At 40.5% G+C, this 72,089-nt stretch overlaps 1 protein-coding gene across 4 annotated transcripts; it reads right to left on the bottom strand.

Annotated features, from left to right (window-relative positions):
* Positions 1–32,820: 32,820 nt before the first annotated feature.
* On the bottom strand, positions 32,821–70,652 carry LGI1 (leucine rich glioma inactivated 1). Of its 4 annotated transcripts, none has more exons than XM_004427851.3 (8): positions 70,186–70,652; positions 69,709–69,780; positions 51,421–51,492; positions 51,254–51,325; positions 39,899–39,970; positions 37,112–37,281; positions 36,415–36,579; positions 32,821–33,656 (listed from the first exon to the last, which is right to left on the bottom strand). In XM_004427851.3, exons 1-8 carry the CDS (start codon positions 70,650–70,652, stop codon positions 32,821–32,823), a joined length of 1,926 nt encoding a protein of 641 aa, XP_004427908.2. The 4 variants fall into 4 exon arrangements, with proteins under 4 accessions (XP_004427908.2, XP_087289086.1, XP_087289087.1 ...); XM_087432962.1 differs by having other exon boundaries at positions 32,838–32,875; positions 70,186–70,400; XM_087432960.1 differs by lacking the exon at positions 69,709–69,780 and having other exon boundaries at positions 70,186–70,400.
* Between the last annotated feature and the right edge of the window lie 1,437 nt (positions 70,653–72,089).

The following is a 72,089-nucleotide window of genomic DNA, read 5'->3' as shown; positions in this document are numbered from 1 at the left end:
ATCTAGTGAGGCACATACGACCCACAACTCAGATAACGTTAAAAGAGAATGAATGAAAGAAGAACGAGTGAATGAAAGAAGGCAAAGTTCACCATCAATAACAGAAACCCAAGTAGCCTGCTTTAGGCTGGTTGACCTCTTACAAATTTGACAACCTTAACCAAATTCCAGAATATTTCTTTAAAAGACACGGATAATTTAGCTGCCTCCTTGTTAAAAGCAGGGCATCATTGTAGCTACATAGACTTCAGAAGGGTAAAGGATTTACAGGTCCTATTTGCCTATTTTTAGAAAAATTCTGCTCTTTGCAGATCCAAAGGAATGAACCTTTGTGACATTCATGACATAGGAGAATTAAACCCAGAGATGCAGATGTCTAAAATCTTGAATATTATAATCTTATTTATTGGGAAGTGGGGTGCGGACTTCATTGACATATGAGAGCTTTGAACACTTTATGTTTCAGTTCTTTTATTCTTGACTGAACTCTGAGTTCTTAGTGATTAATTGAATTTCATTTCTTCTCCATCTAAATTTTAACAAAATACTCATTGGACACGCAGATTACGGCATTTCATTTAGTTTTAAAAATAAGTTTTTATTCATTAGAAAGAATTAAATCTATTTTTTATAAGATAAAATAAGATTTAAGAGAAATACATGCATCTGTCTAAAGATTTTTGTCATGCTAAAGGCTTTAAAATGTAAAGTTCACGAATAATTATTACCTTTCATCTCGTGGATTTATGTTAGATGTAGACTGACTTGCTAATTTCCCCTAAATGTCAAATCAGAAAACCCTGTGCTACAATTTGATAAAGACTCTGCAAATGCTCAACTTTTGTCTTTTTCTCCACTGAACTTGTTAGTGGCTTTTCAAATGTCGTTCAGGATTCACAAAATGGTCCACATGGATTCTGGGGAAAGGTGCAAGCTATGGGCCCTGGTAGCGTTGATGCTTCTAACATCATAGCATTTCTGCTTATGTTTCTGGTATGCATTAACAAATGTTCATGATGTTTAATGGAAAAAAATGTAAGTTCACTCATTCAACAACTATTTTAGCAAGTCCTTACTAAATGCTAGGTGAGGGGTTACAGCTGTGAACAAAACTGGCATAGACCCAATTCTCATGTAGTTTACATTCTAATGAGGGCAAAGCTAACAAGCAGGTAAATAAGTAAATGAGCAACATAATTTTAAATCTATGAGCGGTACTGTAAACCAAATAACACAGTGTAATGTGATGAAGAGTGACAGGGTGGGGAGGGAGTGATTTTTAGAATGGGTGCTTAAGGATGGCCTCTTTGAGGAGGTGACATGTGAACTGAGGCTTGAATGCCAAGAATAAAATTAGTCTAGAAAGAGAAACTGGGAAGATGAACTATAGCTCTCAGCATTTCCTGGCTGGCAAATTGCTATCAATTGTCCAACCTTATTTTTCACTCTTCTCCACATGCATGTGCTGCTCTAGCCAGGTGTGTGCCAAGAGGGACTCCATGGAGGTGACATATTGCTCATAAGCCCCAAATCACCTTTTACAAGCCCCAAATGTCTAAATGCCCCTTACCCACAAACCCCGTTGCTCCTTAAATGATAAAATAAAGGGGGGAGAGAAAAATTCTATGACATTGTTTGGCATCTGGGAAAAACCACTCTCCCATTCCACACACCTTCATCCTGTGGGGAAGAGAGTAGAGTATTGTCTGAAGGGGACTTCCCCAAAGGTATAAAACATGAACGTGAGATTTTAGACTTCAGTGTCCAGCCGACTGGGGCACCAATCTGTGAACTCCTGACAGATGATCATTTAGTACATTGTGTTGATTCATTTGAGATCTGATTAAACCCTGTAGGAAGATTCCTCTGCTTGTTTCTAGAGGGACACCTGGCAGCAGAAATGCAACTGTGTGTTGGAGCTAGGGAGGAATGTTCCTGAACCTGCCACCCAGATCCAGAAGCAACACTGTCACTGAGTTTCAGGAGCCTTCTAACAGTAAGTATTCTCCCACGCCCTGCTTCTCCTACCCTAGGCCTGTAGATTCTGTTATTCTAGAATGCTCAAGGCTTTCCAATCTACCTATGCAAACATCGCCCATCATTCAAAGCCAACTCTTCCCTAACGCTTTTCCCCGTGACTCTGGTTTCTCTGAGGCCTCCTGTGTTTGGAATATAATCCTCAGTCTCTGATTCTTATAACACTCTTTTCCCAGAGATTATGATGATCAGCCTGGCCCAAGAACTTACTTTCATCTAAGAGACACTCAGGAGTAAAGGAATAGAGAGTGGACAGGTGGGAAAGAGACAGTGCTGATCTCCTGCTCTCTATAGTTCTTTGGTGACCACAGAGAGAGGCCTTCTCAATTTGGATGAAACTGGTCTTTCTAGTTCAAGGCCACCATTCTCAGTGTAGAAGGTCCTTAAACTTTAGGGGGCAGAAGAATCATCCAGGTAGCTTGTTACAAATGCAGATTTCTAGGGATCAGCCCCAGGTCCTTGTTCAGTAAATCTGGTGAGGCCCAGGAATCTACATTAGGAACAAGCCCCCTCAGGTAATTAGGATGTTGCTTATCTGTGGACATTTTGATAAATATTTGCATAATGGGAAGTAGGGGACCATCGCCCACCTCTGCCTTCTTCCTTGTGTGACAGGGCACTTTATTTTAAGATGGGATCCTAATGTTCTCATTCATCCAACAAACATTTACTTAGGCCAATCACCACCATACTAGGCACAGGAAGCAGAGCCATAACAATATTTGGGACGTACTTATACCAAAAAGTTATCCGTCGTTTATCTAAAATTCACACTTAACTGGGCATTCTGTATTTTATCTGGCGATGCTAGGTGGCAGGGGATGGGAGGAGTTGTTGCAGGTTGGGTCCTCTGGCAAGCAGACTCTGAGATAGAGTTTAGTGTATAAGATATTTATTAGGAAGTGCCCTTGAGATCAACACATGTGGAAGGGAGGAGAAAGATGCTAGACAGGGCTGAGAAAGAGGGTGAACCGAGATGTAAGCCCAATAGCTTCAACCAACCCTACAGGCAGCTGTGGATCCAAAAGCATCAGAGTTGTCCCACATGGAGCTGAAATGGCTAGGACTTTATACTCCTGCTTCCATCCATCATTGGGTATAAGCTGCCCCAGGAAGGGTGTGACCTTAGGCATGGCAGCTGTCTGTGGCTGAGGCTGACTCTGAAGGGGATGACAGCTGAAGGTTCTCTGTGTCCAGTACAAAAGCCTGAGATCTAGCAACGAGCCCAGTGGTTCCACCATTAAAATGTGGACATGAACAATTAATGTGATCTCATTTTATACTTGAGAGATTGCAATACCTGGACATGGTGGTTAGATTTGTTCAGCAGGAAGCCTCTGGCCTATAGTCACATGTTACCAGTGGCTTTTTTGAGCTGGTTCACAGTGTGATATTTTTGCAGATACCAATTTTTAAATTTCCACAGCCTAGAAAATAGAATTCTGACAAGTGAATGAGTGATTCCTAGTAAAATCTCTCAAGGTTTAATGAACAGATCTGATAAAAAGCTGGAATTAGTGGCTAATCACGAGGTGATGAAACTCTTTAATTCCTGTAACCCGCATGAGTAGTAAAACGTGGCTAGTTTACCCAACACCGTCTAGGGTTACCTTGTCTCCCATTCTCCATTCATTCATTCGTCCAAAAAGTACTAATTGACCATGTCCATAGAAATAAGGGTTCTTATCCCACATAGCAGAATTTCTGAGAGCATTCCATTAGTTCAATTTGAGTGAAGATGGAAAGGCTGTCTTGTTACTTAATATGTCTAGGTTTTCTTACTTTTTTGCATATCTTCAAATGCCTCATTTGTTTTTCCTTGAGACAGGTATCACAGCCTCTCTTTCCTCTACATCAATAATTTATTTAAAAAAACTCTGGTGTCCATAGCAACTTCAAAGGTTAACAGCTCGTCTAGACCAGAGGAATCTTCAGAAAACTGTTTACGATAGAATCATCAGGCCTTCCAAGAAAAAAACATGCTTAAAACATTTAAAAGCTTAGCACTATGAGAGAATAAACACACACATACACACTGAGTTGGCTGATGGTATAATGTGGGATTTTCTGCCTTCTAGCATCTTATTACAGGGTAGGAATGGGGCAGAATTCCCTGAGAGAGGTAGGTACACACCATGCTAGGGGATATGGGGCTAGAGAAAAGGGGTGGGCCCTAGCAATGGTGAGAACAGTATTTTTCTGCTGTAAAGTTACAAAGGGGCCTCTTGGGTCACAGAATTGGAGTTCCGCATCTTTGTCATACGTTGGAAGAATGCTTAAGGTTTGATTACTATATCTCTGATTTTATACAGGAGGAATATAGGCTCAGCGAAAAATGATACTTGGGAGAGTAAAGAACCAGAAGACCAGAAAGTAGAGAAAGAGGGTGGGATGGCCATAAAAATGTGCCACCCAGATTTCCTACCATGAAGGGCAATATTGCCTGGCTGGCCCCAACTCCTGCCCCTAAATCCACTGACACCATTCTGTTGAGCCCTGTTTCCCAGGGCTGCTCCCTCCAATGACTGAGACTGACAGGGGGACCAAGGTGAGACCATTTCATCAAGAGGAGTGTGATTTTGGCTTGAAGACTCCATGTGAGCTTGCCCAACACTATTCCTAATCTTCCTTCTTTTCCAATTTTTAAAATTAAGTAGTCTATCTTCTCATTATTAAGTCATAAGAGTTCTTTATACATCCTAGATACATGTCCTTGGTCCTATGTATGTGTTGGTAATATTTTCTCCCATTACATGGCTTGACTACTATTTTTAAAAAAATATTTTTTGTTTTTGAAGGAGCAGAAGTTCATAATTTGATGAAGTCCAATTTATCAATTTTCTTTTATATTTTGTGCTTTCTGCGCCCAGCCTAAGATATCTTTGCCTATCCCAGGGCCACAAATATTTTCTACTATGAGTTTTATATTTTTAAGTGTTATGTTTAGGTTTATGATTCATTTTAAATAAATTTTTGTGTATGATGTAAAGTAATAGTGGAGGTTCATTTTTTTCATATGGATTTTCAGTTGTCCCAGTACCATTTGTTGAAAAACTATTCTTTCCCTATTGAATTACCTTGGTACCTTTATAAAAAATTAATTGACCATATACACGTGGGTCTATTTCAGGACCTTTTACTCTTTCCCGCTAATCTATATGTCAATCCTTATGCCAATACCACTCTTTCTTTTTTATTTTTTAGCAGTTTTTTTTCCAGTTTTATTTGATATACATTTGAAATAATTGATATATATTACTGTATAAGTTTAAGGTATACAGCATGATGGTTTTATTTACATATATTGTGAAATGATTACCACAATAGGTTTTGTTATCATCCATCATCTCACATGGATATAATAAAAAGAAAAAAAAATTCTGCTTATGATGAGAACTCTTAGGATCTACTCTTTTTTTTTTTTGTGAAGAAGATTGGCCCTGAGCTAACATTTGTTGCCAATCCTCCTCTTTTTGTTTGCGAAAGATTGTCACTGAGCTAACATCTGTGCCAATCCTCCTCCATTTTGTACGTGGGATGCCACCACAGCATGGCTTGATGGACAGTGCATAGGTCTGCACCCAGGATCCAAACCCGCAAACCCTGGGCTGCCAAAGCAGAGCGTGTGAACTTAACCACAACACCACCAGGCTGGCCCCAGTATCTACTCTTAACAACTTTCCTGTATGTCATACAGCAGTGTTAATTAACTATAGTCATCATGTGGTACATTACATCCCTGGTACTTATTTATCTTATAACCGGAAGTTTGTATATTTTGACTACCTTCCTTCAATTCACCCTCTCCCAACTGCCCCATCTCTGGTAACCACAGATCTGATCTCTTTTTTCATGAGTTTTGAGCAGTTTTTTTTTTTAATTCCACATATATGTGAGATTGTACAGTATTTGTCTTTCTCTGTCTGACTTATTTTACTTAGTATTATGCCTTCAAGGTCCATCCATGTTGTTGCAAATGGTAAGATTTCCTCATTTTTTTATGGCTGAATAATATTTTGTTGTACATATACCACACCTTCTTTATCCACTCATCCATTGATGGACATTTAGGTTGTTTCCATGTCTTAGCTATTGTAAATAATGCTACTATGAATATGGGGGTGCAGATATCTTTTCGAGTTAGTGTTTTCATTTCCTTTGGATATATTCCCAGAAGTGGGATTGCTGGATCATATGATAGTTCTATTTTTATTTTTATTTTTATTTTATTTTATTTATTTATTTATTTTGGTGAGGAAGACTGGACCTGAGCTAACATCCATTGCCAATCTTCCTCTTTTCGCTCAGGAAGATCAGCCCTGAGCTAACATCTGTGCCCATCTTCCTCTATTTTGTATGTGGGATGCCGCCACAGCATGGCTTGATGAGCTGTGCGTAGGTCCACGCCAGGGATCTGAACCCGTGCCCCCAGGCCGCCGAAGCAGAGCACATGAACTTAACCACTATGCCACTGGGCCAACCCCAGATTTTTAGTTTTTTGAGGAACCTCCATGCTGTTTTCTTCAGTGGCTGTACCAATTTGCAATCCCACCAACAGTGTACAAGGGTTCCCTTTTTTCCAAATCCATGCCAGCATTTGTTATCTCTTGTCTTTTTTGATGATGGCTATTCCGACAGGTGTGAGGTGATTTTTCATTAAATACCACTCTTTCTTGATTATGGTTCACTTTATAGTAAGTCTTAAAATCAAGTAAGTCCTCCAACTTTATTCTTTTCTTTCAAAATTGTTGTGGCTGTTCTAGCTACTTTGCATTTCCACATAAGTTTTAGAAATATCTTATCAATTTCTACAGTGAAGTTTGTTGGGATTTTGATTGGGAATGAGTCTATAGTTCAATTTGGGGAGGAATGAAATCTTAACAACATTGAGTCTTGTGAAATAATAGAAAAAAATATATATAAATATTAGTCTCTGTCCCTGGTTCCTGGCACAGAGCTCCTAAAACCCTTGTAATTTCCCAAGTGTTAAGAGCACTGGCATCATCTTTTGTTCTAGTATTTGGTCTTTGATCCAGGTTCCTGACATAGAGCTCCTAAATCTCTTGGAATTTTCTGGGTGATAAGAGTGTCTTTTGTTCTAATGAGGTGACTCTTGGTGGGTTCCTTAATAGCTTCAGGATGCGGGCTGGTCAACAGAAAGACCAAGCCATGACTAGAAGCTTGGAACTTTCAGCCCCACCCCCATCCTCTGGGAAGGGGGGAGGGGCTGGAGATTGAGTTAATGATCAACCGTGTATACGCAATACAACTTCATACAAATCCCAAAAGTACAGGGTTCAGAGAGCTTCTGGGTTGGTGATCACATTCATGTGTCAGGAGAGTGGCACACCCTAGCTTCATGGGGACAGAAACTCCTGCATGTGAGACACTTCCAGACCTTGCCCTATGTATGTCTTCTGGCTGTTCATCCGTATCCTTTATCATATTCTTTATTGTATAATAAACTGATAAACATAAGTGTTTCCCTGAGTTCTGTGACCTGTTCCAGCAAATTATCAAACCTGAGGAGAGAGTCGTGGAAAATCTGATTCATAGCTGTTTAGTCAGAAGCACTGGGGACAACCTGGGACTTGTGATTGGCACCTGAAGTGGGGACAGTCTTGTGAGACTGAGCCCTTAACTTGTGGGATCTGATGCTAACTTCAGGTAGATAGTGTCAGAATTGAACTGAACTATAAGACACCCAACCAGTATTGGAGAATTGGTTGGTGTGGGAATAAACCCACACATCTAGTGTCAGAAGTATTGTGAGTGTGAGAGTAAAGGAGAAACGAGGAGTTTTTCCTAGACAAGTCTATGTATGGTTCCATCTGGGGAAAACGGACCTCTTAACAATATTGAGTTTCCCGGTACATGAACATAGTATATCTCTCCATTTTGGATTGTAGGTTTAAATATAAGTTTTATGCCATTGTTTCATATGTCTTCTTCAGGGGTTCCAATTACCTTTAATTTTCTTTGTCTTCTATTTCAACAACTTTTTCTCTGAAACTTTTTAGTTCTTTCTTTATTTCATTTTTATTTTCTCATTTATTTTCCTGCCTCTCCTCAATACACTTTATTAAAATTTCACTTGAGTCTATTCTCCATTGGATACTTGTAATTTAACCTTTATTCCTAAGATGATTTTGTCTTTTCTTTCCTGAGTTCAATCCATTGATCTATCTCTCCATGTATCTATCTATCTATCTATCTATCTATCTATCTATCTATCTATCTATCCATCTATCTATCATCTGCTGCTTTGTCCATTTCTGTTCTCGGATTTTGAATTTCTGATTTAAGGTGGTTTTTCAAATTTCCAAATGCTTCTTTGAAGATATTAATTCCATCTGGAATTCTATGTTTTGTGGTTGCTTTGTGGTTGTTTTTTGGTAAGAATTTTCTCCAGCTAAGAAGATTTGATTCTCATTTTTTTCCCCTTATACTAACTTTGTGTACACTTATGATGCTTCATTTCATTTCATGGATTTAGAGTAATTTGCCATTCCTAGTTCAAGATCACCCTCTTCTGTCAGTGTGGTGAAGTACAGTTCCTTTAAGGGATGGTTTTGTTTTTGTTTTATGTTGGGAGGTGGATAATTTATGTTATTTTATTATTTACCTAATCCAGTTTCATAATCTCCGCTTCTGATTTTATTGATGTTATCTTCTATTTCCTTGCAGATTTTAGATAGATTCATTTCAAAGTTCTTTTCAGATTCTTCTTGTATCTCTGTCACCTTAGGATATAAATCTCTCCTTTGTAACAACTTCTCATTGTGTTAAGTGTGTTTCTAACTTTTCCTGGGAAGCTCATATGGCATGGGAATTTTCTCCCATACTTCCCTTGTCCGTGAGGCAGTTTCTTAGCTGCCGTGGCCTTGTCTCATGGGTGGACCGGACTCAATCCATGTCATATGTTTGCACTTCAACTCACAGTTCCCCATTTCTGATGTGACTATTCTCCACAATTCATGTGGTACAGACCAGAAGGGGACTCTGCTATGGATACTGGTCCTGAGCAGGTAGTGTATTTCTGTCACAATTCTAGATGCCCGGATGGAGCTATATCACCCACTGTTGTTGGGCAGGAAGCCCAGCTCGGGTTCCTGTTACAGGAGGTGCATCCATGCCTCCCTTAGGAGGCACCCAACAACAGCCCGCTCCACTCCCACCCTTTCTCTCTGTGGCTTTACCCTTTGCCTATTATTTAAGTTTTACTCTCTTTTTTGAGCCACTGGTATTTTCTTCTTGTATTTTGAGAGAAGCATATAAATATATATTTTAATATCTTATCTCTCATTCTTCTAGATTTGGAGCACAGGAAAGAGGATTATGAGTGTACTTACTTTGAGACCTTTATCCAGAGGTTTTCATGCCTTTTAAAAGTGAGAATGACAAGCTGTATCTGAACTAAAAAAAGATACCCTTTGATCCAGTAATTCTGCATCTGGAACTCTTACTTGAGGAAGTAATCCAAAATAGGAAAAAAAGCTTCATGTACAAGATGTTCATGACTATTTTTGAGTGTAAAAATCTGGATATATTAGAAATATTTCCCACCAATAGGGAAATATTTAATAAATATATCCACTCAATGTAGTATTGTACAGCTATTAAAAATAATAACTTACAAGGAATGTATAATATAAAAAAATGCTTGTAATAATGCTAGGGAAAAAATTGTCGTTAGCCATTTTTTGGTGTTTTATACAAGTATTCTTAAAAACAAAAGCAGAGAAAGATAGAAAGAAAAATGAAAAGAAACTGCCAAAATGCTAAAAATGAAAATGATTGTCTCTTGGTGATTTTTTCCTTTTATTTTCTATATTTCCAAAATTTCCTGTTATGTGTATGGATCATTTTTATAATAGAAAAAGACCTAAATAAATATGTTGTCAAAAAGTTGAATGATAGAAGAATGAAATTTTAAATAGGCATGCTTTCTATGATTATAGAGAATGGATTGGCATGCCACAAAATGATTGATCACAAAACATGGTCCTGATAGGCTACAAGCATGAGAGGAAGCTCTTGTGCTACGGGATTATTCACTGTGATCAGATTGCTTTTCAGCCTCCGGGTATAAGTAGCACCAGTTGGAAACAGAGAGCAAGGAGCAGGACTAGGAGGGGACAGCAGATGGCAGGAACCTGCAGTCTGCAGGCAACTGGCCAGGAGCCAGGCTCTGACGATGGAAAGGGCAAACCAGGAGGTGGCACTGGGGTCAGTTGGCAGGAGGCATAATGGGGATCTAACATTCATTAAGGGGTTGCTGAGTTTGTGCCAGGCACTGGACCCTGAAAATACAGGTGGACAAGACTGACACAGCTCTTATCTTCATGAAACTTATAGTCCTGGGCTGGGGTTGTCAAACCTTTTATGGAAAGGGGCAGATAGTAAACATTTTAGGTTTTGTGGGGCCATGCAATCTCTGTCACAACAACTCAGCTCTGCCATAACAACTCAGCTCTGCCATAACAACTCAGCTCTGCCATAGTAGCACCAAAGCAACAATGGACAATAGTAAGTGAACGGCTGTGGCTGAGTTCCAATCAAACTTCATATACAAAAATAGATGGTGGCTGGATTTGGCCAGTGGACCATCAGTTGCCAACTTCCTATCTAGGAGGAAAGCAGACAGTAAACAAGTAAATAAATCAACATGAATATTAGATTGTGATCATTGTCAGGAAGGAAGGAAAAAGGGTGATGTGGTAGTGGGTTACTGTGGGTAGCCCACTTTACATTTTATCTCTTACTGGAGTGTGACATCCATGCCATAAAACGCGCAAATCTCAAGATATAGAATGTTCTTAGCACCCAGAACCGAGTCCCGAAGGATCAGAGGGATTTGTCCAACCAAAGAGTTGGGCAAGCATGCAGGCAGAAGAGAAAGCAAGTGCAAGATCCTGAGGCAGGAAAAGTCCGGGCATTTTCCAGGGTCAGAAAAGGGTTCTACATGGCTGGATAGCAGTGAGTGAGGAATACAGTGAAAAATGTGGGTAGAGGAAAATCCTACAGAACTTACAGGCCATTGTGAACATTTCATATTTTATTCTAAATGTAAGGAGAGAGCAATGAAGGGTTTTAAACAGATTGATACGATCTGATTGAAGTTTTAAGATGATCTGTGAACCAAATTCTTGTCTTGAACCTGGGTGTCCCCTCCCTTCCCTGTCTTTTCTATAGTGGTGCTTGGTTAAGGCTGGAGATAGGAGCTGGGGGCTGGGAACATCCAGCCTCAGCTGGAGCTGAGGTGGAATGTGTGAGAAAAATCCATCAAAGAACACCATTACCACCCACCATGTGCTGAACCATGGACATCGATTTGTTTTGTAAAACGGTTCTTTGAAATATTACTGCAGCAGGATTTATTGACACCAGTTTCAGAGCAATTAGTTAGTGGATGCTTTAAGAATTGTGCATTAATCATAGACAAGGGCCTGAAAAAAGTGCAAGCAGGGAGCTCAGAGGGGCGTCAACTGGCAGATAAAGATCTGGCAGCAGCAAGAAAGGTGAGTAGTGAGGTCGATGTGGAGGCTTATAGGTGAGGCTGGAGGGGGTGTCATAACACACAATTAGTATCCAGGAAAAGATGGTCTGAGGTTGTAGGATCCGAAGAGGTTTGGTTTGATTGTGTGTGGCTTTGTTCTGATTTGATTTTTTGAGGACATATCATAGGGACTAGTTAGGGAGTATCCTATGATGGTGAAGAGAGAAAGGAACAAGAACGAAAGGAGTGTGGTTAGGTAATTAGAGAGAAACTAACCATTTGGGGCTCATTTTCTTCCTTCCTTCCTTGTTTCCTTCCTTCCTTGTTTCCTTCCTTCCTTCCTTCTTCCTTCCTTCTCTCTCTCTTTCTTTTTTAAATATATACGGGATGAGAGAACAAGAAGAAGATATTTTATCAGTAGGTGCCACCTTATTAGGGTTGTCATGGAACACAAACCTATTAAAATATTATTTGCTGTTTATCTGACATCCAAAATTTACTGAGTGTCCTGTATTTTTATTTGCTAAATCTGACCATCCTGTACCTATGGCTTTGATTTTGCCACTTCAGCCTCAGCAGTTGACTATCCCATAAGACAGTGGCCACCAGGAGGCGACTGGGTGCTGTGTTCACTCAAACTGACCCAGTCTCTAGGCTTCTAGGTAGCTGAGTCTGTCTTCCTTCCTCTTCCAACCCTCTCCACCCCCACCCCCAACTCAACCACAACTTTCCACTGCTCACTCCTAATCTTGCTTTGTTAAAATAGCTAAACGCTAAAGAAACATTTAAAACCCTTTCTAAATGTAAAAAGAATCTACAATGTAACATGCATCCTGCCTTCCTAATTAATTGCAGTCATAAATTAATCCTTTCCTTTTAAAACCTGAATTTAGCTTAAAAGACTCACAGCTCCTGTCACTCACCCCCTTGACCTGGGTGTCCCCTCCCTTCCCGGTATTCCCCCCTGCCCTCTGTCTGCACTGGCTCTTTGCTCCCTTTCAACCCCTTCCTTCCTCAGCTTGTCACCATGGTTACATGGGGAAGTGTTTCTGTGGTGTCCTCTTCTACAGCCTGCTTCTGAGGTAATTTCCCCAGTGAATTCCAACTCTTCTCAGTTATCTCTGACCTTATCCTCCTTCAATGAAGGAAAAAAATCAGAGAGAGAGAGAGAGAGCATCCCAGCAGCTCAGATATCAAAATTCTTTCTATCCGTAACCAGGAGACTTTCTCAGCTAATGTGACCTCTTCTTTTTCTTTTCCTTCTTTAGAAAGAAAAGCCACTCCTGACTCCATGCCTCTTACTCTGGTGTAAACCTAAATCCACATGTAACACTTAGTTAACTAAGCACCCTTTGGCCTTGTGGCCATAGTAACACTGCACAACTGTTTTCTTCTTTAAATGCCTCCAATTCTGGAAGTTAAAAGGACAGAAAAAGGAACTGAATCAAGAACACTGGCTCGTCACAGGCGGAGACATCAAAGTAGAAAACATTAGTCTGGTCAGTCCGGGCCACAATGAGAGGTTTTAGAGGACAGCCTAGAGCCATGTAATGAGTTGGTAAAGCCAAAGGCCCCCAGAAGAAGAAACTTTCCAAGAGAGATGGAGTGGAAGTGTCTCCAACAGTTTTCAAGCAGCAAAGATGATTCCAGAAAGCTTTAGGTGTAATAACATGGAAGCAAAGATCAGAAACAGTAGAGTTTTGATAGGTATTTGGCTTTTGGTTTGCTTTGTTTTTGAAATTTGAAATTCTGTGAGTTAGGTAATTTTCCATGCTTCTCATGAGCTACAGATAACCTAGTCAAATTATGCAAATGCTCATTCAAAGGAAGAGGCAGAATTATGTTAGTCTCCTCTGTAATTCTATTGAAACTATGATTCATAGGGTCCATTCTCAAAGAAGACTTCTATCAAATGAACACATTCAAGCAACATTTTTTTAAATGTCATGAAAGGGCTGTAACCCACAGAAACAGTTCTTAGAATCCCCATGTCCTTGCCCACCCACTCCGCTTACGAAGCTGCTTTGGGCCTCTCCCTTCAAAACACGGAATTGGACACCCTCCTTCAGCCTAGTCTGTGAGTTTCTTTGTGTTATTCTTCTCCCAATTCTGCTTCATAGGAGTCCCCAAAACAGAACTCTGCCAGGAGGACTGTGGAAGAGGAAAAAAACTGAGTAGAAAAAGGCAGAAACTTCTTTAGCTTGTAGGGCCAGGGTAAGGGCTTAGAACACATTCACAGCAACAATTTTGCCTGGTCACACTTACATTTTTGATAATAAAGTTAGTCAAAATTTCCTTTAGGCATCTGAGCATCTGCCCAGACCTGCTGGGACAGTCATCTGAACTAGCAACAACTCTGAGTGGTCCTAGGTACTTGACCCTACACATGAGGCTCAATGAGTCTTGCTGTGTTCAAGGGCAGTAAAATTCAACTACTGTCTGTCACCTCTGGCTTGATCAAAGAAGAAAGGGAGGCAATTTATGTTGGTATGAAGCAGGTCCTCTCTTTGTGTGCACAACCTTTGCCATGCTCTCCATCACCTGAGTGAGAACATTGACCTTCTGCAGAAGAGGATGGAGGGCAGGAGACCTATTGCGAAGATGAGAGCAGAGTGTTTATATTATTCCCCTTTGTTGTGGAGGTGGTGGACATTGGTGACACAGGTGACTCAATGGTAAGTCTGCTGGGGCATGCAGGGAAGGATGGGTGGTTGTTTCAGGCTGAATTTAATTAATTGTTTATATCATGGCTGAGTCATTAGGAGTTTATGTTCTAGTCTTCAGCTTTGCATGATCCAAATTGCCATTTTGACTGTTGCTCTTGGGATGACCAGGCTTTGGAGGATTAATCCAATCTCTCAGGAGGCAGGCCAGTGGATTGATTTTAGGGAAGAATGTCACCTTCAAGAGGGACAGATTTGAAGAACTGCTTTCCCAGTGAGAAAGTCTATTTCGAATACCAAAGCAAGATGCTATTTAAATGTTCTTCTCAGTTTCAGACTCTTCCTCTGGCCCCTGCTGCCTGCCTCATCTGGTTGAAGCAGAACCTTGGCAAAGCTTATTTAGCAAAACTTTAATTATTATTCCAATTCTTGAACCTCGGTTGTCCCTGGACCCTGTTCTTGGAATTTCCAGAACAGCCTTGCTGGCCACTCTCTGGGAAGGAAATCGCTTTTCCCAAACCTCCTTTCCCACTTTAGCTGTACCTTTTCTACACTGGACCTTTGTGGTCCCAGTCTCCTGGAGCACAGATGTCCACAGCAGCTGCCATGTGGTCACTGAGGCCCCCTGCAGGGGCAGTCTAGTTCTGCTGCCCTCTGCTAGCCACAGTGGGCTTGTTCTGCCTGTTAACCATTGGGTCATGTCCTCCTCTCCCAATAGGCTGCAATTCTTTCCCTCCACTCTCCTTCCTCAGCAGTCCTTAGCAGGTACCAAACCCTCACGTTATTAAGGAGCATGGTGTGAAGCTATGTTGCAGCTTCCAGGTAGAGTTTATCTAACATTCCCTGGATGAATGATTCTGGCACCCATCATAATGGATAATGGATTATTTCTGGCAAGGGCCCTGAAATATGACTAGAAAATGTCTGAGCTCATCAACTATGCCCTCTCATTCGATTTGTTGTCAGATGGTGATATCTCTTGACCTTGCCCCCACATATTGTGATAGTTCTTATTCGGTGGCCTCTAAACACAAAGCCACTTGCTATAGCATAATAATAATTGTTATGTTATGATTCATCTGCTGCAGCATCCTGGAAGTGGTAGCTGAGCATTGCAGAAATCTCAAATATCAGCATCAGGTTGACCCTTTAAACTGAAAGTAAAGAGGAGAAGGTTTGGAAATATGCTGATGGAGGTAAAAGCAGGTATCCTGGACATAAAGAAGACTAGGTTCGGTTACCCCGAGGTGCTGGGCTATTAGGGACCAGTAATACATGCAAGATTTTATTTTATAATGTAGACCTCTTCAGTGTCTTGGACTGGCTCCTCTGCCCCATGCAGGCTGGCAGCGCGGTGTCTGGGATGTACATCTGGGAGGATCCATCTACCATGTAGCCTTTCTTCTTTGCCATGGAAGAACCTTTTAGCAGATGTGTGTGTTTAAAAGTAGTCTGCACTTTGCCCCCCATAAGTGCAAATATCGTAAACATGAACATCTGGCTTGTATGACTGATGACTACAGGGCATATTGGCTTCGGGTCAGGAGGACGAGATGGCGAAAACCTCACCAAATCAACGATGACATCTCCAAGAGATGCCTGGGGTGGGGTCGGGAGGGAGCTTAGTCTCTTTTAATCTCCATTTTGGAGAAAACATCTCTTTAAAAAAGTTATCCAAGTATTATATGAAAATAGTTTTTAAAAACCAAGTAAAGGAATTCCAAATAAAAACAATAGTAGCAGCCAGTGCATGCTTTGTCACGGCTCTTTTTTTCCCTCTGATGTAGTTAACTTAGTAGTGTCCCATATAGTGGCTATCCCATCAGTGCCTGCATCAATGTATGAAGATTATGATGACTTGGAACAGTGCTCTCAGTAGCATGAATGACAAATAATTCTTTATTATTTTAAGCCAGTATTATTTGAGTGCTACCAAAAGGGTTACTAAATAATCCTGTCCTGACTGATACAATCAACATAAGTATAGTAGTCAATCACTAAGTCTATAATTCCAGGTGAATGGGTTTGAATCCTGACTCTACTGTCTACTAGATACAGGCCAGTTGGCAGACTTCTGAACCTCTCTGAACTTGAGCTCCTTCTCTAGAAAATAATGATAATAATAGAATTGTTGCAAGGGTTGAATAGCTAAACACATGTAAAGTATTCAACACATGTCCTGCACATAGCGAGTGCTCAATAAATGGTAACTATTGTTATTGCTTTCAATCACCAACAATGTTGTTAGCCTATTAAACATAAGTTTGCAGGCCATGGAAAGACAGAAGGAATGTATGTGAGCCAGCAGAGTTATTAAAGTAGAAGGAACACTGCCTTTTAGGAGATATAGAAGGGGCAAATTCTTCAAGCTTTGTGGTAAAAATAAGTGCACATAGGACTATTTTGTCATCCTGGAGGGGAAGGAGTTTATAGTCTATATTTGGTCTTTTAGAATAGTATCTCTGCTTGTTCACACTCCAGTCAGAGTACAAGCCCTCTTTACTAAACCTTGGTGAATTCTGTGCTAAAAATATTCCATTCCCATTTGGTGCAGTGAAATGTCATAGCCAGTAAACACCGACATACCAAATGCTGCTTGCAGATCTTCAACCCAGCAAACCCAAGTCAACAGGAAACTGTGATCATCCGCAGCTTGTTCACACTGCACGTCTCAACAGATTATTCTGAAGAATTATCTAAGGCTAAATTGTTATGTTGGAGCTATCTTAGAATTATAAAAATAAAAAAACTCCTGTACTCCAAGCAACTCATATTTTTTTTTAACTTTTTGTTTATTACAGTAACATTGGTTTAGAACATTGTATAAATTTCAGGTGTACATCATTGTACTTCTGTTTCTGCATGGATTACATCATGTTCACCACCAAAATACTAATTACAACCCATCACCACACACATGTGCCGAATTATCCCTTTCACCCTCCTCCCTCCCCCTTCCCCTCTGGTAACCACCAATCCAATCTCTGTCTCTATGTGTTTGTTTATTATTGTTATTATCTACTACTTAATGAGGGAAATCATATGGTATTTGACCTTCTCCCTCTGACTTATTTCACTTTGCATTATACCCTCAATGTCCATCCATGTTGTCACAAATTGCTGGATTTCATCGTTTCTTATGGCTGAGTAGTATTCCATTGTGTATATATACCACGGCTTCTTGACTCATTCGTCCTTTGATGGGCACTTAGGTTGCTTCCAAGTCTTGGCTATTGTGAATAACGCTGCAATGAACACAGGGGTGCATGTATCTTTACGCATTGGTGTTTTCAAGTTCTTTTGATAAATAGCCAGGAGTGAAATAGCTGGATTATATGGTAGTTCTATCCTTGATTTTTTGAGGAATCTCCATACTGTTTTCCACAGTGGCTGCACCAGTTTGCACTCCCACCAGCAGTGTATGACACTTCCCTTCTCTCCACATCCTCTCCAACACATGTTGTTTCCTGTCTTGTTAATCACAGCCTTTCTGACGGGCGTGAGGTGATATCTCATTGTAGTTTTGATTTGCATTTGCCTGATAGTTAGTGATTTTGAACATCTTTTCATGTGTCTGTTGGCCATCTGTATATCTTCTTTGGAGAAATGTCTGTTCAGGTCTTTTGCCCATTTTTTAATTGGGTGGTTAGTTTTTTTGTTGTTGAGATGCATGAGTTCTTTATATATTTTGGAGATTAAGCCCTTATCAGATGTATGGTTTGCAAATATCTTCTCCCAATTGTTAGGTTGTCTTTTCGTTTTGTTGATGGTTTCCATTGCTGTGCAGAAGCTTTTTAGTTTGATGTAGTCCCATTTGTTTATTTTTTCTATTATTTCTCTTGCCCGGTCAGACATGGTGCTTGAAAATATGTTTCTAAGACCGATGTCGAAGAGCATACTGTCTATGTTTTCTTCTAGAAGTTTCATAGTTTCAGGTCTTACATTCAAGTCTTTAATCCATTTGGAGTTAATTTTTGTGTATGGTGTAATGTAAGGGTCTACTTTCATTTTTCTGCATGTGGCTGTCCAGTTTTCCCAACGCCATTTGTTGAAGAGACTTTCTTTTCTCCATTGTATGTTCTTGGCTCCTTTGTCAAAGATTAGCTGTCCATAGATGTGTGGGTTTATTTCTGGGCTTTTGATTCTATTCCATTGATCTGTGTGTCTGTTTTTGTGCCAGTACCATGCTGTTTTGGTTACTATAGCTTTGTAGTATATTTTGAAATCAGGGAGTGTGATACTTCCAGCATTGTTCTTTCTTCTCAGGATTCCTTTAGCTATTCGGGGTCTTTTGTTGTTCCATATAAATTTTAGGATTCTTTGTTCTATTTCTGTGAAAAATGTTGTTGCAACTTTGATAGGGATTGCATTGAATCTATAGATTACTTTATGAAGTATGGACATCTTAACTATGTTAATTCTTCCAATCCAAGAGCACGGAATATCTTTCCATTTCTTTGTGTCTTCTTCAATTACTTTCAGCAATGTTTTATAGTTTTTGGTGTACAGCTCTTTCACCTCTTTGGTTAAGTTTATTCCTAGGTATTTTATTCTTTTTGTTGCAATTGTAAATGGGATGGTATTCTTAATTTCTCTTTCTGCTACTTCGTTGTTAGTGTATAGAAATGCAACGGATTTTTGTATGTTGATTTTGTATCTTGCAACTTTACCATATTCGTTTATTACTTCTAAAAGCTTTCTGGTGGATTCTTTAGGGTTTTCTACATATAAAATCATGTCATCGGCAAATAGTGACAGTTTCACTTCTTCCTTTCCAATTTGGATCTCTTTTATTTCTTTCTCTTGCCTGATTGCTCTGGCTAGGACTTCCAGTACTATGTTAAATAGGAGTGGTGACAGGGGGCATCCTTGTCTGGTTCCTGCTCTTAGAGGGATGGCTTTCAGTTTTTCACCATTGAGGATGATATTAGCTGTGGGTTTCTCATATATGGTCTTTATTATGTTGAGGTACTTTCCTTCTATCCCCATTTTATTCAGAGTTTTTATCATAAATGGATGCTGTATCTTGTCAAATGCTTTCTCTGCATCTATTGAGATGATCATGTGATTTTTATTCTTCATTTTATTAATGTGGTGTATCACGTTGATTGATTTGTGAATGTTAAACCATCCCAGCATACCTGGAATAAATCCCACTTGATCATGGTGTATAATCTTTTTAACGTATTGTTGTATGCGATTTGCTAGTATTTTGTTGAGGATTTTTGCATTGATGTTCATGAGTGATATTGGCCTATAATTTTCTTTTTTTTGTGTTGTCCTTGTCTGGTTTTGGTATCAGGCTAATGTCAGCTTCGTAGAATGAGTTAGGGAGCTTCCCCCACTCTTCAATTTTTTGGAAGAGTTTGAGAAGGATAGGTATTAAGTCTTTTTTGAACGTTTGGTAGAATTTACCAGGAAAGCCGTCTGGTCCTGGACTTTTATTTTTGGGGAGGTTTTTGATTACTGTTTCGATCTCCTTACTGGTGATTGGTCTATTCAAATTCTCTACTTCTTCTTGATCCAGTTTTGGAAGGTTGTATGATTCTAAGAATTCATCCATTTCTTCCAGATTGTCGAATTGGTTGGCATATAGCTTTTCATAGTATTCTCTTATAATCTTTTGTATTTCTGAGGTGTCTCTTGTAATTTCTCCTCTTTCATTTCTGATTTTACTTATTTGTGCCTTCTCTCTTTTTTTCTTGGTGAGTCTAGCTAAAGGTTTGTCAATTTTGTTGATCTTTTCAAAGAACCAGCTCTTGGTTTTATTAATTTTTTCTATTTTTTTTTCGTCTCTATTTCATTTAATTCTGCTCTGATTTTTATTATTTCCCTTCTTCTACTGATTTTGGGATTGGTTTGTTCTTCTTTTTCCAGTTCCTTTAGGTGCATTGTTAGATTGTTTATTTGCGATTTTTCTTGTTTGTTGAGATAGGCCTGTATTGCTATAAACTTCCCTCTTAGAACCACTTTTGCTGTATCCCATAAATTCTGGCATGTCGTATTTTTGTTTTCATTTGTCTCCAGGTATTTTTTGATTTCTTCTTTGATTTCTTCATTGACCCAGTCGTTGTTCAGTAGCATTTTGTTTAATCTCCACGTATTTGTGGCTTTTCTGATTTTCTTCCTATAGTTGATTTCTAGTTTCATACCGTTGTGGTCAGAAAAGATGCTTGGTATTATTTCAATCTTCTTAAATTTATGGAGACTTGTTTTGTGGCCTAATATGTGATCAATCCTGGAGAATGTTCCATGTGCATTTGAAAAGAACGTGTATTCTTCGGTTTTTGGATGGAATGCTCTGTATATATCTACTAGGTCCATCTGTTCTAGTGTATCATTTAAGGCCAATGTTTCCTTATTGATCTTCTGTTTGGATGATCTATGGGTTGGTGTAAGTGGAGTGTTAAAGTCCCCTACTATTATTGTGTTGCTGTCTATTTCTCTTTTTATGTCTGTTAATAATTGCTTTATATATTTAGGTGCGCCTACATTGGGTGCGTAGATATTTACAAGCATTATATCCTCTTGTTGGATTGTTACCTTGATCATTATGTAATGCCCTTCTTTGTCTCTTTTTACAGTTCTTGTTTTAAAGTCTATTTTGTCTGATATGAGTACTGCTACCCCAGCTTTATTTTCATTGCTATTTGCATGGAGTATCTTTTTCCATCCCTTCACTTTCAGTTTGTGTGTGTCTTTAGGTCTGAAGTGTGTCTCTTGTATGCAGCATATATATGGGTCTTGTTTTTTTATCCAATCAGCCACCCTGTGCCTTTTAATTGGAGCATTTAGTCCATTGATGTTTAAAGTAGCTATTGATAAGTATGTACTTACTGCCATTTTTTAACTTTTTTTTTTTCTCAGTGTTTTAGTAGTCCTTCTTTGTTCCTTTCTTCTTCTATAAAGAATTGATGGTCTCTTTAGTTTGACCTCTGTCTGAAAGCTCTACTCTTTAACTCCCCTCCTCCCTCCTTTTATGTTTTTGATATCGTATCCAATCTCTTTTTGTGCATTTGTATCCATTACCCTCTTATCATAGAAATAGATAATTTTTCCTATTTGTGGTCTTCTCTTTTCCCCTTAAATCAGTCCCTTTAACATTTCTTGTAGCACTGGTTTCTTGGTGACAAACTCCTTTAATTTTTGCTTGTCTGGGAAACTTTTGATCTCTCCTTCCATTTTGAATGATAACCTTGCGGGGTAGAGTATTCTTGGCTGTAAGTTTTTTCCTTTTAGCACTTTAAATATACCATGCCATTCTCTTCTAGCCTGTCAGATTTCTGCTGAGAAGTCAGCTGATAGCCTTATTGGGTTTCCTTTGTATGTAACTTGACTTTCTCTTGTGGCTTTTAGGATTCTCTCTTTATCTTTAATTCTGGACATTTTGATTATGATGTGTGTTGGTGTGGGCCTCTTTGGGTTTATCTTGTTTGGGGCTCTCTGTACTTCCTGTACTTGGATGTCTGTTTCCTTCCTTAGGTTAGGGAAGTTTTCATCTATTATTTCTTGAAATAGATTCTCTGCCCCTTTGTCTCGCTCTTCTCCTTCCAGGACACCTATAATATGGATGTTAGTGTGCTTGATGTTGTCCCAGAGGTCCCTTAGACTGTCCTCACTCTTTTTGATTCTTTTCTTTTTACCTGTTCAGCTTGGATAATTTCTTCCAGTCTTTCGTCCAGCTCACAGATCCGTTCTTCTGTATCCTTTACTCTCAAGCAACTCATTTTTAAAGAAAGGAAATTGTGGACCAGGAAGTGAAAGTGACTTCTCAATGTCACAAAGCTATAAAGATGGTGGTATTGGGCTAAGATCTCCAAACTTTCAAGCTAACTTTTTTTCCATTATAGCAGAGAGTTACAGAATTTTCAGAGCTGGAAGGACCTTTAGGATGGCCTGATCTAGTTCCAATACCTTATAGAGAAAATTGAGGCCAAAAGAAACTCAAATGTCTTGCCCTGGGTAATAAACCATAATAGAGCACATTCCAGAGCTTTTGGTCAAATTTGTAACCATGGGTTTGGTGCTCTTGACATGCTGCTAGTCAGTCCAATGTGGTTATTTAGAGCAGGGTCCCCAAATCCCAGTTAGTGGACTGGTGATAGGCTATCAATATCAGAATCTTCTAAGGGATGTTTAAAAATAAGAATTCTGGGGTCCCATTCTTTGAAGATTCAGTTTCAGTGGGTCTGATGTGGGGTCCTAGGAATCTGTATAGTTAGTTTGCTTTCTAGGTGATTCTGGGAGACACTCAGATTAAGGAACGAGTGTTAACAGAAGTCAGTGTTTCATGTTCTGCTCTTCTCTGCTGATACTGGCCAATCATAATTTCCAGCTAATGACTAGAAAGCTAAATCAGGAGAAGTCCTGGGCCACTAAGGGGACTCCAGGATTTTACTCTGCAAAGCCAAGCTCAAGGTGATTAGAGCACGGAGGGAGGACAGCTGATGCTTGCTCTTGCCAGATGGAGATTGATCTGAAATGGAAGTACATCCAGAAGAACAGAAAGTGATCTAGGAACACTTGGTCTCATCTCCCAGGGATCGGTGACCACTAAATCAGAATTGGCAGCTTGACCTCACTGGGGAAAACATCATTTTGAAACAGAAGATATCAGTTTAAATATTTTAAAATAGAATATTTGAGACAACACCATTTAAAAATGTGTATAGAAATTATAACAGCAAGTCATCATGAATAATAGACAAAGATGGGAGGTTATATTTTGTCAAGTTTTGCCAAAAGAAGAGCTGGAAGGGATCTTTAAAACCTTTTAGTGAAGGGATTCTTGACACATCTGAGGGTGTGGCTCCTCCCCTAGCACATCTGGCTCTCTAAGTAAAGGGGTTCTCAATAGACGCCACACCTCCTACTGAAGATTTTTGTGGCTTTGCCTGTCTGGCATCCTTTCCTTCTTTCTGATAGCACTACAGTTTTACTTTAGAGAATCACCCTTACCTCACTCTCATTCCACGTGGTTCTCATCCATGGGTTCCAAGGGTGGGCACGTGACCCCAAGCTTGGCCAATCAGAGCATTCTATCCTTAGCCAAAACAGTTGCTTCAGGGACGGGCTCTGGCCATGAGCATCAGCTCTGAATTCCTGCTAGAATTACTGGGAAAGAGGCATTGTCTTTCTACTGGGCATGGCTCAAGTGGCAAGATGTAATGTTGGAGCTGCTGGTGGGTATCTCTCCACCGTGAAAGGAGAGACTGACTTAGAAGTCAACATAGAGGAAAATAGAGCCAAGAGTCAGAGAAAGAGAGATTTATGAAAATATCATCTGAGCATCTGGTCCAGGTGTTTCTGAAGCTAGACACATTTTTATGTTTAAACTAGTTTAGTTGGATTTCAGCCACTTACAACCAAAAGAATCCTAACCACTATGTCTCCTCAGGGCTCAGAGCCTGGGGTGGAGAAATGGTCATGCGTATTTGGAAAGATCCCCACAGGTAATTCTGATACATCCATTGAGAGTGGCCAGGGTTTGGAGACCGGAAATGGGAGTATACCTTTCCTCACCAAATCACTTCTAGTTGAGGATGACTTAAGCTAGTTGAGGAAACTTGGCCAATGTCATATAGCTACAACACAGTAAACCCCTTCTGAGCTTGCTTCTGTCTTCTTTTAGTAAAAAAAAAATGCTTTAAAAAATGTAAAGGCACATGCTACTTAATATAACTTTGCTGACTGAGACAATGTTGTAGAATTACTCCATCTTATCATTCAGGGATATCTGGCTTTTAGTGACTTAAAAGCCGGACAGAAATTTGAAGAGCTATTTTTCACACAACATTCCCTCCACTGATACAAACATCGACTACATTTTAATAAAAGCAACTTTTATTAAAACATAGGTAATTTCCTAGAGGCCAAAGTCCCTCAATGTTCCTCGGTAAGAATGCATTCATATCACAGACCATGACTCTGGCTACCTTCCATGCTGGAGCTGGGGAATGCCACTGGGTAGTCTGCTCACTTCACTCTGGCTGTCTGCCTGTCTCTCTCTTGGTGGGCTCAGCTGCCTGTGATGGCAGGATCACCTGGGTTTTTGTTCCATCTCTTCTTCTAGAAGTCCATAGACAACCTCAGCTCTCACAGAGAAGGATGTGATGGTGCCTAGGCGTCCTCTGCCTAAACTGGTCAATGATTACAGCTCCTACATGACAGCACACAACTTTTGCAATATGCCCCAACTTAGAGAGCAGAATGGAGTGGTCAGAGGCAGGCTCCCCAGTTAGACTTCCTAGCTGTGTGTACATCGGCAAGTTATTAACCTCATCAGTAAAATGGAAGTATTAATAGTAACCACCCCCTGGGATAGTTGAAAGGTTTATGTTAAATCTGCAAACCCACTCTATGATGATCATTATTCACATTTTACAGACGAGATTGATTAACCTGCCAAGGTCATAAAGCTAGTAAGTAGCCACATTGAGATGCAAACCCAGGTCTGCCTGAGTCTAAAACACATGCTGTTACCCACTATGTCCACTGCCCCTAAGAAAGAAATATTTGTGAGCACCAGTAGGATAGACCCACAGGCAAAAAGCAGGAAAACATGGGTCATTTTCACTTCTCCTTTAGATCCATAAAGAACTTACTTTTGCCCCCTATTTTTTTTCATGCTGCCTTTTAGAAATAAGCTCTAGTGATGTGTAGAGACTTTAAGGGTTGGGACAACTTCTTGCTCATTTTTGTTTTCTTCGTATCATCTATGATAGTGCTTTGTACATAGTAAGTGTTCAATAAATGTCTTCAATGAAATTGAGCTTGTTGTGTCCAAGGGTGTAAATACCAATCAATATCCCTAGGCTACTGGGGACACTTCAGGTTCCTGAGTGGGGTATCTATCTGGTAGTTTACAGAGTTCTAAATTATTTTTTTGTTTTTTGCTGAGGAAGATTCTCCTTGAGCTAACTTCTGTTGCCAATCTTCCTCTATTTTGTATCTGAGCTGCTGCCACATTATGGCTGCCAACAAGTGGCATAGGTCCACGCCTGGGAACCAAAGCTGGGCCGCCGAAGCGGACCGCACAAACTTAACCACTAGGTCACTGGGGCTGGCCCCTAAATTTTTAATATATATTTCATCTTTAAGCGCTTCACAGCATGGTGCTACTGATGAGATACTATCCAAATGAATCTTGACTTTGCTTCTTAACTGGCTATGTGACTGTGGGTAAGTTACTTAGCTTTTCCAAGCCTCAGCTTTCTCATTTGTAAAACAATACTATCATTACAGAATCACAGAGGATGGAGTGATGATACAGATAAAGCACTTTTGATATAGGGCCTGGCTCATAGTAAGTGCTCAAGAAATGCCACATATTATTATAATTCAATTAAATATTAAAGAATATTTCCTATATTAAAATTTTCTTTAGAATTGTTAAATATGTGTGAGAAGACAGGGTCAAGGGAATGAAGGACAAAGGACAGTTGTCCTGGGATCTGGCACTGTGAAGAGGACTGGTTTCTGGGACACAGAAACCAGGTTGCTGGGAATTATTGTTAAAGCTTCAGCTAGGGAAGATGCTGTCCCTGGGGCATCTCTGAGTAGTGCTGACCATGGACGTGGATCCCTCTCTGGGGATAAAAATTTCAAAGGGCATAGACTTTCTGAAGGTGTTAGTATCAAGCTTCTTGCCCTTTGGGTCTCCATGGATTAATTAAATCAGTTCCCATCCTTCAGTTCTGTGGGTCAGGTTTTAGGTAGACATGCAATGTGTGTTTTTAACAAGGATTTACTCAGGAAATAAATTGTGTCTCTTTCACATTCCAGCCCACTCCAGTCACCCCGGAGAAGCAGATGGGCCTGTGCAGGCTTACTCTTTTGGGGCAATCCACGGCCAGGATTCTTTGTGGGGCTGGGAATTTGCTGTAGGGGATGTGGCTGCTTCTCAGATATGCAAACAGGAAGGCTAAAGCCGCTGGGCTTAAAAGTATTTCATTTCCACCAACTTTATGGACTTTCTACAAAGCAGGACTGTTCTAGGAGATAGAGGGTGGGGTGGCATAGAAGAATCACAGCCTAAGACACAGTCCTGACCCTCAGGGATGTGTAACCTAGTGGGAGAGATGGATATATCAACAATTAACCATAATGCAAGGTGGAGTGAATTATGAGCCTTGCTCATGGTAAAAGCCATGGGCTGAGAAAGCCAGAGAAAGGAGAGAGCACATCTAACTGGTTGGATGAGAAGGACTAAGACTTCAAAAGATAGAAAAGTGGGGAAAGGCATTGTAGGTGGTTGGAGCAGCCTGGGCACAGAGGTGAGTAAGTGCTTAGATGAACAAGCTTGGCAAGTTGTGAGAGTAACTGGAGTGGAGGATGCCGAGTGGGAGCACAAGCCAGGGCAGATCTTGAACTACACCTTCAGGACTTTATAGGGCCGTTATAGGTTTCCCTAGGCCTGTGGTGTCCCTGGATGCCCCAGTGCCCTTGATAGCAATCAGACTAAAACGCATCCACCTCCCACATTAAGCTGACGTATAACTGTAAGAGCTGAGTTGAGTGAGTTCAGCTTTCATTGACTAGTTCGTTGTACCTATAGATGTGGTCCCAGGACCAGTACCAGTCCTGGAGAGTTTAGAATCAGTTTGGCATGAGATTAAGTACAGAACTTGAGAGGAAACACAGAGAAAATTTTATAGCAATTTGACAATGCCACAGTAACCAACCATGCGATTGTTTTTCTAGTAATTCATTTTTATTCTAATTTCTGAAAATATCGGTCCACAATACAAATGGAAATACGTTGGTCTAAAAGACATTGGAAATTTTTTAATTTTCATGGTCCAAATTTTTTTAAACATTGGAAATGTTTTGAAAAGTTGAGAAGCTCTGATCTAGTTAAAATAATATTACTTTTTAAAGAAACTTGAGGTTGGAGATGACAGAGGAGAGAGTTGGTGACCTTGAGGATAGATCAATAGAAATTATACAGCGTGAGTATGGAGATTCCTCAAAAAATCAAAGATAGAACTACCACATGATCCAGCTATTCCACTGTTGGGTATTTATCCAAAGAACTTGAAAACACCAATTTGTAAAGGTACGTGCACCCCTGTGTTCATTGCAGCGTTATTCACAATAGCCAAGACTTGGAAGCAACCTAAGTGCCCATCAAGGGACGAACAGATAAAGAAGATGTGGTATATATACACAATGGAATACTACTCAGCCGTAAGAAACGATGAAATCCAGCCATTTGTGACAACATGGATGGACAATGAGGGTATAATGCAAAGTGAAATAAGTCAGAGGGAAAAGGTCAAATACCGTATGATTTCCTTCATTAAGTAGTAGATAATAACAACAATAAACAAACACATAGGGACAGAGATTGGATTGGTGGTTACCAGAGGGTAAGAGGGGAGGGAGGAGAGTGAAAGGGATAATTCGGTACACGTGTGTGGTGATGGGTTGTAATTAGTATTTTGGTGGTGAACATGATGTAATCTATGCAGAAATAGAAGTATAATGATGTACACCTGAAATTTATACAATGTTATAAACCAATGTTACTGCAATAAACAAAAAATTAAAAAAAAATAAATAAAGAAGAGGGAAATTTTTTAATTTTGAAAAAAATAAAAAAATAAAAAATTAAAAAAATTAAAAAAAAAAGAAATTATACAGTGTGCATAGCAGAGAGAAAAGAGATTGAAATATCTAGTATTCACCATCGTATCTACATTATATTACATTGTCCCTGAACATTCTAACTTAGTCAAAGATAATTTTGTGGCAAGTACAGAAATCCACTCAAACTAACTGAAAACAAAAGAAAATGTGTGTGTGTATGCGTGTGTGTGTGTGTGTTTGTGTGTGTGGTAGGGGGTTATTATTAGAAAGCTATGGAAGTACCTCAAGGAATTCAAGAGCAGGAGTGCATTGGATCTAATGAGGGATGGATCGGGAAATGGGCAATCACTTGGAATTGGGGCTGCTTTTCCCCTCTCTTTTCTCTCTCACCCTCCTCCCACCCTTCTCTGTCTCTCTCTTTCCCTCTGCAGTAGGTGCTGTGTTGCACTGCCCAGATGCTCATTCTGGAATAAAGGACTTATTTTCCCAGCTGTTGGGATTACTACCAGAAGATGGGTCTCTGCTGTCTGCCCTCTTTGGGGATTACCTTGGCTAAAGAAACAGCCTCACCTAAGGCCATACTTTGTTCCAGGGACAGCCCACATCCAATGACTAATCAACAGGGAGATGTAAAGGCTTGGTTCCCTCACTGCAACTTGGGACAACCAAGAAGGGGCATCTCAGCTCTAGAGCTCCCTACAGGGCTGCTTTTATTGGAGCTGCATCACACCTCAGCTGCTCTCCGCCAAATTCTATTTCTTTCTCCTCACCTCCAGATGTTGATCTCAAGGGTACTACCTAATAAACATTTGTACATTAACCTCACTGAGTCTGGTTCTCAGGTGACCCAACGCGGGACACCATCCACGCCAGTCTTCCTTCCACTCTCCCTCCTCCCTCCCTTTCACTTTTCTTACCCCTTCTCTCTTCTTCCCTCACCCTACCTCCCTCAGACTATGTAGTTTCTCACCCCTGCTTTTTTCTGAGCTTCTACTTCATTCTCTTCTCGCTTTTCAGACCAGCTTCCTCTGCTCCTCTGGTACGTGGACCATTGTGGCTCCTCCAAAGTGATGTCTTCAGCACCTCAGTCACTGTTGCTGTGGCTTATGCTGTCGGCATCCCACTCAGAAGCCCTTTACTAGACTGATACACCCAACCTGCAGCTGCTGTGGGTGTTGGTTAACAACAGCTCACAGTTGTACCCTTCTCTGGAGGCTTGCCCTTCACCAACTGGAACCTTTTCTGCTGGAGATGCCTGAGAGGCTATGCCCCACACACTTTTGCTCAATGACTGTTAGATGAGGGGTATGAACGTCTATCCTCCTTGCCTCAAGACGGGACACACTCTGTGGTATAAGTCACACTCTAGAGTTCTCCGTGAGGTCAGGCTGAAGCTAGACTCTGAAACGACAGCTTTGCGTAGCATCTTCCCCTGCCCTATGCCTCATTCACTGCCTTACAGGTGGAGCCTGAGAGCACTCCCTTGGTAAATCCCTCTGCTTCTAAGGAGCCTGATTTAAGATCATCACCTTAAAAATCTGGTGCCTGTGTTTAATGACCCAGCCTCTGCTGTCCTAATTCCAAATGTCCAAGAAAGAGAACTGGATTGGCTCAGGCTGAGCCCCGTCCAGTTTCTGGATTGAACCCCTGGATCAGGAGTTCACTCCAAGTCCAATCCTCGATGGCTGGAGAGCAGGCAGAGTGATACAATACAGGGTGGATGAGGGGTAGCAAGAGAGAGGGCAACTCTCAGAAAAGGCCCATCAATTCCTACTAAAGCAGACCCTACCATACGCCCTCCTCCTCCTCCTCAGTCTTTCTTGAGTTAATTTTCTCAGTTGGCCTCCTCACTCCTCACCTCTCTTCCCATCTACAATCCCAGGTTCAGATTGGAGGGTGAGGTTTGAAAGTTAGCACCATGTGATGGAGAAAAGACTGGACTGAGTGTCAGGAGGCCTACCTCACCCAGCTCAATGCATACCTCTGGGTCTCAGGTTTAAGGTATATTAGAGAGTTGGTTTGCTAACTTAAACAGTCAGTGCTTCTGTGAACACAGAGCCGAATTTAGGTCTTTAATCTCTATATCCCTGAACTCAGCACAATGCCTGGCACAGAGTAAGAACACTGATACACACTGACAACAGGAGATACCCTTTAAAAATGAAATGACAGTGAATTACACTAAGACAGTAAGGTAGAACGTGACTCAAAAGTAAGCAATATTCTGGGTGTGGCACCCATCAGCAATGGCTGGCACTTGGTGAGTGCTAATTTGTGCCAGTTCTGTGTTAAGCACTTTGAGTGCTATTCCCATTACTGCTGCAGTATAACAAATCACCCCCAAACTTAGCCATTTAAAACAATCATTTTATTATACTTATAGAGTCTATGGGTTAGGAATTTGGGCAGGGTACCATGAGGACAGCTTGCCTCTGCTCCATAATGTCCAGGGCCTCGGTTGGGAAGATTGATGGCTGGCGGTGACTTGACAGCTGGGGGCTGTAATCACCCAGAGGTATCACTCACATGACTGGTGGTTGATTTTGGCTGCTGGCTAGGACCAAAGCCTGGGCTTTCTCACAGAATGGTGGCCTCAGGCTTTTAGGACTTCTTATGTGGCAGCTCAGGGTTCCAAAAGCGAGTGTCCCAGTTCACAAGGCAGAATCTTCATTGTTTTTATGATCTAGCCTCAAAAGTCAAACTGCACCATTTCCACCACACTCTATTGGTTACAAGCCTGTCCAGATTTAAGGATAGGGGAATTAGGTGCGACTCGTTGATGGGATGGGGGCATGGTTCTCATAGAGCACATGGGATGGGAGATATTGTGTGGCCATATTTGGAAAATACAATCTACCACGTGTGCATTATCTCATTTAATCCTCCCACTGTTCTTGGAGTAGGCATTATTTTACCACTAAAGGTGAAGAAACTGAGGTTCAGAGAGGTTAAGTAACTTGCCTGTGGACAAAGCCACTACTTAAACCCAGTCTGCACAACGCAGATGTTCTCCAACCGCATATATGCTGCTTATAGGAAAAGAGAACTGAAAAAAGTAAGACATTCAAAGGCCACTTCTCCCTTTGTGCAGGAGCGGGAGTGGGTGAGTCTTCTTCTCCTTGAAACCCTGATGTCAGAGTTAATGTCTTCCCCATGTGGTATAGGAATCTGGTTCCTGTGTATAACTCCCCAAGGAGTTGCTTCCTGGAGACTATGTAACTATTGTGTGTACCTTTGATGCCTCAAGTTCACCATATATGTCCTGGAAGAGAGGTTGCTGCCTACTGCCCACTGCCCCTCATCATTTGGCAAAAGAGTCTGGGGAACAACAAGCTGGAGGAAGCTCTGATCCCCTCCGTGAAGGCAGCACATGGAGCCAATTTACACCAGGAATATCTTTCCTGCCATGATTCTCTTTTGGAATCATATCTTCTCTTAAGTTCAAGTAAGGACCACTTCTTCCAGGAATTAATCTTTGATATTCCCATGATACTTATAATTGGAATGTTCAGACGATACTTGGCAATCATTGCTTGCTCTATTGTGTCCTAACCCCTCAAGTGGTCTTCAAGGCCCCTGAGGGAAAGGACCATGCCCTACTCTTCCTCAGTTCTCCTCTCTCCCATCACAGGAATGATACCCCATTCTTACTAGGTACTCAATAAATACTGACTGATTAGACCAAAAGGCCTCATAAAGTTTATTATTGTATTATAACAGGAGGACACATGTGCACCTTCAAAATCATTTTTTGAGAGTCTACTGTATCACAGACATTGTGCTAGGTTCTAACCATCCCTGTGATCCAGGAGCAGGAGTTTAGAAAATCAAATATGAGCATCCTGGACTCTGCAGCATGTCAGTAACATATCAAAACTGGTCTCTCGAAGTGAAGCATCCTTGCCCAGATTAAGAGGCCTTCATATCAGGTACATTTGAGGCAAGTGCTATAAGGTTGCGATCTCTATCAGCTGTCAGATGATTCTAGAGTCAGGCATTTAGAAAGTCCCTGAGTAGAGTTTTAAAAATCTGAAATCTTGGGGCCGGCCCGGTGGTGTAGTGGTTAAGTTCGCACGCTCCACTTTGGTGGCCCGGGGTTGGCAGGTTTGGATCCTGGGCGCGGAACTACACACTGCTTAGCAAGCCATGCTGTGGCAGGCGTCACACATGTAAAAGTAGAGGAAGATGGGCACTGATATTAGCACAGGGCCTATCTTCCTCAGCAAAAGAGGAGGATTGGCAACAGATGTTGCTCACAAAAAATCTTGCTCACAAAAAAAAAAAAAAAAAAATCTGAAATCTGGACTTGAGCTTTTCTATAAGTTGTTTAAACGATGTTTTTAGCTGGAGCTATCAGACAGGAAAGGATGAATCTTAATCTTCTTTATTTCAAATTGTCTTCTTATAATAGGCAAATTTCTCTCCCCTTCTATTAATTTGTCACCGTTTCACCTCAAAGTGTTTCTAAAAGCTCTGGCCTTTGGAAACAAGTTTGAATGTTCAAGACCAGCTGATAAACCTGTTCATAAATTATGAGTAATCAATAACAGTGTTTCACCTTCACTCATTATTCACACCATATATTCTTTATCCAAATATAACCTATTATATAAAACTACTTCTCAACATACCATCACCAAGAATAAAACAACTCCTGTAAATAAATACCTTTGGGATATGAAAGAAAATGTAAACATTTTATTTGGCAGTTGTTTCTGAACACATGAATAAATAAATGGAAAAGTACATATTAATATTTCTTTTTGGAGTAACAGATACCATTAAACGCTTATTTACACATCTTCACTGAAAGAACAGTTACACAATTTAATTTTGTCTTATAAAAGATAACTTCCCACACCACTGGACTGGACAGTTAAGGATGGAGATACTGGTAGTGCTTGGTACTAGCAGTCTCAATGTTTGAAAGGCATTCATTTGCAAGTGTGATAAGAAGAGTCATCATGCATTGAGTTCATCCGGATCATGTGCTGTAGAAAGTTTCTGATGGTGGCCACAGGATTTTGTGTGTCATGCGCTTAAGTCAACTATGACATGTTTGTAAATCTGTGTATTTCCCTTAAAACTGGAAGCAAAAAGAAAATTACGCTTATTAATGGACACATGTGTGAATGATCTCGGTGCCTGGACATTTAACTCCTGAAATTTCACAAATTTGGCTTTCTCTGCATCCCAGTTATACACTTGAGTAAAAGAGTAATCACTTCCAAGAATTGCATATTGATAGTTGTTTATCTGAAGAGGCTGGAACACCATGGATCCTCGCGATGGCATCCTCTGAATATCCTGAAATGAGGAGCCTCCCCATTTCATTACTTTGGAATCACCAATGAATCTTGTCAAGCAAATGTACACGTCACCTTTCACTGAGAAGTGCTTAACGGCATATACATCCTCCATGTTAGGGATGTCAGTTTGGTTAATGAATAACTGTGTTGCTTTGTTCCACTGATAAATTACAGGACGCTGGGAACTACTCGATAGGATTAAATGAGGTGTTCTGAGTGCCTGAGGCGTTCTGGCTATTTCTAGATATTCCACATCAGTGTCCCTGTACCATGCATGTAGGGACTGATGGGAGTAGAATCCATTTCCATTCCATTTGTAAATGGTAGTAAAACCAGCTTTTGAACTGTCAGCAACAACAAAGTACCAGTTGTTTTCAATCTTGAATGTTTCAATGTCATTGGGTTTTCGGATTTTGAGAATTTCAATATCCTGGATTTTTATGAATTTATTTGCAAAACTGTCTCGCTTATAGATGTGAGAGCCGCCAAACAGCTGGGCCACAATAACATAGAGCTGAGTTTCAATGACTATAGGCTTGCACACTACAGTGGACGTACCTGAGAAAAGACAAAGGAGAGGTTAGTTGGATGGCCATCCTCTTTGGAGCATGAAACACGCAGGCTGAGGCCATACAACTTCTACCAAAATCAGCTTGAAATAAGAGATTTCGTTGATTGATTAGGCAAGGCCAATCTCCAAGGCCAATGGCAGCAGGATCCTGAAGTTCTGTGTGCTTAATGGGGTCTTGTTACCAATAATTGAGTTGTCACGTCACATCCAACCCGCACTGAATGTTCGGGACACATGGCTACAGCCTGAGTTTTCTCCTCTCACCTCTTGCAGAAAGAAAGCATTGCTTTCCCTGACACATCATGAGTTAATCATCGTAATTGTAGTGAAAACTGCCATTTGTTGAGCATCTGCTATGTGCTTTGCCAAATCATCTCAGTAAAATTTCCCAACAGTCTTAAGAGAGAAATATTCTTATCCTCCCTTTCGCAGATGAGCAGATTGAAGCACAGAGAGGTTCGGTGCTGGTAGGAGAAGGCAGACTTAGTATTCTAAACCCAGGCCTATAGCATTGCTATGCTTTTAACCCAACCTGGGGCAGCGGTCAGCTGTTTCAGGGATTCCAAGTTGGGCTAAGATCCCACAAGGTTCTAGAGCAACCCCACGAAGTCTTGAGTGGTGGTCTGGGCAGCCCATGGCTCTACCTCTAATTGATTTGCTCTGAGTATGAACTGCTTCTTGCTCTAGCATAACCTGACTTTCCCCTGAGAAAGGAAAGAGATGCCACTTGGCATTTTTCTGACGCTTTAGGTCACTGGTGGCAGGAGAGAAGAGAAGGAAGAGGAATCCTTGAGAAAAGTGAAAGAGGGGTACAGTCATATGCAGGGCTCCTGAAAGTTACTTTGGGAAATCTCAGAGGACAGTATGGGACATGTCAGTGGCCTAGCTCAGTATCCTTTTGGTAAGAGTTTAATATTTATCAATAGATTCTGATCTCCTGCAGGGAGCTTGGCTCTGGGAAGCCCAAAGAGAGGCAGGGAAAATCTGGATCCCAGGCCACGTCTAGGGTAGCTCTAGGGACTCTGAGGCAATAAGTTCTACATCAACTCTTTCTACTAACTGGCTCCATCCATAGGCCACATTATTCTATTTGTGACCCTTTTCAGGACTCAGCTGATTATGTGACCTTAGGAAAATCACTTAACTTCTCTGGGATTCAGTTTTCTCTTCTGTACAATGAGAGTTTGGACTAGATCAGAGATGGCCATTAGATTTCAACCATGTATCAATATTGGTTGACTGATAGACTGTGACTGCCTGGAGAACTATGTTGAAAAGGATTCTGTGGCCATGTCTGCACTCTGCAAGAAAGAGCACCATGTCAGATTAGCAATGTTTGTCTGGGGTGAGAGAGGGGATAGTGACCATATATGTGACACATATTTGTCATCCTAGACTAGATAATGCACCCTGAAAATCTGCAAATATATGATTCATTTCTCTTCCAAGTGCTCATCTAAAGATTCATTCAAAGCAATTGATGGACTGTACACAGGTGAGAATAACGTGGTTTAGACTATACAAAGCCCTGCTGAAATCCACTGGAAAACTGATGGGGGCTTAGGGAGAAGGGGAAGGATAGCCTTTACCCATAAGAAAGAAGGAGGATTCTAGGAGGGTCTCAGTTTGGAGGGGATCTCTTCATCTGGGCACCTCAGTCTCGAGCAAGCCCCGGACCTGTTTTGATCCTTTGAGCAATGGAGCTTATGACACTCCCAGCCTCGTCTAATGGGCGACCTTTTATGGGGATATTTGAGTGCTCTTAGGACCAGATTTAAAGATGTAGGAAGCTAAAACTGATGTAAACATTTCAGAGGGAGCCCCATGTTCTAATTTATGACAAAAATTTAAAAATTGTTGAGATGAGAAAGAAACTTAAGAGATGAACTAAGTAAAAGTTTTCATGGAAAAATAATTGGTTTCCATGGTCAAATTAAATGCAAAAAATACCAGAAAGAGATTTGTTTCGTCACTGCAGGACTTCTCTGAGTGTCTAATGTGTATGAATCTCCAAGAGGGAGATACAGTTCACAGACTTATTGGACCACAAAACTCTTTTTTATTTATTTATTTATTTATTTATTTTTTCCCCCAAAGCCCCAGTAGATAGTTGTATGTCATAGTTGCACAGCCTTCTAGTTGCTGCATGTGGGACGTGGCCTCAGCATGGCTGGAGAAGCGGTGCATCGGTGCGCGCCCGGGATCCGAACCTGGGCCGCCAGCAGCGGAGTGCACGCACTTAACCACTAAGCCACGGGGCCGGCCCCACAAAACTTTTTGTCACAAGGCGTACATTAACATTTTGCAGAGGTAATGTTTGTGAAACAAAGTTTGAGACTCACTGATCTAAAATAACCTCCTTATTTTATAGTTAAGGAAAAGGGGGCAAGCAGCTTGCCCAGTTAGTTTGTGGCAGAACCTGGATTAGAATGATTCCTAGTCCAATATTTTTTCTCTCAAGAAAAATAATTCAATTTACTAAGCCAGGTGCTATGTTACGTTTCTTGAATATATGCTGGCATTATCTTATAAGAACCCTGTAAATTAAGTATTATTATTCCCATTTTACAAGTAAGGAAATTAAGGTTTAGGGAACAATCCCAGGTCACTTAGTAAATGGTAGAGCTGGGATTCAAATGACTCTAAGCCTGCCCAAAGCATTCCCCCACACCACTCATTTTTTCCTGTTGTCCTTGGCCCAAGCAGCTTAACTTTCCACTCAAAATATGATGAGGCTTTTCATACCTGTAATGTTGTCATAATTCCGGAAGGTCTTTTCTACATGGTCCCATTCAAGGAAAATGCATTTTCCAGTAAAAGGCTGAGCGATGACTACATACTCATCATTCATATAAGAAAAGGTGTCTATGGACAGTGATTGATAAGGCAGGTCCTGAGACTTTGCAAATTCTGCAAAAATAGGAAATGATGATGAGGGACCGTGTGCTAATGCCTTGTTCTTTGGTTAGATCTCAAAGGTCCATAAGAAATAAATTTATTTCAGAGTAAAATGGCAATTTTACTTTGCTTTTAAGCACATGAAGTTTTAATAGTTCACAATATTTTTGAAATTAAATTGCGTAGTTTGTTTTCAAGACATAAAAAATCGTTCCTAGGGGCCAGCCCCGTGGCGCAAGCAGTTAAGTGCACGCACTCCACTGAGGCGGCCCGTGGTTCACTGGTTCGGATCCGGGGCACGCACCAATGCACTGCTTGGAAAGTCATGCTGTGCAGGCATCCCATATAAAGTGGAGGAAGATGGGCATGGATGTTAGCCCAGGGCCCGTCTTCCTCAGCAACAAAAAGAGGAGGGTTGGCAGATGTTAGCACAGGGCTGATCTTCCTCACAAAAAAATAAAATAAATAAAAATAATTCCTGCACATGCAAAAAAGGTAGTCCTCATTTTAATTTTATGAGGTGAAATGATTTGGAATACATTACCTGTAATGATGCAATCAAAATCCTTGGAGGAGAGACTATTGATTTTGCGCTTCTTGTATTCTGGGGGCCCTTCGCAGTAAATGTCCTCAACAGTTGCATTGGTGTGGCCTAGCCATTCCACCAGCCACTTCAGTTTACAGTCACAATTAAATGAATTCCCTCTAAGGTCCCTGAAAGACAAATTTCAGTTGCTTTTGCTGGAGAAGGGTGCTCTACTTACACAGATATGACTTCTACTCCAGCAATAAACATGTGCAGAATGAGCCACAATCATTATGTGCAGAATGCCCCACAATCTACCTTGAACCTGACTGACCATTCACTTTGGGCTCAGAGAGTTACTGCAGCAAACCCTTAAAGACCACCTTGGCAATGGAACCTCATAAGTTACTCCCCCTTGGATTCAAAGGCAGCTCAGTCTAGAGCTGTGCTGTCCATAGAAATATAACGTGAACCACGTATGTAATGTAAAATTTTCTACAGACACATTAAAAAAGTTAAAAGAAATAGCTAAGATTAATTTTAATTGTATATTTTATTTAACCCAATATATACAAAATATTATCATTTCAATGTGTGATCAATATAAAAATTATTAATGAGATATTTTACATCTTTTTTTATACTAATTCTTTGAAGTCTAGTGTGTATTCTATACTTATGGCATATCTCAACTCGAATGCTAAATTTTCATCAGAAATACCTGATCTGTATTTAGATTTAATAAAACTTACAGTTGAAAAAAATAGATTCACATACCCAAGTTGTTCCAAACATACTTAAAAGTTTCCCAGTAATTGAACCCAGAGTTAGTTCTTAAAGTTAGTTTTTTGCTTGGTTTTGTAAAATTAAGTAAAATTTAAAATTCAGTTCCTCAGTTATACTGGGAACACATTTCAAGTGCTCAGTGACCACATATGTGGTTACCATATTGGACAATGCAGGTCTAGACGATAGAATGTAGTGATTATTCTATCATATTTAATTAAATCGAGTAAGCTATTTGCTTTTCTTCCTCCTCACAGATGTAATTAATCCTGATCCTATTCCATGGTCTACAAATTCAGTTTTAATAGGAAATGACTTCGACACAGCAGAGTTAACATAGACATACAATAGCTTATGTCCGTAATAAACTGTATAGCATAGATGGTTTAAATTTCCACATATGATCCCAACTCACCAAGTTCTCCGTTTATTTGCACTGCTTCTGTTCAGAAATTCCATCTCTTTTCTACAATCCGTCTTGGTCACACAGAATTCCTAAGATAGGTACTGCCTACTCTTCATATAGCACATGAATAATTTTTAAATGTTGAAGCATTTAAAAATGTTTTTTAAGGGATACATTCAAGAAAACCAAGAAATCCACTAAAAGGCAAGTTGGCATAGATCCTGGTACTTCTTAGATAATTCTTGATTTGGGCATAACAGAGTAGGACCAAGAGGCAAATCCATTATGGGATTCCCTGGAGAGACTGAGCCAATTTTAAGTGGGTTTTTTTGCTAATGTGGAGTATAGGCTGACACAAGGATGGGCCAGAGGGTCTCCCAATAAGCTGTATCTCAAGTCTGCCATGGAGAATCATCTAACTTTCAAGACATTCCCAGTACTGACCTCATCTCCCAAGAATACTCTGACCCAGAATAATGAGGGTCAAGTCTTCTGGGCTGTCATAAACCAGAGCGGATAACTGTGGTCTGCCGGAGATTCTCTTGGAAGTGTCCTGAATCTGGCACTCTCTTGGAAATAAACCATCATTCAGGAATTGTTCTCTTGGAAGTGTCCTGAATCTGGCACTCTCTTGGAAATAAACCATCATTCAGGAATTGGGGTAATAGGCATGGAGGAGGGGCTGGGGGAATACTACAAGGAACAAAGAAAGTTTTTCATTAGCTTACTGATTAGAAGTTAAATACCAGGTTTAGGAGAAAATACTTGACAGATTTTTTGTTATTGGAGAAAAGTTGTTTGAATATATATTCTATAGCAAAGTACCTGAATAATAAGAAATCTTTGCTTTTCATATATCCTTGCTTTGTTCCTGTATTCCACCTTATGGCATTTAAATACCAAAGTTCTGGAAGGCACCTAATGAAGCTAAATTGCTTTTGAGAGGGTTAGGCATACATTACTTGCTTTGCTTACTGCAAAATATACAAATTCCTTACAAAGATCTTTCACTCTGTGGCTTAAAAGTCAAAGTTTGAAAGCTCTTTTGTTTGAAAAAGGGTCAAAAATAATTAAGTTCATTCCCTTTCTGGGGCTTAAGCCAAATTCCTGGGGATTAAGCCTAGAGTTGTTGTTCAGTCTAATGAGAGAAAAGGCAAACTTTCCTCCCTTCCCCCACTTCCTGCTCCATTTCTCTGTTGACTGACCAACCCATGGGTGTAACCTTTCATCTTGACTCTGTCAGTTTCCCAGACTCCTTTATGTTTTTCCTTTGTAGCCCCATTTCCTGGACCTCATGAGAAAAAATGCATCTTGAAATTTCTATCTGGGCCTCCTCTTCCCACCCCCTCAAAGTCCCTTATCATCACTCCCTCCCATACAGACACATACTTTGTCAAAGGAATGCCTGGGCACTATATTTTCAGAATTTCCAGTGGTAAATACCACAGAAGATTCAAACTTTAGTCCAAGCAAATTGAAAATTTAAGCCAATTTAAAATTTAAATTTTAATTAAATTTTAAAGCCAATTAAAAATTCTAATCACCAATACCAGGTTTCTTTGTTAACTACTGCAAATTAATGAATTACTCAGTGATTTCTTAGGTCCTCTTACACGTTTGTTAAAGAATCCAGGCCTTTGAAAATGTCTTTTGGGAGTGTCTGTAGATTGTTGTTTGCAAGGCTCCTGGAAAAAAAAAAGAATGATATAAATTGTAGTCATAAGCTAAAAAAATGCATTTTATGATAAAGCTTAATTATGAGTCCTTTTGTTCTCTCCAGACTAAACCAAATTACTTGCAGTATTATTCTTTTTTTCTTCATTTAAGATGCTACTCAGATTCCTGCTATTGTATTTTCAATTCCTGGCCTCTTTGCTTCAACGCTCACTCAGTATTTATGGCACTTCGTGTATCATAGTTAACACCCCCCCCCCAACCCCCGCACACCGTCCCCCTGCCAATACCAGCAACAAAATGATGCCTGGGCATTGATCTTTTTATTTAGAACAGAATCTGGGATTCATACTTTCAGACATTTAGTCTAGGGGATGTCTCCCAAGTGGTGACAGTGTCCATGTCCAGTGCCCTCTCCCCTCACACTCAGGCTGCCCTTCTCTTCCCTCATTCCTCCTCACTTGCTCCAGGGAGCAGCTAGACCTCCAAGTGATGGAACAAACATCTCTAGAGTTTAGGGCCCTCTCTAATCTATCCCTTCACCAGCACATTCTTTCTTCTTTCCAAAGTACACACCTCCTTTTTCTATATTTTTTCCTTTTAGTTCCATTCATTCCACCCCAGAATATAGCTTTCTCACAAATACTCATCTACCCATTCATCCTTTTTAATCACTTCCTTCTTTTCCTTTCTTCCAGTTCTTCCCCTATTTTCACAGGAATGGTTTTCTCCTTCTCTTTCTATTTGTTCTTCCATGTTATCACTAGAATGATTCTAATCAAGGCTAATGAGGAGGAAATAGTCCTGATGGTATCAACATAAAGGAAATGTGTCCATTCTGCAGAAGTGTGGACATAACACAAAGCGGATGCTGTATGATGGGGAAAGTACTAAGTACTGGTAATTTTCTGTTTTTAACCAGCATTGTACACATACATGTGATATACTTTTCTTAGGAGTGTTTTTAATTTTCAGAATAAAAATTTAAAACTAAAACAAAAGAGCCTATGCTGTCAGCCTCCAAAGTCCTCAAAAATTCTCTCAAATTCCCTTTAAAACACTCTCAAAAGTCTTCTATGTCTTCCACTTCCTCTAATTAACATGAGATTTCTCAAGTGCAAACATTCAAGACTTTTAAAACCCATTTTAAATTAATTATGTTGTTTTTCTGAGTTTTAGAAACTACTACTAGATTGAAAAACTTTTTTCAATGAACCTTGGAACTGAGAATGGGAACAGAATCCAAATGTTCCAGTCTCAATGAAGGTCCATTTTATAAAGAAGGGCACAGCTTTGGAGTCATTGTGAGTTCGGTTTGAATCTTGACTCCACTATTTACTGGCTGTGTAACTTTGGTTATATATCTTCTCCGAGCCTCAGTTTTTTTCATTTTTAAGTGGAGTTAATAATACCTCATGTCATAAGATTGCTAGAAAAAGTAAATGAGATAAATCAGGATGGTACCTGGCATCTGATCTATTCTCAATAAAAAGCAACTGGGAGGAGGAGGAGGGGAAAGAAGGAGAAGGGCTTCTGTGCATCCATTGCCCAAGAAACAACATTTAGAAAACTGACCATATGAATGACCTGCTAACTTTCCACCTACGTGGTATTAATAAAATGCTGCTAAAGAAGACTATTCAAGAGAATGTCTACATAATTCATCTTCCTGCCTGGTGTTTGAATGAAGAGATTTCTTGGTGTCTTGGACAAATCCAGAGTCACTCCCAAGTTATGTGTTTCAATTTGTTTGCTGGCACAATGTTTCTTCAAGTTCTCATGCTAACTTCTCCTAAGTGGACATCCCTATCCCAGAAACCAGCACATACTGCAACTGTCTAGAGGGCACAAGCTTGGAGGAGGCTGGGTCATAGGACAGTGGGTGTGAAATGATGAACAGTCAAGTCCTGAATTACTGCTGCCCCTAGGGTTGCACAGGAAGAGGCACCATGTTTGTGTTGCTGCTGAGGTGCCAATCGGTGAATCTGGGAGTTTCATTTTCTGCCCAAAGGACAGAGCTCTAGGCCTCACATACCCAAGGTGAAGGCCAATTGCAGAGGCAGCTGGGGGGATACAGACTTGGAGCTTCGGGCCGTCTGGGATAGAGAGACACCAGTTTTGTACAACAAGATGGAGGACTTATAATTCAACAGAATTGGGGGATGCGGCTGATGAAGGCAGGCTGGCCTGATGGGCTGTAGAATGAGGCATTGCGCTTCCTGAGAACTTCTTGTAACAGGGAAGCTCTCACCCTAGGAACCAGAGGGTCGGGGAGGCAGGGTGGCATGTGGGGTATCGAAGGGAGAAATGGTGGATGGATTTACTGCACCCAATGGGACTCTTTCTCTGTTATACTTCCAAAATTCAAAGAAATACTGACTCACAGTATACTGTTTCTGAAGAAGATAGGATGGAGCTTCATGTCTAGGTTTGGTGAGGGGCAGGTGTGAGAAGCCTGCCTGGACTCATAAAAGCAGCAGAAACAACAGGAAGTAAGACTCAGAAATGAGAGGAAGGCTTCCTGATGCCCACAGCTCAGGAATTCAGCTTCCCTAAGTCTCTGGGAGGGCTCAGTGACATTGGGTTACATGTGGGTAAAAAGCAAGCAGGCAGCAGGGATTCGGGCAGAGAATGTCTTAGGAAAGCAATGCTGACAGAACGTGGGAATTATTCTGCAAAAAATGTATCAGGGCCCTGATACAAAGCAACCTTCCAGTGCAGGCTGATGGGTACAGGGTGACGGATACACTGAACATAGAGAAGGGGATCAGCAGAGCCTGAAAAGTTAAGAAGGGAAATGTGAAATGCCTCCTCACATATCTTAGCTGTGGCCAGTTTGGAGTTTTTACCAATTCCCAAGAGAAGAGAAACTGGAAATACTAGAGGCTCACTGCACAAGTGGAGAAAGATATTTAATCTAGCATTACCTAAAGTAGCAAAGAATTGGAAACAACCTACATGTCTATTAATAAGGGATTGTGTAAATAAACGATGGCTCATGCTTAACATGGAATATTTTGCAGGAGATTTTAAAAAATGAGATAGATCTTTATGATTTGACATGAAATGATGCCTAAGTGAAAAAAAGGAAGTTGGAGAATAGTATGTAGGGTGTAATCTCCCTGGGGAGGGAGAATTTATATCTATAGATGCATAAACAAAGGTCTGGAAGGAGACATAAAAACTGTTGACCAAGGCTACATCTTCAGGCAGCTGGAACATTTCAGTTTTGCGATGTAGACGTCTGGATTGTGAGAGTTTTTATCATCAAGCATGTATTATTTTAAATTCAGCAGAAACAAAGGATAAAGGTGAATTTGTGAAAGGACTCCATTGCTTAGGATCTGTGTATGTAATGGTTCTGTCCAGTGAGCATTCAGTCATTCTAGATCAATGATTTGGCTGCATTCATGAAGTTCCCAAGTTGCAGGCTACAGTGCGAGTAACTGCCACGGTCTGCACGTGGGTGCCTGAGTGGTTAGATGATGGCAACATCTTTCAGGAGATGGGCTTCAGGATGGAGCTACCTTCTTTCCCACAAGATTCCCATGTGGCTTCAGGCCCTCATCCTCTGGGGAACTTTAGGACTACAGTCAGCCAAGGCTTGGAGCTGTCCATGTGGGTTCCTCGAGCCAGCTGAAACTCAGCTTTGAGGAGGGTCAGGAGCCTCCAAAACCCATCATGGGCACCTGGGGACTTAAGGGAGATTCTCTGCAGGGGAGAGTTGCTGAGTGCTTTGGGCCAGGTCTACCAGGAAGAAAAAGGGGCAAGTCCCGTGATGTTCCCTGAAGCCTGCTCAGCATTTGGTGCTCGCACAAAAAGGGTGAATGGAATGAGATCTGGTGCCTAGTAGGTTGTTCAAACAGCTAGAGATATTGAGACAGCATTTCGTGGGTTAGGGTTACTTTAGGGTTGATGTTAGGATTATTTGTTTCTTCAGATTCCGTCTCTGCATTGAGTTTCACAGAGTGTCAACTTAAAGTTATTATTCCCTTCGCTATAGAAGCTCTGATTGGAATATGTTGTGTATCTTTTATAAAACTGCTCATAGCTCTTATTCCCTGCCTCATTCAGTGCATGTAGTAGTTCAGGTGCCAGCTTCATCTCCAGTAGACAAAGGGTTAGATTTGAGCTTCATCACTCTCAGGGAGTGCCTTTGGTTAACTTAATTTAACCTTTCTAGGTTTCTGTCTTGACATCTGCGAAACTGATTAAGAATACCGATTTCATTTCCTGTGAGAATTAACACATGCAACTACTGACATTTTTATACACACACCTTTTAAATGGACTCCGGGAAAAATTCTGTTTCTGCAGGTGAATTTTTAAGCCTTAAGTTACATAATCAAGACCACAAGACAAATCTTTTTCTTTGTTGTTGTTGTTGTCAAAAACAGTGATATTTAATACTTAAGCACTTTTAAATGCTCAATTCAGGAGGCTGAGATCATCTATTCTCTTTGTCTCTCTGAATAGAGAGAACTCTATGCCTTGGTATTCTTAAAAGTCCCATCTTTTACTGAGGTATAAATATATATACACATACACATATATATATTTTACTGAGGTATATATATATATATATACACACACACACACACACACACACACATAAATATACATACCACATATGCCTATATATACACACATATGTAATAATAATTATTACTATTTCTTCACCTCAAGAAAATTTGAGGAAATTATTTTTTTTTTTTAAAGGAGAAAAACAATAATCATCCAGGCAGAGGCAACCACTGTTAAGATTTTGTCATATTTTCTTTCAGTCATTAATACAGAGCCCGTCTCATGGGGACATTAATGTGGAAAGCAAGTGATTCTGGAGAGCCATGCTACCTGTCCCCAAGGTCTCTAGTCCTCTTCTCTCTCCTCTAGAGTGTGATGGCGTGAAAATGCGTAAGCCTGAATTGGCGTGGGGGACCTCCTTCCTTTTCAAAAGTCTGTCAGCTGGGCAAAGGTCAAAACAGTGCTGGATTCTAAAACTAAATATGAGCACTATTAGGAATAAGAGGAAGAAAAATTTGAAGGGTAAGGGAGAGAGAGGTAAGGAGTGAGAGGTAGCCACCAGAGCAGTCAGGAAAAAGACCTTCTACATGGTATGATTGAAGGAAAACCAGGCTCCTGCCCAAGCCAACCCCTTGCCTGTCAGGCTCGTTCAGGGCTCCCTGGACTCAGCAGCAGAGCACCGTGGACAAGACACGGGCCAGGAACGGCATATATGTGTTTGAGCTCTGGCTGTTTTCTTTTCTACAAAGTGAATGATCACTTGGTCAGAATGATCTCCAAGTTCTGTTCTAGTTTTTAAATCACATCTTTGTACTTTTCACTGTGAGAGGCTTATGGCTTCATCTTTAATAATAATACATTGATACTAGGAGAGGCAGTACTTTAAGCCACGTAGTTAGGAGTTGATGAGTTTGACAACAGGTTTTTCTAGGGGGTAGGAGTGCACTGGAATATCTGAAGGGGGGTCGCACTGATTGGGACAGGAGTGAAGACAAGGCAGTGAGAGATTTGAGAAAACATTTCATGTTAATTTTTTGCTAGGATGATTCTGTAGTGAGTACTGGAAGGATGTTTTTCTTACCACTGTATCACCAGGGCCTGGCACAAAGTAAGCCCCTCGATGGACACTTTTAAATGAATGAATGAATGGGGCAGGCTGGAGTGGATGAGAGGAAGGGCATCAATCTAGACAAAGAAGAGAGCAGAGGACTCTTCTTTTAGGCCTTTTGTACCAAGACACTGAGGTAGGGAGAAAGTGCAAAGCCCTGTGAATTACATTGCCACCCATGCCCACATCACATGGACCCACTGCTCACAAAGTGCCCTCCTTCCTCTTAGCCTCACTGTGGAAATAATTCCACAGCAATGAGGAAGCTCTTTAAAGTGTGCCTTCAATGAAGCACCATTCTCTAGGTCCTGATTCAGAATCTACCCAAGAAACATTCTTTAAAATACACAGGAAACTACCCAACTGAACATCTAGCTCCCTTGAGACGAGCTCAGTGGCAGACAGTCTTTCCTTCCTAACAGAAATGATGACCATTCCCTCCACTTTGGTGTTTTCCTGGTTTACCTGAGAAAACCTTTGATTATGACTATGGAACCTACTGGAAAGTCTTTTCTCTAAGACAGACCAGACTGGCTCAGACAGCACGTTTGTTTCAGTGCCACTGGGCTCTGCTGCTAAGAAAGCATCGCCCACGGCCATCTGGGGTGCTCCCAGCCTCCCTGCAGTGCAGATTCTCAGCTTGAGTTGGTGTCTCACTGAATTTGCGGTGCTTCAAGTGCAGTTATTTTAATTCCATACAAAATGTTTAAAGGGAATAAATACACTGCAGCATTTGGAATCCAGATCCAAGACCAATAGAGGTTAGGCAGTGAATTTTAGTTTATTTCTATACAGCGGTGCTTACTGTATACCAGGCTCTGTTCTAAGCACTTTGCATAGATTAACTCGTTTAATCTCATGGCAACTTTAGGAGCTAGGAACTCCTAAGTACTTTATTATTCCCCACCTCTATTTTTACAGATTGTTATCATCACCCTCATTTTACACATAGGCAATCTGAAGCGTAATGAATCTAAGTGACCTGCCTCATGTCCCACAGCTGTTAAGAGGTAAAGCCAGGCTTTGAACTCACATAGTCTGGTGGCAGAGATCACCCTCAGCCACTATATCATGCTGCCTCTTTACATGCATGTCACTGTGAAGGTTGAAACAAAGACATCTTGCCTGACTGACTGGGCACACAAGGGCATCCTGAGTTTGGGGACAGCTATATACATCTTTTATACCCTCATAGTGTTGAGCAACCAGTAGATGCTCATAGTGTTGAGCAACCAGTAGATGCTCCACAGCACCTATAGATTGATGACAATTTTCCCCAAATATTTTCATACATGCATGCAAACCATCCTGCCTCCACTGGGCCTTAGCCACGGTGACATTATGTGATGACCAAGAGAATCATTACTAAAATGCTCATGGGTATTAACAGAAACCAATACATAATGTTTAGACATTTTGGCATCTTTGGCCAAAAATTATTTTTTATTCACTTTTTCTCTGGCTTCAAAAGTAATACATAGTCATCAGAAAAATTCAAACCTTGCTGAAATATATAACCATTCAAACATTAAACATGTTTAACATTAGGACCGTAATTGAAAATAAAGTAATAGATAGAAGGTTCCAGGATTTGACTGGCTTTGTAAGGACTTCAATATAAGGAATTCTCCCTTTTCTGAGGGCTAGTTTGTGGGGGAGGGGGTATATATAGTAACTTATAAGTTGTCTGTAAATATCTCTTGAGAAGTTAAGTCTACTGAGACAGATGTATAAGAAGGTGAGATAAGTTCATCGCTTCTTTAGGAACTAACTGAATTTACATAAATGCTCAGGTGGGTCCCTTGGAGTAGCTTTAATGTTAGGCCAGAGTGGGAGTCAGTTGGATCTATAAGTATATGTCTAATCCCAACTATTTGCATTTGGAGATTAACAGTGAGGGTAGGGCTCCTGTCTTCAGGATCTTGTCTCTCTTCCCTGGCCATCTTTGCTCCTCAAATCATGTCTCATGGAAGGATCCAGCCAGCTCAATAAAAGCTTTCTGGTCCTGCTACAACTGACGTGGTGGAGAGGGCACTAGACGTCTCACTAAAGACCTCAGGGAACTTTGGCTTTATCGCTACTAACTGAAGAGCAGCTTAAACACAGGGTGCACCTCCAAGTTCTCATTGGTCAATGCGGGTAGTGCTACTGCCCTGTCTCTTTCTTAAGGTCATCAGGAGACTATGATAAGATCAGGAACATGAAAAAGCTTTGGAAACTTTTCCTGCAGTATGGGCAGGTTAGAGGACGAGATGATCATTCCTCACTGCTTGAACGCTTGTCCTTGATTAGGAAGAACTGGTCTGAAGTGGAGAAAAGTTCACTTTGAAACCTAAAATCTTAAAAAGGAAATTAAAGGCTCAAACAAATGTCAGATTTATTTATAAGTGATAAGTAATGGAAAATGAACTTAGTGTACCAAGCCATCAGAGGGACATTTGGGTTTCAAATCTTCCCTACCCACCTCTCCTTGAAAGGAAGGAAAAAAAAGAAGGAAGGAAGGAAATTAGAAAAGAGAATAATTAGAAATGAGGAAAGAACTTGGGGACAAAGGCACTCAGTGAGAAAATATTTGTTTGTCTACTTCCTTTTGCCAGACTGAGCTCCTCCAGGTTGGAACTGAATCTTACTCATCTTTGTGTGGCACATCCTAGAGACTATTTAAGATGAACCATATGGCATTGCCATTTTAGTAGATCAAAAACAATCTAATATTGGCAATGCCATATGAGTCAACCTAAGTGTTAGATAAAGATGCAAGAGATCTAAGGGTCACTTTCACTCAGTCAACTTTAACTTGTTCTCTCATAACACCTCCTTCCCACCTCCAGCACTCGGACAGAGAGATGGGACTTCCCTTTCACTGTCTGTTTGACCGTTAAGATTCATGCCTCTCTCTTTGAAGGCTGCCTTTGGTGTTTCCTTGAGCTTGAAGATTTCTAGATATTAAGCACATGCTGTACTGGTGTCACCTTCTTATAGTCTTCATATCTCTAAGGAAGGGGCCTCATTATGACCCAAATTTAAATTCCCATTTCACTTGATGGACGTAATAGGCTCTAGTCAAACAAAACAGACGTTCTTCAGTAGGGTGTTGTATAGAGATTTTTCTTTCCCCCTTTCCTCCTTCCACTTTCCTCCCTTCCTTACTCTTCCCTGCCTCTCCCCTTTCCTTCCCTTCTCTCTTTTCCTTTCTCCCTTCCTTCCTTCTTTCTTTCATTCCTCCCTCCCTTCTTTCTTTCCTCCCTTCCATCCTTCCATCCTTCTTTCCTTTCTTCCTTCCAGAGGGCTTTAGGCTGGAGAGAAGACACTTGAGTGAGCCAAGGGGCATGGCATGGCTAATATTGTGGGTTCCCAGAGAGGAAAGTTGGGTATTTCAAAGCCTCCTTCAGCCCCTCATGATGCTAAGCACTGGACAGAGGCTGGGTTGAATGGAATTTATGTGAATCAAGTAGATCTCAAGTCGAGGTCATGAACTTCCATTTCTCCTTCTACATATTCATTTCTTTTATTCATTTTTGTCTGAAAAATTAGGTTTGGCAGTGTTGGTTCTGTGACAAAATGGCATAACATTCACACAACACACAGCCATTTTTGTATCACGTTATACCATTGACATGCAAAGCAGCATTGCAAATGCTGTTTCTATTATAATGACTATATACAGAAGCCTTGAAAGGTATAATGATTTTGTAAAATACATCTGGCCATCAGTTCCCCCTTACTGCAAGTACAAACAGCAGTAGTGACAGGGCTTGGTAGAGGCATCATGATGACCATGTGGACACACTAGAATGCAGGCTCAAAGGGCAGGCATTTTTGTCTGCTTTGTTCCCTGCTGCATCCTGGGGCCTAGAACAGAGCTGGGAATGAGGCATTGTGAGGGAACAGGTTAAAGCTGACAGAACAACTATGATGCTTAGATCTCTTGCTTCTTTATCTAACACTAGTGAGACACATATTAGGCACTTGAGAAATGGTCATTGAATGGATGAATAGCCATTTCAGTTCAACTACTGAGCTGATTTTATCATAATTACATGACTACCAGTTCACTAGTCATATATCCCCTCCAAACCTGTTTCTTCATTTCTAAAATGGGGATTATTGTGCCTATCTGGCCAGGACTATTGAGAGGATTAAATGAAAATTCATGTAAAGCATAATGACCAACATAATAGTAGGCACCTAATAAATGTTAGTGCCTTTTCTTCCCATGTTCTTCTAGTTTCCTTAAAAATACACCTGTGTGTGCTGGTGGGAGTGCGAATTGGTGCAACCACTGTGGGAAACAGTATGGAGATTTCTCAAAAAATTAAGAATAGAGCTACCATACAATCCAGCTATTTCACTGCTGGGTATTTATCCAAAGAACATGAAAACACGAATGCATAAAGATACATGCACCCTTGTGTTCACTGCAGCATTATTCACAATAGCCAAGACTTGGAAGCAACCTAAGTGCCCATCAAAGGACAAATGGATAAAGAAGATGTGGTATATATACACAATGGAATACCACTCAGCCATAAGAAACGATGAAATCCAGCCATTTGTGATAACATGGATGGACCTTGAGGGTATTATGTTAAGTGAAATAAGTCAGAGGCAGAAGGTCAAGTACTGTATGATCTCACTCATAAGTGGAACATAAATACAACAACAAACAAACACATAGAGATAAAGATTGGATTGGTGGTTACCAGAGGGGAAGAGGGGAGGGAGGAGGGTGAAAGGAATGATTAGGCACATGTGTATGGTGATGGATTATAATTAGTCTTTGGGTGGTGAACATGATGTAATCTATGCAGAAATAGAAGTGTAATGATATACACCTGAAATTTATACAATATTATAAACAAATGTTACCGCAATAAGAAATAAATAAATAGCAATAAAAAAATACATCTATGTGTGTGTGTGTGTGTGTGTGTATGTGTGTCTATAGGGTCCCGGGGTGGCTAGGAGAAACAAATTATTTGATTCATGTTGTTCAGGGTTTCTCAGCCTCAGCACTGTGCCCTTTTAGGCTGGATAATTCTTTGTTGTGAGGGCTGTCCTGTGCATTGTAGGATGTTTAGGGGCATTGATGCTCTCTATCCACTAGATGCCGGTTACAGTCCCCAGTTGTAACAACCAAATATGTCTGTAGACATTGCTAAGCGTTCCCTAGGAGGCAAAATTGCCCCCTGTTAATAACAACCGATGTAGCTCTAATTCCCCATTTGAATAATTAAATATTTCATTTATAAATAAATTGTTTAAGTACAGTTTAGACATTGCCTGTGGTTATAGCATATGTTCAAATGTATATAAAGTCATGGCTTATACAGAAAAAAAGAAGAACAGCAAATATCAAATTGAGCTATATTGTCAACCCATAATTATCCATGAAGTGAGTAATGATGTAGATAATAAAAAAGTTATTTCAGTCACACAATTTCCCTGCATTAGATTGTTTTCCTAATTATGGTTGGTTTAGGCTAACCATATTAATAGTAATCAATTTCCTAGACACACACGGGCTGATGACAGGGAGAGATGGTAACTGCGCATGGACAGAAATCCTCTGGGTTCCTTCAATTTTTGTGAATTCCCACAGGTTTTCAAACTGTGTTGTCCATTAGCAAACGTAAAAAGTAATAGCAACATTCATACTTACAGGTGAATTAAAGACTTTAGTCCCCGGAAAGTATGTCTTGAAATGGACTTGATGTTGTTGTTTTCTATGAATCTGCAACAGGTTATAACATTTTTTGTCAGACAGCTATAGGAGCCTGAGAGAACTCGTCCTGCATAACTATGTTAAAAAAAGGTTTTTTTACTTACAAATACTCTAGATGTGGAAGACCAATGAAAGCATCATCACTGATCACATCAAAGGAGTTCGATGTGAATAACCTGCCCAGAAAAAGTACACAATGAAAATGGTTCAACTGACAGGTTGTCAGTATTTGCTGCTTTTATCTCTCAAAGAAACGAGTGGGAGTTGTGTAAGGAAAAATGTCTGGATATCTGCTTCCACAGTGTTATTTACTCAGGTAATTTTTGCAGCTTTTTTTCACACCCAATTATCTCCTCATCAAATGTTTATCAAACGGGGGCTTCGTGCCCCACTGCTCACAGTGATGGATGTCCCATGCCCTAGGTAACATTTTGAGATATAATTGGGCAAGTATGACAGTTGAAGCAGTCAAATCAACGTTTTGCATATTTTCATGAAAAAGACACTAACAGGATATTTCCCTCTTGCTCTAGAAACTTCTGGAACATTCTGACCAGCCCAAACAATGGTGTTTCAGGATTTTAAGCCTGGGAAACCTAGAAAGGTAGCTCCATACTTGGTTGTGCTGTGACATCTCATAATAGATAAGCCATTGACACTGGCTCAATGAACTTCAATTCATCTCCTTCTTCAAAAATAGAACAGGCTGAAGATGGGACACAAGGAAGCTTAGGAAGAGTCTTAGACCCATTTTGTTACTAAATAGTTGAGAAGAACACTTTCACTTGAACAAATTTATTTGCGATTTCAAAATCCATAGGAATTTGGTTTTGAAATTGGTGAAAAGGAACCTCGACCAGTAGTCCCCATATCCTGTTGAACTCTTCAAAGAACTTTCTGAATGGAAGGCTTAAAAGAGGTGATTATAGGCCAAATAATACACAGTTATTTTTTTAGATTGAGTATTAATTTGTGGAACTCATTAGATAAAAGTGTTGATACAAGCTGAAAATAAGATTTTAAATGTACCGATGACAAATTTATGAGTCAAATGATGCTCAGTCTACATGTTGAAGTTCTTGTATGGAGGGACCTCATATTCCACTTGTAACTATTGTCCAAAATGAGGCCATGGTCATGGACCAACCAGATGTTTGACGTAACTTGACAATTTGTGTCTCATACATACTGTTTAACTTCACTATGTAAAGTTCAATAATCTGTGTTAGTAACCTTTTTGACATTTACTTTTGAAGCCTAGGGACTAAAAATGACTGCCACTAGCTAACTTAGTGACTTCACCTCTCTGAGCCTCTTAACTAAGGGGATTAAAACTAGGAGATCTCACTTTCTGAACATTTATGAATAACTTATTCAACATCTTGGATGGCTTCAAAATAATCAAAGGAGTAGGACAGCAGTGGGTTAGAGATGAATTGAGCGTGACTTGAGAATTTTTGAAGCTAAACGATGGGTACATGGGAACAAATTTTACTATTATTTTAACTTTTACGTTATATATGCTTATATAACTTCATATATGTTTGAAATTTTCCATAAAAATGAGGGGGAAAATGGACCAAACAAACAAAACTAGATGATCTCTTGCATTTCTTCCTAAGCTATCAATCCTGGAGCCATGTTGGATTCTCTTCTATCTCTCCTCCCTCCAACGTGATATAGCTTTACACTCAAGTAATTGACTAGGCTCTGAAAAGTCAACTCTAACGAATGTATTAGATGTATTAGATGTCCATAGTTATTAAAACATGTTCAAAGATTTAACTTTGGCAATTATCTCTTCTCACTTCACGGTTCTTGAAAACAAGTCTGCTCAGCCTTACTCCAAGGTAAGCTAACATCCAAAGTTTTCCTTAGGTTCCAGATTTTCGTTTCATTCTGTATAGGCAGCATCAGGAATGGACAGAATGGAATAAGGCAGAAATAGATACAGAGAAATGACTCCCATGCTCACTGGTTTACAAACTGTCCCATGGTTGGACCAGCCACTTCATAATCACACACTCCAAGTTGCCAGAAGAAATAGCTTTCATCACTATTTCTCCTTATGTTGAATCAGATGCAAAACGGAGAGGGAAATGGATATTAGTGGGCAAAACTTGCCCACACATGTCAGGGAAATAAAACAGAGGATTTCCACTAGAATTTTAATCTGCTTGTTCATTGCTTATCCCTAGCACCTGTAATAGTGTCTTCCCCATAGTGGACACTGAATAAATATTTGTTAAACAAAGAGGAATTCACTTTACATTAAATTCTGGTCATTACTGCATTACTAGATTGAATATTCCTTATAGCAGGGGCTTACCCTTATTTGCTTTTGTGTTCCCAGCCCTGGGCACAGTTCCTGGCTGAATAATGTTTGTTGAACTAGATTTCAAGGATTAAAACCTCTGGCTAAAACTAAAATTACATGCAAAAATATGATGAATCTCACAAACCTAAGTTGAGGTAAAGAAGCCAGAACATAATAAAGTATATCCTATATGATTAGACTTGCATAAAGCATAAAACCCAGCAAAACTAACCTATGCTGGGGGAAGTAAGGAGGTGAGTAGTAACTGGAAGGGGGTACAAGGGGAGTCCTCAGGGTAAAGGTAACGTTTGGTTTCTTGACCTGGGTGCTGGCTACAAGGGTATTCACTTTATAAAAAATCATGGTGGTGGGGAGGGAATGATGAATAGGCAGAGCACAGAGGATTTTTAGGGCAGTGAAAATACTCTGTATGATACCATAATGATGGACACATGTCATTAAACATTTTTGTCCAAACCCATAGAATGTACAGCACCAAGAGTGAACCCAAATGTAAACTATGGCTTCTAGATGACAACACAGGTTCATCAACTGTAACAAATGTACCATTATAGTGGGGGAGGTGGGTAATGGGGAAGCTATGCATGTGTCAGGGTAGGCATATATGGGAAATTTCTGTGCCTTCTCCTAAATTGTGCTGTGAACCTAAAACTGCTCTAAAAAAAATAAAATCTTAATAAAGCAATAGAGATGTACACTTAGGATATGTGCACTTTTCTTTATATATATTATATTTCAATTAAAAAGTTTCTTATAAAAGCAAAAAAAAATATTCCTCTGGCTAAGATAATGAATATCTTAATCCTTCAATTCTAAATTCAATTGCAGTTTTCTATGGACAAGGATTCCATGGACTAGATTTGTAAAATTATACACATTCTAAATATAGCTGAGCTGGCTATCCATTTTATTATCTTGTGTATACTTAAAAAGACTTAAAAAATATCATGTTCTATAAAGAGGATGAAATTCTGATCCTCAATTCTTTATGGATTCCTCTAAATATGCTTGATTTCAATATTGTGATTTGTTATTAGGCCAGATATGTTAAAGAATCCCACAGACCCTGTTAAGGGAAACTGTGCCACCCCACCTCATCTTCACATACAACTGACCTGGGGCAGACCAGGGTGGCCGTGTTACACCTCACAATCTCCCTTTCCTCCATTCCTTTCCGCAGACTATTAGGGCAAGAAGGACTCAGCTTCTCATCCAGAGTAGCTGATTCTGAGGTCAGTCATCATCCCATGGCCCAAGTAGCCTGGTTCAAAAAGTGAGATGAGCTGGGCTAAAGATGAGTCCCTTCTTGGGGATTTGGAACTGGCAAGCAGAGACGGAGCCAGCCAGCAGAGGAGCTGAAGGAGAAAGCAAGCCTTAGGGTTGAGTTAGATCCATGGCAGGCAAAAATGTGTGCAAGACACACTTAGGAGAGAGCAGAATGTGGAGGAGACCTCACAAGGGGAATTGTGTGTGCAGGCTGGAGTGCGGCGATGCCTAGGTCGGTTTTAGATCCTAAGCCAGTGCTTCTTAATCTTGGTTGTGCTTGGAATGACCTGGGGAGCTTTAAAAATACTGATATCCGGTTCTCACCCTCAGGGATTCTGGTTAAATTCTGCACCTGGGGTGTGGCTTAGGCACGGGGATATTTAAAATCTCCCCAGGTGTCTCTTATATGTAGCAGGACTGCATATGGATGGTAAGCTTTCCAGTCAATTACAATAGCCACCCTTTACCTGCGGTGACTGAGGGGGCCTCTGCTCCTTGCAGCAAGTCTGACTGGAGCAGTTGCTCTGGCACATGCAGATGCTGTGGACTGTCCTGTCCCCATAACTACAGGTAGCGAGAGTCTGCAATAATATGACACAGATTTGGCAACTGTCCTCAAGATAGCAGCACATGGAGGGGTAAGTGGGGACCAAGGTACCATCAGGATGAACTTGTTACCATGAGCCACAAATCAGAGATCTAGACCCAGTAGATTTGCCAAGCAGCAAACGGGTTTGTGCAGAGATACTATAGAATTTGCCCTCTGCCCCTGGTCTTGTGGGAACATTTGAGGTCTCTGCCACTTCCTCTATTCTTAGGGAGGAAAAAACAAAGCATTTTTCCCTAGAATGTTGGTGGAGGTGGGCCCAAGGATGTGCCTTGACCTATCTGTACCCTCCCGGCAAGGGCTATGCCATCAGCATCATGAATTCAGTTGGAAAATGGACTGTAGGAGGAGTGAGGAGGATTTTTTCCTCTGCAACCAACGGAGTGCATGTTTCCTTACCAAGAAGAAGATTTAGGAAGACTGTACATATCAACCATCAATTCCAGGCAGGCAATAGCTCATTTTAAAAATGATGATTGCTGCCTTCATAATAGCCTACATTTCATAGACTCCTGCTCCAAGTTCTCATCTAGTCTTTGGAACAACTCGGTGAAAGTGGCAGAACAGGTGTTAATATATATTTGACAGAAGAAAACTGAGGCCTGGACGGCTGTCAAAAGCTTTGCCCAAGGTCGTGAGGCCCAAGACTCCTGGTCTACCACGCTTTTCAAACACTGGGTAGTCTCTCAGTATAAGACCTGGATCACATAATGACACAATATCCACATTCTGGCAGACAATCATAATAACACTGCTCAGCTCATATGGATTTAAGAAATCTAATTAAATAATAATCTCTTTTTAAAGGAATTAATTAATCAATATAAGTAGTCTCAGAGTCACATTAAGATCATGCCAACCTGCATTTTTTCAAGTAAAGGATTTTAAAAATTTGAATGCAGTTTAGTGTATTCTGCTTATGAATACTATACGCTCTTTGTAGAAATTCTGGAAAACACAGAAAAGCTTAAAGAAGAAAATAGAGATCACTATACTCCTACTACCCAAAGACACTTGTATGCATATATGTAATATATACATGATATATACACATATATATTTATAAAATTGGGATAATAATTTTTATATTGTTCTGTGTCCTTTTCATGTATTTATTTTATCACGAACAATTTCTCATGATAATAAATTTTTAATATATAATTTTAACAAATGAATAAGTTTTGTGTTATACATATATCATGATTTAATTTTTTATTATTGATTCCAATTTCACTATTATAAATACTGCCATAACCATCCTCATACACAAGTATTTTTCCATATCTCTCATTATTTCCTTAGGATAGACTTAGGATAGATTTCTAAAAGTAGCATTATTGGATTATAGATGGTTTTTAAGTCTCTAGTTCTTTATTGCTATCTTGTATCAAATTACATGTTCAATTCTGAGTATAGAAATGCCTATTGTACCACATCCTCTCCAACATTTAGTATTATCATTATTGTTTCTTTTTCTATGAAATCATGTCCTTTGACTATTTTTGTTGCTTTCAAAGTACTTTTTATTTACTATGGACATTACCTATTCTTTTCTATATTATTTGATGCTAAGAGTTTTTCCCTACTGATTGTGATTTGCCTTTTCATTCGTGATTTTTAACACATAGAAGTTTTACATTTTTAACAAAATATATCAACTTCCATTATATATTCTCTCTTTGCTTTAATTCTTAAAATGTTCTTTCCTCACTTAAGATCAATGAAATATTACCTACACCTTCCCTCTTTAAAAAATTTTTTTATTTGACTCTTTTATCCATTTGAGACTTACTTTTATGTATAATGTGAAGTGAGACACTGCCTTGATTCCTTCTGATATATTTACCCAAATTTAACCAAAACCTGTTGTTGAATAATTAATGCCTTCCCCATTGGTGAGTATTGCTACCTTCAAATGTCTGCTATTTTATTGGGTTTTTCCAAAAAATCTTGGATTTTTTTATTATTCCCACTGCTACCTAATTTATTATTTTATCTGTCTTTAGTATTTATTTTCTCTTGGTTTCCTTATGATATTTATTGATCCTCAATTCATATGCTTTTATTCTTTCTGATTTAAAATGAAAGTATTTAGAAATATGACTTTACCTCTGCATAAAGCATCCAGTAAGTTTTGATAGGTAATAATCTCTTAAAATTGCATATTTGATTTCAATACATATTTAGAATAGTATTCTTAAAATCCCTTGCTGGGGCCAGCCCCATGGCCTAGTGGTTAAGTTTGGCATGCTCCGCTTCGGCAGCCTGGGTTCATGGGTTCAGATCCTGGGAGTGGACCTACACCACTCGTTAGCCATGCTGTGGCGGCAACCTACATATAAAATAGAGGAAAATTGGCACAGATGTTAGCTCAGGGCTAATCTTCCTCAAGCAACAAAAGAGAAAGATTGGCACAAATGTTAGCTCAGGGCTAATCTTCCTCAGCAAAAAAAAAAAATCCCTTGTTGATGATAGGTTTTTTTAAAAAATTTTTTTGTTGTTGTTGTTGGTGAGGAAGATCAGCCCTGTGCTAACATCTGCCAATCCTCCTCTTTTTTTTTTTTTTTTTTTGCTGAGGAAGACTGGCCCTGGGCTAACATCCGTGCCCATCTTCCTCCACTTTATATGGGATGCCACTACAGCATGGCTTGCCAAACGGTGCGTCGGTGCGCACCCGGGATCCGAACCCGCGAACCACGGGCCGCTGCAGCAGAGCGCACGCACTTAATCGCTTGCACCACCAGGCCGGCCCTGATAATAGCTTTTTTAAAAAAAGCTTTCATAATTTTATGGTTAATATTGCATTGGGATCAGAGGATGAGATCTGTAAAACGTCTGAGCTCCAGTTCCTCCTTCCACTGCCTACATCCAACGGCCTGTAGGGGTGGGTCACATTTCTTTACAAGCAATAAATTAACCAATAACCCAGGCCATAAAGTTGTTAGAGGGTTCCTAGTTGAACTGAAAAGCTAGGACCAGCAGCATTTAATTCAAAAGGAGCAGAAAAGTGGGCGACAGGGTTAGCAGGGAGCACAGAGTTCTAGGGTCAGCAACAGAGTAGTAAAAGAAGGAGCAGAGGATCACAGAATGAGGATCCAGCTACATCAGAAGGAGGTCAAGGCTAAGGCTGCTCAATGTCCAGCCAAGAGGCCAGAGATGGGGGTCCACAGTCCTTTCACTGGGCAGGCACATGTGTTAAGGCCAAATCTGACGGGCTACTGAAGTGGTTTCCTGCCCCAGCTTCTCACCTCTTCTAGGGACCAGGGAAGGAGCACACTGAAGGGAGAATCAGGAAGCCTGGGTCTTAATTCTCACTTGGCCATAAATCCTCTGTGTGGTCTTGAGCATATCACGTCTCCTCTCTACATTGTGAAATGAGGGGTCTAGACTAGATAATTTTTTAGATCACTTCTAGCTTGAAAGATGCATGAGTCTGTGCTCGTAGCATTGTGGGCTTCATTCATGGAACAGTAGGCATGGGCTCTGCATGGCTAGTGAGGAGTTCTGGGGAGGCAGGTCTGCAGGCTGAGAAAATCTCCCCTTGTCTCAAACCACACTGCTCATCTAGTCACACCAGGGTCCCCTGGCTCCAATGACACTCACTTCTTCAGACTCTTTCTAGTCACTTGTGACACCTCGACTGTCGTCAGAATTGTCATTGGCCTATGAGGAAGACTACATCCTGCCTTCCAGCCCAAAGCAGATTCTCCTGGCTATGGAGGGGAGACAATTTAGGGGACTCTCCCATACAACCCCCCTCAGTGAAGCCTATTGTGGATGAAGGAGAGAAGAGTGAGCAGCCAGCACCTGGTTGTCTCTTGGAGACAGCACTGATTAGATATAGAACAGAGAATCTGGTTTCTAAGCTTGTAGCTGCCACTTATTATGTACATAATGCATTAAGTAGGTGAATCTGTTTCATCATCTGTAAAATACAAATTATAATAACTAAAAGACTTCCTGGAAGATTCTAAGAATTACATGAGATAATGTATAAGAGCCTGTCTCCAACGCTTCTGCCAAAGAATATCTAAGGAAAAAGCATAGAGAGAAAATATCAGATCTGGAAGAGCTGTTAGACCTAGGGAAGGACCGTAGTCTTATTGCTAGGGAAACTGAGGCCCAGTGAGATTGTCACCTGCCCAACAGAACTGTTGTGGGCATTGTCCAGGGAATTAGGCAGCTGTGGGCAGTGTGTGTAAACACAAGTGTGCACACTTGCAAGTACGTATGTGTGTCTATATGTTTATATATGCATATATATGTAAATGAGAGCAAGGTGCATAGATTACAGCTGTTGGAAGATTTGGGGGCAGAGCTAGAGGGGCTGGCCCACTTGTTTAAAGCTGGCTTAGCTTAAATGATTCAAACCCTCTGGTTGCTACTAATATTCTCCTTTATCCAAAAGAATAGGGCTAGTCGAATGATAATTAATAATAGGCTGATGATTCACTTTAGTCAAATGCACACATTCTAAGTGCATGTGCCCCGTGAATAATTCACATTTGAATATTTTAAAATATGCTCTTAAGATAGGAAAGCATTAAAATGGGAAGCTTCACACATGAGCACATTATTTCACAGTTATTTTTGGCTCTCATCTTGGAAAAACATTTTCAGTGTAATTCGGTGAATCCTCAAGTAGACCACTACCTCTAATCTGGATCGATAGGGAATAACCTTAACTTTTGCTCCACATAACTTTTGCTCAGGGGTGCTCAGCACCCCTGAGAGATATGTAGTTCAATTCCTCTTTTTACAGGTGAGGAAACCGAGGCCTGCAGAAGTGACTTACCCAAGGTCACATCTTTTGTCAGCAGCAGGACCAGGATTAGAATGTAGGTTTTAGATTTGCGGGGATTCCCTTGGGAATATTCTTGGCATGCACACTAGCAAAGATTTGAGCATGGACCCACCTCTTTGGTTTTACAGTCCATTACTTCTCAGGATAGTCAAAACTCTTCCTTTCTAGTAGTTGGCATGACTAGTCAGCAGCCCACCCTCCCGATGTTGTTTATAAATTCAGTCTGTATCTCCCTGAAACACTAAGAAGAAGAGACTTAAATTTTATCTAAAGCCTATTCTGGGCCAAGCGTCATCTTTAGCAGCTTGCCATCTATTAACTCATTGTAATCCTCAAATGAAGACTATAATCTAGGTTTTATATTCTCCACTTAAAATATAAAGGAAACCAAGGTGAGAGAGGTAAAGTGATTTGAAGCCTGTAACCTGCAGAGCTGGGATTCTGCGCTCAGGCACGGTCTCCCCGCCGGGGCTGGTAATGGTCATGGGCAAGGCCAGCCTTCCTCTTTTTAGTCCCATCAGATCTGCTTAGTATCTGCTGCAAATTTGGAAGAGCCCTATCCAGTAGTTCCCAGAGTGTATTCCCTGGAATACAAGGCCTTTATAGGGTTGAGAGGGTTTACATGCACAAAAAAAGGCAAATAAGATTGGGAAAAGTGGATAAGTGAAGTTAATTGGGATTCTTAATTACATAAATCTTTCTATTCTTAAGTAAACCGAGTCTCTTTAGAAGGGAATTAAATATGCAGTTTCCCAGTCTTATTGACAATGGGAACCTTTTATCATTGGGCTTTACACAGAATGAATATTCCATGGAACATACCCAGGGAAACACAGGTTTAGCCACATCTATTTGAGGGAAACTGCTCCAAATAAAAACAGTGAGAGTGTAAATTTAAGCGCAGGGGCTTTTTTCCTGTTGAATGGGTTGCTATTAATAATCTACTTTCCCAGAAAGATGGAGCATCCACTGGGAGGTCCCCAAAGAAATGGTGTGTGCTAACCGCTTGATCAGGTCGATGGGCTGGTGGTGAGGCCTGCCTCCTAGATATTACACTCAATGAATCCACACTAACAAAATTGTCTGAGTTACTCCTTATACGGAGATAGATGGTTTACTGTATGCTTTGAAATGGGATTCTTTCTACCTGCCTAAGCTCTGCTAGCAAGCCTCTCTAGAACAGGCAAGGCATAAACAATTAAGCTAACACATAAAATGAATATCAAAGGCATAGATTCCCAAAGTATGGTCCACAGAACCAACATTCTATGGGATGTTAAGAAAAGTGAAACAACTTAAAATAATTCCGGAAGCTTTTCTAAGCCAAGGTGCTTTGTGAATAGCCAAGCAGGGATAGAATGTGCAGTTTTCCCAAATTTATTTGAGCAAAGAACCCTTTTCTTTCAAGACAACTGTTGCACAGGACACAAGTTTAGAAAACTTTGGTCTAAGGTGTAACTTTAAAGTAAGTTCTTTTTCTTTTGCTCTTTTCTTTTCTCTCTCTCTCTTTTTTAAGGCGAGGAGATCAGAGCTTATACATACAAATGAGAGCGGAATCCTAGGGAAACTAGATGTCCTTGGCAGCAATGCTGCCACTCTTTCAAAGGGCTTTTGAAACTCCTTTTCAGTCATTGTCTTCAGGAATCAGGACACAGTCCCCTGAATACCCTCGTTAATGGCAAAAGCTGACCCTTTGAGAGGGGATTTGATTTGGGGAACAAAACTATGCAAAGTCAAGCCCAGTGATTCCTGCTCAAGAGGAAGTAGACAGAAGTGGTTAAAGTGAGGATGTGGGTTTAAACCCTGACTCTCCCACTTATGAGGGGTATGAGGAGGTTACCTAACCCTTCTAGGACTCAGTGCATTATCTGCAAAATGGAAATAATCATACCCCCTCACAGGGTTATTGTGATGATGAAATAAAAAATGAAATAAATGAAATATATAAAGTGCTTAGCATCAGTCAATACAAAAATGACAAATGCCCCCTAACAAAACTTTGCCTGGTTTTATCGCATGGCTTCCAAACTGGCAGTGAGGGCAATTCTCAAAGAAGCATCTAGAAATGTTTAGCCATGGAAGCACAGTTAGGAAGAATCTATGACCTCGCCTGAGGGATTCTCTGCAAGTTAAGTTATTTGTACATATAAATTCTGGTCTCTTTATTTTTTTAAAAAAAGGTTCATTGCTTTTTAATCACATTTTATATAGGCAAACACTTGCCAGCTTGCCATGTAAATGTGCCCAACAATTCCTTTCCAATCCTTGTCCCATGGTAAGGATACTGAAACATTTTTTTATCATCAGCCACCATGCGGAGGTCCTGGTAAAGTCCTAATGGACCTGCTTGGGAAATTGGGAATTACATTATTATTTTAATAATAGCTTTATAATAGCCAATTCCATATTAAGCTCTTTCAATTAACAATCTAATTTAGTGATTTGTTAGAATTGATAAAATAAATTTTGTCCCACCATTTTTTTAATAGGACCATTTTTCATATTATATTAATTTAAACTAGCTCTGTTTATAGAATAGAATACAATACAATAGAATTTTTAAGCTAGGAAGAGACCTTAATTAATTGAATGTGAAGGTCTCAAAATGCCAACTTATGTTTTGTTTGGTCTTTATCGTATTTAAAAATCTGCTTCCAGATTTCTTCCTTCCCCTGAAAATTAGGAAAATATGGCTCCATTTTCATGTACCACGTTCTCATCAGCAATAACCAGCTGGAGCTGAGGACGTCATTTTTAGGTAAGACATGTCTTCTCTGGTTTACCCCAGTCATTACCATCCCTATTGTTTTATGCTCAACTGTTTTCTTCATTTACCTTATCACCCCGACTCCCATTGGTATTTGAGTTTGAGAACAATAATGTAATCCATCTCTGGTGTTTTATATATATAAAATCTGAGGCCCAGGGATATTTTGTGACCAACCCAAGATCACATAGCCTCTTAGTGGCCGAATTGGATTTCAGTTCCATGTCTTCTGACTTTTAGTTCAAGCCTCTTTCCATCCTACCACAGAACCACTTATCTGAAGATCTGTCAATGTTAGTTGTTTTAAACAAAATCTGGCATGTTTTACAAAATGTGGTACCGGTTGTGTTTTTTCATGAGGAAGAAGTAAGAAGGTTATGTTTCCCCCCTTCCCCTCACCCCCTGGAAAGGTAAATAGTTCATATTTCCTGTGAGAAATATTTGAAGGAAAGATTTCTTAGCAGGTTCTGCTGGAGACCTATTTGTAGAAAAGCAGAATTTTAAAGCTGGGATTGTAGACAAACCCAGTCTATACAATCAGATGCTAATCTGATGGTATGGTCATTCAAATTAAAGAGACTTTCAGATTCCATAATAAAAGCTAATGTTTACTGAGTTACAGGAACTGTGCCAAGTGCTTTACATGTATTGTTTCATTTAATCCTTACTATAATCCTGTGCAATATGTACTGTGGTTATTCCCCATTTTGTAGATGCAGATAACAAGGCTTGATTAAGCTTGCCCCAAGTCACAGAACAATAGAGTAAGCAGCAGAGTGGGGATTTGAACCCATGTTTATCTGACCACAAAATCTGTGTTCTTTGCTACTTGCCACATTGCCAGCTCACCAGGGAGAGCCATTTCAATATCATAGCTGTCATTATCAAGGCCCTGCAATCATTTTGTAGCCTATACCAGCTGCAGGATCAACAACTGGCAAGCACAACCACCATCAACAATCAACAGAATACCATTTTGAACAACCTGAGAAAGCTTATCAGGACTACCTCACGATACATTCAAATATGGGCAAAGTATAATTTACCTTTTAAGGGATCATCGCTAGCTTGCAGCTGCCATCTCAGGGCAGGGAGGGAGAGATGTCACTCATCTTTGTGGCCCTCACCAAAGCCCAGCGCTGTGCCTGCTGCACAGGAGAACCCCAAAATGTGTTTGCTGAAATGGGAGGCTTTGCTTTCATGTTGTTACAGCTTTGCAGCTTTACAATGAATAGACACTTGTTTTAGCTAAGCAAGTATACACAAGTCAAAAAGGAAATTATCTTTGCGTTAATTAATTTTTTTCATTTTAATAATGCTTAACTAACATTTCCCCTTGGATGTCCTGTCAGACTGGACAAAGGAGAAATTCTGCCCTTCACAGGAGAGAGGGAGACTAATTAGCCTCCATAGTCAAATGAAGAACCTAGGAGCCTAAGTATGATTTTTCACATGTGAAAGACCAAGAGAAAGTCAGGGTGGGACAAAAGAGATTCAGGCAGTGGGTCTAAGGAAAGAGTTTGGATGCTTTGCCTTTTAAGTTCTGGAACACTGGAAATCTCTGTTGAAGAAGTTTGAAGTCATAATGTCATGAACAAATACCTCTTCACATTTTTTTGGTTTGGCTCACTTTCCAGACCTCCACACTATTAGTTCATGTGAAATCTGATAGGGCATTCCAAACACAAGAAAGAGTGTGAACACCACCAGGACTATCTACTGGTAGTAAAATAGGAGCATTTATTATAAAATCTATGAAAATATGGATTACAAGTGACAAAATATAAAATAAGCAAGGTCTACGCCTACAACGTTATCTAGGACCTTGGCTACTGATGATCCTTTGTGAGAGACCCAGGGCAAACACGAGCACAAATTGCTCTAATAAATGACAGGAAGTACTAGAGCCATCAGTAAAGTCTATAGAGCTTGAGAAAACAGAGGACAGGGAATGAGGGACTTCAGTCTCATATGGACAGAGCTTGGTATGTGTGTGTGTGTTTGTGTGGTGTCAATATTGTGAGAGATGACCCTGGATAAATAGACAAATTCTATTAACACCAACTCAGATGTTCAGACTTTCTCTGATTCTAGGGAACCATTAAAGGCTTCCAGCCCAAGGGTGCCATGAGATCTGTGTTTCAGGAAGGTGACATTAATGGAGGTGGGTAGCATGAGAACCAGAAGCAGGGAGACCAGTGCAGAAGCTCCCACAGTAGCCTGTGAAACAGCAATTGCAGCCTCAATTAGGGCCAATTAGGGTGAAGAGGAGGTGGCAGATTCTCATGATGTTTGACAGGGACTTTTCCAGTTAGAAGTGGACAGTGAAGGAGAAGGGGCAGGGAATTCCTAACTTTTTTGCCTGAATAACTGAGAGGATGAAATATGCTTTCGGAGAAAACATTTGTTGTACAGGGCTGGTTTGCACAGTCACAAAAATTAATTAAAAAGTTAGGGGGCCAGCCCGGTGGTGTAGTGGTTAAGTGCTTGCGCTCCGCGGCGGCAGCCCGGGGTTCACGGGTTTGGATCCCAGGTGTGGACTGACGCACCGCTTGTCAAGCCATGCTGTGGTGGTGTCCCATATAAAGTAGAGGAAGATGGGTACGGATGTTAGTCCAGGGCCAATCTTTCTCAGCAAAAAGAGGAGGATTGGCAATGGATGTTAGCTCAGGGCTAATCTTCCTCACACACACACAAAAAAAGTTAAAAATCAGAGCTACGGGTCATGGGGCAAATTGTAGACAAAACAGCCTAGATGACTGAAGTTTTTACTTCTCAGTCCATTGTGGGGAGCATCAGCTGGGCGGAAACCGAAACATGCTCACTTCTAACCAGCTAATAATTCCTCTAAAAGCCCTTTTAGCTAATAGGTCTGGCTCGAGTAGTCATTGAAGGTTGCTAAAATTTTCTTACACTTGTAATATAAGGAAGAATAGAAAAAGATGCCAATCATTGTAAAGGTGAGATAGGCCATGGATATTTTTTCCTGGAGAGATAATATTTTGAAGGACTAAACAATAAAACCTCAGTAAGGATAGATTTATTATTTATCTTGTTCATACTATTCACTTTGCCATTGGTTTTTAGTCATTGATTTCTTACAGACTATGTACATATGTGTTGATTGTGGATTAATAAAAGACATAATGATATTTTTCCCCCCAGAGGGATCAATTCCATCGCTTCAAGCAAGACCAAATCTCATTGGAATAAATAGAATTTTTTTTCAGGTCACACTGAGTTCTTATATATAGATTTCTTTTTTTTTGAGCATGATACTACAACCAACCCTGTAATTACTCGCTGCAAAGAGAACTCTCTTAAGAGTTGGAGGGATTTAGTTTATTAAAAATTTTATAAAGAAATGGCAGTGGGGCCATATTTTATACTCTTAAATTAGAATTTTACTTCTGTTATGAGCCTATGTCATTGGGAATTTCAGTCTGCAGTTGAGAAGAACAGGGCTGTAATGTGTGAAAACACATTTCTGTAAATTGCCTTCACTACAAGCACCACGCCCCATCACTAAAAGCAAACTAGAATGAATTAATCGTTTTCATTGGTTACGTTACACAAAGGGCCCTATGGAAAACATGAATGAAACTGCATTTTCTTGGGCAAGGTTTTGTTGTTGTTTAAAGCCATAAGTGAGATATTTTTTAAAAATACGTTTTGTACAACTAATCTGATGAATTTTTACTAGAAAATTTTATTCTTTTTCTCCTGTCTCTACAGAGTGTGGGCTTTTGTTTTTCTTGTTCTCCAACACACACTGCCAGCCACAGCCTACCAGATTCTTTCCCCCAAAACACTGTATGTAACTTAAGGAGGCACTGTGTCTGTTTTCCTCAGTACCCCATGCTGACATTTCAAAAAGTACTTCTCCTCATGCCTCTGCAGAAGGTCTGAAAAAGCATTTGGGGCCATAATGAAATTATCAGATTTTTAGGGTGGATGATGGGAATGGGTCATTTCTTTTCTCTTTTCAACAACAGAGTGAGAGACCAACTGCCTTTGTACGTTGATCAAGCAGAACTGATTCTGAAGTTTCTCTCTTCACAGGGTACAACAGCTCAGTTTGGTAATCTGTGGTCACAAATGCCATTAGAATTCACTGCAAACCCCAGGCCTGGTCTGATGGCAAAAGTCATGCAAAGGCAAATTCAGGCCCCTTGGTCTTCATATTCCAATGGGGGGTTGGTAGCCCATTTGGGGTTTTCAGGGCACTGGATGGCCCTCTCCCACAGACGAACTCTTTTTGTCTGTGACCCATCCATTCCTACCACTGTGATGATTATGGCACAGTTTATATTTGGAGCCTTATCATTCATTTCCTCCTCAGTGAAAATGAGCTGATTAGACCCTTTCCTGAGGACAGGAGGAAGCAGAGAACATTGGGCAGGAAGAATGGGGAGCAAAATCTTTAGGAAACAAGGTTCTGAAGATTAGAGACAAAGTTTGACCCCTGACAATTTTGCATAATATCAGCCCTGGTGTAAATCTGTCATGTTGAGGTCACCAATGTGAGTTAAGTGAGGACATACAGGGCAGGAATTACTCGCCCTTTTGTTATTTCTGAAACCTGAACTGCTTTTAGAAATAAGGGCTGGAATGTTCCATAGGAACTCTGAGCATGGGACACAGGGGCATGGCACACACTCGGTGTGGGCTATTTAAAAACCAGTTCTTTGGCTTCCCTCTGTGATTCTAAATACATGTAATCACATTACTCTGCAGCAGCCGGTAACTATTTCTATAACGTTGTCCAGCATCTGTGCTTGCTGAGGCTGGTCCACCCAACAATAACAAAGTGGAGACGTGCTAACTGGTCAGGTTGATCCATCTATGCTTTCTGTGTCACAGCTAACCATCTAGTGTTGGAACAGGAGTAGTATGTCTTGATTGACACTTCTTGAATTTTAAGGACTGATCTATTTAACTATCCTAGGGGGCGAGGTCTGCCTCAGCTCATCAAAAGGATGCTTTTTAAATGAGCCATTTATTTATTTAACAAATGAACAACATAAGCAAAATTTATCACTTTCTCAGATACAACCAATTCTAATCCTATGGAATGACCCCAGCATTGGAGACTTTGCTGCTTAATGTACTAAAGACTACCTTTTTTGGATTTGTTTGATGTGCTAACGCTTCCCCTAAATCACACCATTAGCCATCAATCAAACAGATAAATCCCTTAGGAATATTCTACTCAGTTGTTAATCACTCAAAGACATTAGCTAGTAGAAGGACATTAGCCAACATTGTTATATAATGTCAAAACACCTGATGAGGTTTGTGAATTCAATGAAATAGTTAAACCAGTTTTGGGATTTCATATAGACAAAACAACAGATTAAGTGATTTTTTAGCTTTCTGTAAAAATTTAAAACCCTACCATTTGTAAAATTTGTAACCATTTGTCATAACCTATGCCAAGCTTCTTATCTACTTTAATCTTATTCATTTCTGATAATGACCCTTCAATAAGTTATCACCTCCATTTTACAGATGAGGAGACTGAGGCTCAGAGAGAGTTAGTCATTTGCACAAGATTACATGTCTAGTTTCTAGTGAGTGGTGGGGTGAGATTTGCACATAGGTCTCTCCCATTTCGAGTCCATACTGTTTGCCTATGTATATATATAACCTCAAACAACCAAAATGGCCAATTAAGGCAAGAAAACAAAACAAAAACAAACAAGCAAAAAACTTGGGTCTGGAATCATGCAGTTAAGATAACCAAAACTCAGTTGATCGACAGTTGGCTAATTCCCTCCTGGAACCAGGAAACTGCAGCCACAATCTATTGCCTGACACCTGAGTACAGTGAGACCTCTTGACCCCTATGCGGTCCTGCTCTAGGAACGAGCACTCCAGTTGCCAAACATTACACGTCAGAACAAATTATATGTGTGACATTATGCCTGTGGAGAGATCTGATTTCTTAGTCAAATATTATTTTTTGGCTATTTTGAGACATAGACTGAATATGTGGTTCCCTCGTGGCTAACTCAAAACACACAGCAAAGATTAATCCTTTGCACTATCCTATATTAATATTTTCTTTCCCTCCTTGTAAGGGGACTAGTTATAAATTAGATGAGATTAGAAAACAGTCTCTCGAGAATTAATATTTTAAGGAATTACCTAGAAAGAACCCAGATCTTTTTTCCCACATGGTAAATCATACAGGGTAGCAGCCTGCCCTATATCCCCAGGAGACAACATCTTGAGTGCATATGTTATGCTGGGTTCTGTATTGACTAATTCAAAAACTCCAGGGCAAAATAACCAAAGTTCCCGAGTCAAAAATGAAAGTAAAATAGTGGAATGGAATTGGGGTCATTGTTGCAACATTCCAACAACTTCATAAATAGCGATTAAAGTAGATAGCATTGCAGGTTAGCAAATTTACCATTGCAAGAATCAACCTGCACCATTGGTGCCAAGTCGCAGACAAACCCATTTACCTCTCACTTTACTGGTATTCTTTTTCTCTCCAGAAATATAATCACATTTGACAAAATTCATATTGAGATTGTTTTACTAGAGGGCTTATCCAAATACATGCTACATTAAAAATAGTCATGATATAAATATTTCTCACAAGAGCTGCAGCGATGGTGTGAATAAAAAACTCCCTTCTGAGATTTCAGTAAAACCAGATCTCACAAAGGATCTGAAAGAAAACAAAACAAAAAAACAAACAAACAGACACACACAAAGAGACACACACACACACAGAACAAACCTTATGTTAATCCGGTTTAGCAAAACGGTCACTATTCCGACACTATTTTATGAAGTATGATACTGCTCCTTCCCAGATGAAGCAGGAGAGATGAATCTGCTACAGGTTTCTCATAATAATGTTCAGGGGTGGGGGGTACCTAAGCATGTTCTGTAGCAGCTAATAGAAAATCAGAATTACTAAATGCAGCAAAATGTTAGCACTGTCAAATGGCCAGGCATGCAAGAGGAATCTCTCTCTCCATGCCCTTCTGCCAATACATACAAAGCCCCAAATACATCGGCTGGAATTTTTAAATCGTAAATTAGATATCAAAATGCTTACGGGCCTTACAATGAGATAACATCAGGAGGAACGGTGCGTGGAATGGATCTGGCATTCTCACATAAAGCATTATCTTTGGTACAAGTACACACAGCAGGGCATTTTGGCTTCGCTGGTTTCTTCCCCTCAGTCAGCAAAAGCGCAGATAAGAGACATAGGAAATAAGCAATTCTTTTCAGGGGGATGCAGGCATTTCCCATCCTTTGGCTTCTCTCTGATTCCATGCAGTCGAAAAAATATCCCCAAACATGAACAGGGCTTCTGGAATTCAGATGGTGATTGTCTTGCTCTAAGACCAGGTCACATACGAGTCCACCCTTTTGCTTTGCCTCTGTATCTCTGCTTTTCAAAACAGGGACCTGCAGCTGATTCGTGAGCTGCTCCTCACTCCAGCAATGCACTGCTCGGGGAAGAGACCTGTGAGGTGCTGCGAGATGGGAGGGATCCAGCTGCTGGAGGCGAGAGCCGTCTTGCATCACCACGAAAACACTGAGCCCAGACCAGCCTTCGAAGGAGAAGTGAAGTGATGTAACAGAAAATAAACAGCCTTCTGCTTGCACCGGGAGGCTCTTTAATTGTTACCAAAAATAGGACGGCATTATGTCTTATTAGTGGGTGGGTGGGCGGATGGGTGGGAGCAGTCATCTTGCATCGGATCTCGGCAATCTCAGGAACCTCTGGGAATTTGCTTTTCATGTGGCAAACAACCTAGTAAGAAAAACTTGCTTTGGAGCCAGCCCTGGCTGGAAAAATGAGGTTAAACGAAACTCTCCCTCCACAGCATTTGGCTAAAACCTTGGTATTTCTTGCTGAGTCCACCTGACTGATGCCATCGTTGAAAGACAAACAAGAACACATGGAGAATGTGACTTTCAGGGAGTGAATGTGAGTATATACTTTTCTGACACTTATCAACACTCGTGAATTATTGATTTTCATAACTGGCCCCCCGACGTGTGAGCCATTCCCTCCTCCCGTGATGGGGGGGGGCGGGAAATAGAAGAATAGACTGCCTGTGTGTGTAAGCCACCCTCCTCACTTCTTGCGCTCTCCCTTCTTTAGCAGGAGCACCAGAAGCCTGGAAGGAGCTCCCTGCCAGCAGGAGGCAGCTAACTTTGGCTTCCAGAGCTCTGGAAAAAGTCTGGCTTAGCCCGGGAGGCTGAGGTGGGGGGCGGGGGGAGGGGTGTGGAACGCTGGACTAAGCCGGGGACCTGGTTTTGAGGTCCCAGTTCTGCCATGAACGAGCTGATGTTGTCTCTGGATCTATTCCCCTCTCTGTAAAATGGGGATGATAATAAACACGTCCCATAAATATTATGAACATTACATCAAAATGGTAGGCTACGTTACTATTGTATTTGATGGGAAAGAGGGTGCACCCTTAGGGAAGAAAATTCATTTAAGGAAGAAAAAACAAGAAGCCCTGGCATTGGGGCAAGACAGTATAGTCCAAGCGGGTGGGAAGACTCGTAGGATGGAGGAAGGGGAGGAAAATAGACCTTGGTCCTCTTGCCATGCTGAAGGTGGCCATCTCTCAGTCTGGCACAGTTGACCAGGGTATGCCAGTCCACGATCTTTTCACTCTCAGCTTCTTAGACTGAAAGTAGTAAAAGGACTGTTTGAGCAAATGCATCATTATGACGTAAACTCATCCGACATGGGAGCTTGATGCCTTGACGGTCTACCCTTTCCTTTCATAATATGCCCCATGCTTACTCCAATCACTCGTATGGTTCTCTGTAAGCTCTGTGAAGGGAGGGCAGTGGCAGGTGTGTTCATTCTTGTATTTAATTATTGTCTGCTTACCCGGAAGACTGGAAGCTCCATGAGTGTAGAGACCCTGCTGTGACTCTAGTGCCTGCACAGCACCGTGCACGTGGTTAGCAACAATAGTACGCCTTTGTGAGCAACAA

The sequence above is a fragment of the Ceratotherium simum genome, chromosome 6 (genome assembly GCF_057802395.1).
Source record: "Ceratotherium simum simum isolate JZ-2026a chromosome 6, ASM5780239v1, whole genome shotgun sequence".
Taxonomy (NCBI): Eukaryota; Metazoa; Chordata; class Mammalia; order Perissodactyla; family Rhinocerotidae; genus Ceratotherium; species Ceratotherium simum.
Note: the sequence above shows the minus strand (reverse complement) of the source record. Positions and strands in the feature narration are given on the sequence as shown.

Excerpts from the sequence above, each read along its gene's own strand:
- LGI1 (XM_004427851.3), bottom strand. The coding sequence starts at position 70,652 with ATGCAAGACGGCTCTCGCCTCCAGCAGCTGGATCCCTCCCATCTCGCA. Across the intron at positions 51,493-69,708 it reads ACACCATCGCTGCAGCTCTT|GTTATTCACATCGAACTCCT; the intron begins GTGAGAAATATT and ends TTTTCTGGGCAG. Across the intron at positions 51,326-51,420 it reads CTTCCACATCTAGAGTATTT|ATTCATAGAAAACAACAACA; the intron begins GTAAGTAAAAAA and ends AACCTGTTGCAG.